The 72089-nt window shown below is 33.8% G+C and overlaps 1 protein-coding gene across 1 annotated transcript; it reads right to left on the bottom strand.

Annotated features, from left to right (window-relative positions):
• Positions 1-27008: 27008 nt before the first annotated feature.
• Positions 27009-67717, bottom strand: LOC149772930 (tyrosine-protein phosphatase 10D-like). Its single transcript, XM_089947088.1, has 20 exons — positions 67429-67717; positions 59020-59304; positions 57725-58018; positions 56975-57186; positions 55998-56175; positions 48586-48747; positions 46850-46990; positions 46004-46133; positions 40826-40893; positions 40408-40507; positions 39479-39568; positions 37294-37375; positions 35920-36010; positions 35416-35492; positions 32048-32194; positions 31542-31670; positions 29674-29825; positions 28982-29117; positions 27608-27686; positions 27009-27231 (listed from the first exon to the last, which is right to left on the bottom strand). The coding sequence occupies exons 1-20, from the start codon at positions 67556-67558 to the stop codon at positions 27164-27166; spliced, it is 2751 nt and encodes a 916-aa protein (XP_089803214.1). The 5' UTR covers positions 67559-67717; the 3' UTR covers positions 27009-27163.
• Positions 67718-72089: the final 4372 nt, after the last annotated feature.

Raw genomic sequence — 72089 nt, 5'->3', positions numbered from 1 at the left:
TATCATGGTGGAAAAGAAATACATACATTTATTCACTTATTTGGGAGACAATCAAAACTCACTAAATACGGAACTCACCATACACGCGTGGAGAACAGCATTGAAAAGGAAGAAAACAACCTCTATATATAATATAGGGTATGAGATCTACAAGAACCTACCGGAAAACATGGAAAGTATAATGCTGCAGTTAATCTACAGATCTTGGAAAACGGACGACAGCAACATAAGGTAGACAGGTAACCCTTCCAGCGATACAATGATCAGCGAAATCCAATCGAGTCTAAGATTTGAAGATGGACCGACAAGCGAGGCTTTAACTTATCAAAAGGGAAATCAATAGGAGTAATGTTGGCACAAAATACCAAGATCAAAAGAGAATATCCAATGCTGTTATTGCAGCTGCTAATATGGAGATTTTGCATTGTGTGCCAGGGTCCAGGATGGAAAACGTATAATCTACATGTTGTCTATATTGTTATTTGGGCTTACACAATTATATATAACCTTGGATTTGCGTCTTGTTCCCTCTGTATTTTCCCAGAGTAACGAAACTGCATTCGATGTTCGCAGTTTAATCTTATAGACTTTTGGGTTGCGATGGAACTGTAATAATAATAATAATAATAATAATAATAATAAGATAGACAAGAAGTAGATGTTAGGAGTCAACACTTTACTATTAAAGATATCCACTCGATGTCGTTTCGAAATTTGACAAACAAGATTACTCCTGAACAATAATTTTCTATTACTATTTTTCGTATAATTTGGTGCTGTTATTGTTATAGAAAATGAAAAAGTAAGCAAACTTGTTGTTTCTTAAAACGACAGACATGTGATTTCATACTGAAGCGGAGTTAGGAAACGATCTGCAGTAAACGCTCATTAAGTCTTCAAATAATATAAGAGATCCCTTTTTTATTTATGTTACAACACTACAACATGTATTTACTCGGATACTAATGGAAAAGCCTAATCTGGAAGCGACAGGTGATTAAATATTATTAGGAAATAAAAGAATACTTATTTAATTAATGACTTCAAACAATCAAAATAATAAAAACAATTTAGCTTGGATACAAATTTTCAGATACAATAAATGTGTAATGTATCAAGCTTTTATATATATATATATATATATATATATATATATATATATATATATATATATATATATATATATATATATATATATATATATATATATATATATAAAACACTATGATTAATAAATATCAGCACTCACGAATGGAACTGGTTTTTAATAAAACCCAAGTGTCCTTTGTGCTATTGTTATGGAAGGGAGCATTCTCAATATTAAGGCAGGATCCAGCCATTATCCTGTTCAAGACATACATTGTTATAGTCCTAGCGAAGCCATTTCTACAGTGGAAATTGGCCTTTTCTCTCTCCTCGTTGAGAGTCCATATGATCTGAAAGTTCACAGCAGTAACATTTCTGGGAAGTTCAATTTCTTTTTCAATGGAAAAAAATCGTGGTACGAGCTTTTGTTTCAGCGGATTTGTTTCATGATCTTAAAACGAGAGTAAATGACCATAGTCTGACGTACCATACCTATATTTTTTTGGCATCACTACAAGCTAGCTGAGTTTTTTAAAAAATCTTTTCATAGCTTACAAATGTTAACAAAACCTTGTTCAGTCAACGCAAACTTGTGCAATTTGGAAAATAAGAGTCGTCAACGACGAATACAGTGCTTATTGTGCAACCTAATGGCCATCGTAAAGTACATAGTTTTTGACGTTAAAAATGGCGGTACAGCTATACAGTAGTATATATTATGCCGGCTTTTTTAACCAGTAGATTAAAAATATTCATGATACTATATCGAAAGATTCTCTGTTGTATAAAGAATGTTATTGTCTAAATCATAAATGGTTCATATTAGTAGAGTATATAATTTTATTATTTTAATATGATACGATAAACCTTCCACAATTAATCTTTATCACTGTATGAATAGAAGTTTCATAACCGAACAAACATAGGCAATTCATTTTTAGAAGTCATTTCACATGCAAGAAACTTAATTAACATTTGATAGCAATTCTTCTCGCTTTACCTTCTATAATCTTGTTTTATGACTCAAACGGGCATAAATGGATAGATTTTCACACAAGGTATCAGGTTTCATTTACTATCATGCAAAACTTTAGGCCTATAATCGAACAACGCACCGTTCATCTCTCTCTCTCTCATATATATATATATATATATATATATATATATATATATATATATATATATATATATATATATATATATATCGTCGCTTTGTAATACCCAATAAAGAGATTGAAAACACATCGAGTAATATACACATTTCAGTGTAACTGACATATTTTCATAATTTCCTTTCAAAATGGGAATTTTTTATTATTACAATCGTTATATGTACGATTATGTGATACATGCCAACATACGTTTCGACACGGACAAAGAACTTGGGATCAGTATGTGTCGTAGGTATTTGTGTAGGTATTCAAGCAGGAAACATAAATAATATAAATCTCTGCAACATAATGTTTAATTAAGTTGTGTCTTGCTATCATTATGTATTCGATCAGGAAACACAATAATGTAAGTCTCTGCTGTATAGACATTTTTCAATTGTTTTTTAGTATCTCATATTCAATTATTTTGTGACATAAAAGATGCTATCTGTCAGAAAGGTCACGCATCTTTTGCATACAATTTATAAGGTAAATGTACATGTTGATTTTGATGTTTCTGATTTGAGAGTGGAACATAGAAACGTGTTGCCATACATATGGACAAATATACTATATCGTCGTGCTTTGTGAGGAGTGAGCCGTGAAAAAGAGTCGAATATGGAGGCACATGCCTTCAACGCAAGCCTATAATGTTTATTAGGAAAGTGATTGTACGTACATGTTGAACATTGTTATATAGATAAGAGTATGAAAACAAAGGAAACGACACTCAGCTCCACTAAAGAAAAGAAACAACAATATTAAAACTGCACATGCATCAAAGTAATATGCAACGTAGCGCAGTAACTTTATTATATGACACTTAACGTTGTAAGGACTGTACCATATCTTTATAGGCACATACAAGTCAGTACTACTATATACCGATTTTAAATACATTTTTTGTGACATGTTTGGATGCAAGCTAAAAGGTCTAATATAATGATAGTGATAAAGTCGTTTATTACACATTTAATAATGATATATTGAAATTTAACAGAGGATTAAAAAAGATATTGATACAATGGCGATAAATTTAGCGTCTGAACTTTAGTACATGTCGACATTCGATTTTCTGACATCCATACGATATCGTATAGGTATTGTTTGTGTTTGTCTTTATTTTTAACGTATATTTAACAATGTTTCAGTAAAATCACTACGATGTCTGCAGTGTGACAGTTTATAGTGATGTCTAGCACTGGGGCATCCTGCCTCAGACATGCAGCATGATGTCCCACCCAGTCACATTATCCTGACACCAGGCCGACCAGTCCTAACACTAACCTTTCAATGCTTGAGCGCCTAGCTAGGCAGCTGTTAGTACCATGTATAAAAGTCTTTGGTATGACTCGACCGGGGTTCCAGCCTGCGACATCCCACATCCGAGGTGGACGCTCTAACCATTAGACCATGGGAGGTGTCTATATATGTGTTTACACTTATCGAAGAATGGCACACATTTGTAACAACTATTGATAACATATATTAATAAAATTGTTCCAGTAGCCTGCTTAACTGCCATCACAAACATACTCATAACTAAAAATGACGCGGATATCAGGTATTTATTGGTGTCATTTGCAAACCGAAATTAAGTGACAATCAAACATATAATGCAGACTGCGAACCTGCCAGCACACATAAAATGACGTCTGAATGCTGAAAGAAACAAAACCTAAAAGCCCGGATCCAGTAAACTCACAATCATTAAAATTTGTTGCTTAATGATGTTACAATCTGAAGCGCTTTATCATGTTTGTATAAGTACCCACACCTCACCATAAGATTCACTGTATAAATAGGTGCAAAAAACGTGTTAACGAAAAACATATTTCGTTATTTTTGCATCGAAATATTCATTAATTTGAAAAAATAATCAGTTTAAAGCAGTATATGCGTAATCTAAACTTCTGAAAAGACGATTTCCCAAAATAATTGTAAAATTTGGTTAATCGATGTAGTGATACGGCCATTAATTACAATGATTTAGAATGTCAACAAAAATGCATGCAAATTGAGAGTGTCTGACTATAAATACATAGTAAATCTACATGTTTTATTTGATATAAGGAAACATTCCTGCTGATAATACAATGTTTCCACTTAACCCGTGACATATTTCCTCATACCTGCCCAAATGACGTAGATATCCTTTTTGGATGAAGATCATGTGTCTAAACGAACTTCTAAAACATTTTAAAACAGTTTCAGAAGATTAAAAAAGAAAAATAAGTTATTTAATGATTTCTGTCTTTTAACATTAAATTTAGAGGCGTTCATTAAAATGCAACCATCCATTGTTTTCACAAATGTGTTGGGATTTTATGACTTATTATTGAATCGTATATATGGTATCTGTTTGATTTCCAAGTCAACATTTTAATCAATAATGTGTAAAGAAAGATGATGACAAAGCTCACATGCAAAGTGTAAGTAATGTGTTTATGCACAACATAATAGTACTGAATTGTACGAGAAAAGATTTAATACAGGCATTGTAAGAAATATAAGATACTTGAGTATATGCATTCATTCTCTCTCTCTCTCCCTCTTATCTATTTCTCTCGAAAATGCCACTTTTCATTAGCAGTAATGCTTTATAACTTCAACTCATAACAAAAATAGCATCCACATTTAATTAAAATATTTAAACAATATTTGGATCTCTCTCTGTGGGGGCTACTCATGGGCTAGAATCTGAATGTACAGACTAATTCCCAATCGGTGCTAGGCGTATTTCAGCATTACAGTGTATTCTGGTCTGATCCCAGTTTAAGTAGAATTTGTGCTAGGGTGATCCCAGCTCAAGTAAAGTATGTGCTAGGCTGATCCCAGATCAAGTAAAATCTTTGTTAGGCTGATACCAACATTTAAGTGTATTCTGGGCTGATCCCAGCTTAAGTAAACTATGCGCTAGGCTGATCTCAGCATGCTAATGTATTAAGGGTTGATCCCATTAACTAAATATATGTTACACTGACCCCGTATAGAGTGTTTTTTGGGTTGATCCCAGATTCTTGGACTAAAGCTAGGCTGATCGAAGCATGAAGGAAATATTCTTCTTTGTTATTTTTATTTTCATATTTAAAAATTGTAAATGAAATTTATTATATGGGCATGACCTTTATTTTATTATTGTAGCTTAAGAGTGTCCGATTGGGGAAAAATGCCTGATCAATGAAAAGACTGATGTCCAATCGGTGCTAGGCTAATCCCAGCATTACAGTGTATTTTGGGTTAAGGGCTGATGCCAGCTCAAATAGAATTGTTGCTAGGCTGATCCCAGCTCAATGTGAAAGACGTATTATCCAATCTGTGCTAGGCTGATCCCAGCGTTAGAGTATATTCTGGGCTGAGGGCTGACGCCGCTCAAATAGAATTCGTGCTAGGCTAATTTCAGCTCAATGTAAATGACTGATTTCCAATCGGTGCTTGGACAATCTCATCATTACAGCGTATTTTGGGTTGAGGGCTGATGCCAGCTCAAATAGAATTGATGCTAGACTGATCTCAGCTTAATCTGAAAGACTTATTTCCCAATCGGTGCAAGGCTGATCCCAGCATTACAGTGTATTATCGGCTTAGGGCTGACGCCAGCTCAAATATAATTTGTGCTAGGCTAATCCCAGCTCAATGTAAAAGACTTATTCTCAATCAGTGCTAGGCTGATCCTAGCATTACAGTGTAATTTGGGCTGATCCCAGCTCAAGAAAAAATGCAAATGAAATTTATTTAAGTTATTAGTTTAGCATATGAGTGTCCGATCGGGGAAATTATTATATCGCATGGCAGCCCTATGCGCATGGATAGTGTAAGGACTGTCATGGAATTGTATATGAGTTATATCAATATGTATAGGTTGTCAAAAATGTACTCGGGTTTCGTTGCCGCGTACAGCGTCACCCGAGTGTGGTATATTTTTCGGCTCTATTTATTTCGAAACACTGAGCGAAACTCAGGCCATGCTGCACGTGCGAATTGCCTGCAGCGAAAACCTAAGTACCTAGCTGCGCATATCTGTCACATCTAGTATAAATATAGAGCAAACTCTTTAAACAAATTGCATTACGACTAGTCTTGTCAGGAAGCTTACTCCTTTACGGGAACAAATCTCCAGCTTTGGAGCTGTCTTATACATGGTTTGATGTGGAGTCACATAACTCTGTGTGGTTTCGTGTGACGTATACGCTGTGTCTGTTGACTTTGGTTCGGAAGGGTTACTGGTTTTCTCAATGCGAGGGAACAGGGCTTCGCGACCATCTGGTCTGTATTTAATGTGAGGGCTCTCGAGGGATCCTTCTACAGACTGAGAGGGGTGGACCGTACGTGTGCGCTTCTCTGTCCATTGACTAGAGCGAGTAGAACGGGAGTTACATCTTGGACGTCAGATGGACGCCACGATATATATATCCACGTTGTTATTTTGACTATTGCTATCTGAGCAAATTTACATGCATTTCAATGTCATTATATGAACGATACATTCAAATTCACATACATTTCAATATCGTTATATGATCAATACATCCAAATTTACATGCATTTCTATATCGTTATATGATCGATACATTCAAATTTACATGCATTTCAATATCATTATATGATCAATACATTCAAATTGACATGCATTTCAATATCGTTATATGAACGATACATTCAAGACTTTCTTTATATTGGGGTGTAGATTATATACTTTCATTTTGTTGATCGATGGTAGGACTTAATTTACGTTTGTTTGAAATTCCATTTGTTAAATTCATGTTTGAGTTTTTTTCGTTGAGTTAATTGTTGTTGATAGATCCATGTTAGGAACTTTATAATTTTCCTTATCTTTTTTGTTTTTAATGGTGTCAGATTTGTTAATATTTAATTTGCGTTTATAAATAAACATCTTATAAGCGCAGTTGCTTTGAGTGTCTTCACTAATCCAGTCCCAACCCGGCCTCGTATTGTGACAAGGACAGACCCACGATGTATCCATTAATCGGTGGTGATGGGGGTGATGGCGGGCCAGCACAAATCTTGAAGAAAAGTTTGATGCAGAGACTCTAAATCCATTTCCTGTATCTTTGAAAAGCCAGTGATGTGAACCCCTACATTCATTGTCTTTACCTTTGAAAAACCAGAGAAAATACTGCGAACCTGCTACTATATATGATGCAGTGTTATGTAAGATTATCTAATGTGGTTGGCTCTTTGAATTCAGCTGGCCAATGTCCAAGACAGACAGCAAGTAAGATGCTAATAATAGTCTCCTGCATAATTCCTTGCCTGACACAGTTTCAAGGTACATGTACAACACATCTATTCCAGTGTTAGCCACTGACTAAGCCTTATAATCTGACATTATATCATCTTACCACACCAATTCCTCCCTTAATGGTCATTATCAGAGAAACGCCATTACAACACCAGCAATATATGCCTAAAATAACTTGATCATCAAATTGTGCTTAAACTAAAATTTAACATATTATTATTTTATGCACAACATAATAGTGCCGAATTGTACAAGAAAAGATTTAGTACAGACATTGTAAAAAATATAAGATACATGAGAAAATGCATTTATTCTCTCTCTCACTCACTCTTATATCTTTTTCTCGAAAATGCCACTTTTATTAGTACTAATATTTTATAACTTCAACTCATAACAAAAATAATATCCATATTTAATTAAAATATTTAATCAATATTTGTCTCTCTCTGTGGGGGCTACTCATGGGCTAGAATCTGAATGTACAGACTAATTCCCAATCGGTGCTAGGCGTATCCCAGCATTACAGTGTATTCTGGTCTGATCTCAGTTTAAGTAGAATTTGTGCTAGGCTGATCCCAGTTCAAATAAAGTCTGTGCTAGGCTGATCCCAGCTCAAGTAAAATCGGTCCTAGGCTGATCCCAACATTCAAGTGTATTCTAGGCTGATCCCAGTTTAAGTAAACTATGTGCTAGGCTGATCCCAGCATTCTAATATATTCTGTGCTAATCCCATCTTAACTAAATCTATGCTAGGCTGATCCCAGCCTAGAGTGTTTTTTGGGTTGATCACAGATTCGTGGACTAGAATTAGGCTGATCGAAGCATGAAGGAAATATTCTTCTTTCTTATTTTAATTTTCCTATTTAAAAATTGTAAGTGTAATTTATTTAACGGGCATGACTTTTTCATTATTAGTATAGCTTATGGATGTCCGATTGGGGAAAAATGCCAAATTGAATTTGATATTAATATATCAAATTAAAGCCCCCAAGACGATATCAGAGCATTAAGACTAAGGTGTACTAAGTTGTCTTGGGGGGGGGGGGGCAGAAAGGTCTGCTACAAGTTTCTTCTTACCAGAATATTTGCTTTCTGCGATGCCGATCGGATTAATACGATACAGATGATATGGAATTTATTCAAAGGGCCCAATGGCATAACCATTGTCGAGTTCAAGCTGAAGTAGGTTTGACACAACGTCTGGCACCCGCAAAGTTGATTGTAAGTTTTTACATTCAAGAAACAGTGGGCAATTGTTCCAGACCTGTGTCTAAGCCATGGACAAATCATGCTAACAACCATTTAACCAATTGCCTATCAGAGAAGCCAACTCAAACTCTAACTGGGGTATGTGCACTGGGCATCTAGTGTGGGTTATCTCTGGTCCTTAACCCTACCAAATACATCAGTGTTTGAAAGCTTGGTACAATATGCCAATCTCTGTAGCCCAGAGGGTTGAGCCTCATCTACCAAATTTGGACAAAAGGTTGAATAATGCAGCATGCCGTTGCAGAGTGTACAAGCAGCAGCTCTACAATTTGTGAATACATTGTTTTGTTCCTCACTGACCAATCAACTTTCACATTGTTATATCGTAGATGTGATGCCGCTTGGACTGAAAACATCTTATGATATTCATAGAAACCTTTGCCGCCATACCTGGAAGCCACATCATTATTATCTCGCTCATACTAGCCTAGTTCTGGGGACCTTGGGTATACACCCGACACATGATACTTTTGTAAATACCAAATGCTTGAATAAATTGCGGCAAAGTGAGGGAAACGTTCTAGTGAGGGTCGGGTTTTTCTTTTACTGAGGCATAGGTATCCGAGTGTGTACCGACATAAGAAGGGAATAAGAGGGAGACCAGGTTAACATGTTTACCTTCTTGAATTTGTTTGCGAAGATTGGAATGCACTGTCTCCAAGAATGGAAAAGAGTCCGCTACGTATCCGTAGGTTGTTTTTATGAAATGGGAAGGCGTGTACTCGAACAGATCTGATAATATGTTGCTACCTCCCCAGACGGGATGGGAGTTGTCTTCCCCTAGCGCCGCACTAATGTCCAAGAAATGACATCCGGCAACAATGCTTCTGCATTTCCCACAGGATAACGTGTTGCATTGGTCCGTGCTTTTGTGGTGCCAATATTCCTGGAATCAATCAATGAGCGAACACTTTCTCCCAACGTAGTCACCGTATTTTGTAATGCCAACACCGTCTTCGACAATTATATCACTGTCAGAACATTAGGATGTGTTGACTGTACTTCCGGTTGCGCATGGTGGCAATCGTCCGTTCTACGAACCGGCTGGCTATCAATATTACTGTCAAGTGATATTTCCTCGATCCTGGGCTGAAATGAATGCCATGATGAAAAAGTTCATATCTACGCCTAGGCAGTGACGAGTTCTCTGGCAATGTCAGGTCATAGTTGACAGCAGATGGTGAGCACGGGCGATCAAGAAGGACGGCTCTACAATTACGGCTGCCTCTACGATTTATGTCAGCCATGTTTATAAAATTGCACAGACAAATATCACAACGGCAATGTGAAATCCAAATCCCTAAGAAACGTTTGATGCAGAGACTCTAATATGTACCTAAAATACCTTGAGATCATCAAATTGTGCATGAACTAAAATTGATTAAGCTATCATTAAATATGAACGTTGTTATCTTTAGAAATTACTAGGCGAAAAGCCATACTACTAAAAATTTACTTTATAATAGATCTATCCTAAACTGAAGGAATTTTTACTAAAATTGCACATATATAGTAATTGGTTTTAAATCAAAGATCCATATCAATGGTAATTTAGTATATATAATATAGTGGAATCAATAATATGCTTTATTACATTTTCCCAGTTGAAGGAGTAAAATAATATCAATATTTATTACTAAAAGTGTTGACTTTACAGAAAATGATTGTACATAATATGAAGAATATAGTATTTCAATGAATATAATTCATAGTGGTGAAAGGATATTGTTGATTTATGTAGACCAAACGTTTTGTTATTTAATATCTATCCCCTGCCGTGTTACGATGATACTAAAGCTATACCTTTTATATTTGCAGCTAAGTTGGTCTCCTGATTCGATTCTAAACGTCTCTTTCATGGTGGATCTTTAACTTAAGTATTCCAAAAGTTCATGACCTTAAAAGGAAATTAGATAAAGAAAGAATCTTCACTATTTAAAAAAATCATGGCTGCATAGGTGTTTTATTATTAGCCTGTATATGTAAAATGATCACTTAAGCAGGCATTGTATTTCTTAGTATTATATAGTGTAAAGGACAACAAAGAAACGAAGTGCGTTCGGGGCAATCACTGGAGTCTAAACTGATGTTTCCAGTTTCCTGTGTGTGGTCGGTCAAGTAATTCATCACGCATACAAATTCCTAAGCAATTTTCAATTCGCGCTCTCCGTGCTATATCAGGTAAATCAAAATTAGACAAAGGCTAATACATATTCGCGTTGGTCGCTGTCAGGTACTGGTTTGTTTTCCTAATGCAAATGCCACCGCCGTCATTGGTAATAGTTGTTTCTGCATTGGCTAGATTGTTGTGACTTTTGTAGTTGTGGAGTCTATAATGCCGAAAGGTTTGCTATAACGGGTAGAAATACGCCTCATTTTCCACAACATCCTTTCCAATGAGAATTTCTACTATTTCTACTGGCACATTCAACAAGTCCATCCAAGTTAGGCTGCTTTTGCAGCAGGAGGTGTTGCAGCTGCGATCAATATAGGCGTTGCATCGAGCGATATGAATATCCAACCGGTTTTCACCATTTAATTTGCGACTGCCAAAACAGAGTTATATCCAAGCCGTTGTTTGCCCAGCGAATTTGGCTAATTGTTGCCTAGTCATCGCTAGTTTATTAGGACTACCACGTAGTTGTGCATTCTTTAATGTCAGAGTTACTCCACGTTTTTTTTTCTTGTTGCCATTCGCAGTATTGTTGTTTTTTTACCGTGTGTTAGTGTTACATCAACGAGCGTGTATTTTATGTTTATTATATTGCATACAAGCAATTGCGCTACATATTTTACCCTTGGGCGTTAGTAACTATCATTCGTACACCAACTGTCTTGTGATGGAGTGTTTTGTCCTACAATATCACGGTGACATATCTATAGTTAACACCACCATAGGTTACATAAGTTCGAAAATGCATATATTTCATGCTTTGTATGAATACAAAAAGATGTTCCAGTTATGGGATACAACGCATGTATATCCTGCTGAGATACATAGAGCCGTGTGTTAACGTTATGATCGCCCATATGAACGATGTCAATTTCGTATATGCTATTGCAACCTGATTCTGATTAAAATCTTCGGATGGTTCTTGGTGACTGTTAAGTAACAGTGATACCTAAGCCACACCAATCCAGTCAAACGCCAGTAATTTTCTTATCTGCGAATTTAGTCGATATGTATTTTGAAACACTATAAATACAGGTTATACTGATGAAATTCACAGTTGGGATGTGATCTACCACGCGAACAGCCCCAACACTGTACTTTGAATTTCGTATATGGTCGTTGTCAACTGAGACAACGTGGAGTGACCGCCAGTGATCATAACCGCCATCTTCCTGCATCAAAAGTATTCGCGCCTTTTTTCGGATTGGCGGGGGTGATATCGAAATTCTATGTTCGCGAGCAATGTTTAACAATGAATCGTACACTCTCTGAATGATTATGAGGAAATCAAAACGAACGGGAAATGTTGCTGCAGTGCACGGATACCTATCTGCGTTGAGGGAACGCAACCCCGTATATGTGCACTGATAACATGTTGGAGTTCATCGAGATCAAGTCATTGTTAAATGATTTAATCGTAAAATCTTGGAATGATTTCAACACACACAGGAATTGTTGATGCAGCATACTAGCATATATCGCTTATGGATAGCAAAACTTTACTCGGTTACAGTCGTGTTGAACATTGCATTTTCGAGGGCGATCAAAATGAATCCCACGAAGCAATACAATAAATCTGTAATTCTGTCTCTTCGAAAAATTGGGCCATGACGTTATCGCAAGATATTTATACTCAGTTGGAGAACTAGAAGGTCAAAAAAAATGAGATGCTGAGTCTATGTGTACTATAACCATACATAAAACTTCGGTTTTTCCGAGATTAATATGTCCAAAATTGTTGATCTAGGAAAATACATTCAAATTATTGTCAGGTACAGGCCCGTTGATTTATGTGCGCACAAGGCCATGTGTGGGTTTACCAATTAGCTAAAAGTATGGCTGGTGCTCACCATTATCAACTCTTACAACGTTGTCCGTACATCAGTCGCTATTTTAAAAGCTATCATACCCATATATACGCAGAATCATTTAATAGTTTCGAGAATATATTTTGGAGTTGGCCTGCAGTTTTTTTTTCCAGTGAAAAATAGGAAGAAATAGACGTATACACAAAATAAATACCGGTGATATCGCTTATATCGTAAGCGCCATTGATTTAATAGGAGGTGATTGATTACAGATATTTGGCAACATAATGAATAACTTCACCGGTTATTGTGATGATCATTCTTGGCCATTTCAACGCATACTCCTACGCTGTAATTACTTCGAGATTAGCCCCAGCTCGCGTTACAGGACCATTCCAAGATACCGTCGTATGTCAAATGCTCCGTTAAACCACTACCACGTGCTGTGCCAGCAGAATGTTCTGTCACACGTGCGACAATACAATTAATTGAACCAGTTCTCATTGGGGCCAGTGCATCGATATTGGGTTCAGTCGTCGAATATATTCCATATAGAACCGCGCTAACCGGATATGAATCATTGTAGCAAACAACATGAGCGCCCGTCATCAACCATGTTGAGGAACGTGACGTAAGCTTAATAACAGACTGACCACGTTTGCGTTTTTCAAGTATTGGTTCATTGCTATCTCTGATCGTTCACTGGCATCTTAATAAAATTCATTTTGAGAAAGTATTTTACAGGGGGAGGGCAGCAGATCAATAATACCACGAGCCCGCGTATCGTTCATGCTGGCATCATGAATTATTCTGGGGACGTGCGCAACCATCCAGGTCCAATATGCATAAGAGGGACCATCCACATCAAATTCGTTTTTGCATCACCAAAGTATAGATGCATCTCTGAAAACTCTTCTTTAATATATGTCACATGAAGTACGTTCTTGTCAAGATCAAACACTAGTTCAGCAACAGTTTCGATCGGTTACAACAGCTCTGACTCATGATCTCTGATATTTTTTAAAATTTCCAAATCACGATGAATTTTGCCAAGTTTCCAATACAGACTATGTAGATATATATTTGAACGAGAGGTTAATAATCTGAAAATACATATTTTGTGCACGACGTGCAAGTTCATCACGCCGTAACAGAAAAGAGCGAAAACCAATACATTTAGTAAAATTTAACAAATACATTAGTTCCTTAGAATACAAAGTCAACAGTTAAAATGACCATCCAGTATAGTGAATGAAATTCCCCAAAAGTCATAGAAGTTTTTTCACATGTCTGAAAATATCAAGTATGCCGATATAAATATAGTAGTGTTCCGAATAAATTCCATTTCCAAAATGCTTATGTACCAGGTGTTGATGTTCTAACAGTTTGAAGGGTGATATACTTTTGTACGTTTGCAATGCCCAAAGTAAAACACTGACTAAATAACAACTAATAAACGACATCAATGTGTTCTTTGGATTGTTGTCAGCATCATCATCTTGATTCTATGATGACGATGACGATGACGATGATGCTGAACATTATATTAATTATCTGCATCTTCTTAATGAAGCGAAAACGAAACATTGATTTTGCTGAATAATGGTATTAGACTATAGCTTTCATAGACGTGGACTAAATGTATTGAGTTCGGATGCCATGCAAAAATAGTTCAAAGTGGAAAATGAAGACATTCATAACTTTATTTAAAGAAAGAGTTTGGACAATTAGAAACATTAGACTAGCATATATAGACAAGTATGCATAATTATTATATGATCATTTTTTTCTCCGTTAACTTTACATTGTCAGAATCGTTCAGTATTTTACGATATTGCACACCTTCATATTCCATTCACGTGCATAAAGGAACTACTTTCTATTGTAAACAAACAATTGACGCAGACGCCAGCACCTTTGATTTGTAAATAAATCATGTACACTCGCGTAATAGGCGTTTTTTGTTGTGGCTGTTTTAATTTGTTTCTGAATGAAGTAAAGCAATTGTCTCGTGGACTGCCACGTACCAGTTGCTTTGGCACATTTCGCGTTAACTTTTTGATACAGTGTTTCGGATTTAGGCTAGCTATACAATATATACAAAAAAGGGTCCTTACAAATAAAATACAAGTGTTAAGACATAACCTGTCTTCATTAGCTGGCGATAAGAATGACAAAAAATACACTTACAGTTTTACATCCTGAATTTCCTCAAAATGTGCTTTCTTAGTTCTGCAAATCCGAATTACATTAGCCATGTCATAGGTTCTCAATCTTGATTACACATTTCGAAATTGTACTGCAATTTTGAATATACGTGCAATTACATCCTCCTTACTGCACTCAAAATGAAATAAGCATTAAATTAAATAGCGTCTTCTTCATAATTGGAATTGAAAGACTTCATACTTTTCCCTCATTATGATTTCAAACATTCAATGAAAGAAACAGAAACACATTTGCAGATGTCAACACGCTTCTCCCTCGCTTCTTCAATCCGATGTATTTCATGTGGAATTGTCACATATAAATCCAGTCCATAATCACGAATGTTCGTAGAATCGAAACAAAATACCAAAATCTATTCATTCCAGATCAAATGGAAACATTGTTGAAGTGCGCATTCATTCATAATATGACTCCAAATTTCAATTTTGACTAGACTTGCCATTTTTTTGGGAAAGTTATCTCGAGCGCGCGACTAAGTCCATATTTATCTGGGCGGAATTATGTGCGCAGTAATAATGGTGTTATTGTGTAATGAAGAATCTGGGCTTGTGTATTTAGTTTGGAATACGGCATACATTCCGTTATTTTGTTTCTTGTTGTGTATTTTTAATATAATTAAGCATTAGGTAGAATTTAAAAAAGTAGTATATAATAAAAATGTGCAGTATTTACATCCGATAAAACTCGTTCACATTTTCCAATACAAAGGCAGTAACCTATAATTATGGAATGTCGTTGATGCAGTACTCTCAACCATCTATCTGTTTTCCATTTTGAAGTCGAAAAACGAACTTTTGATGCAAGGTAGATGCAAACGCGTTGTAAGGATATTCGTTATGCGTTTTAGCAAATAGCCTTCTTGATATAAATATGATATGACCTATAACTATTGAAATTGTTCCATGTGAATTACATACTTCACTAATGTTCATACGTGCATGTGAAAATACAGTCGCAAGAACTTACGTATGTTCTGAGGCTTTTGTATGACTGTAAGTGTCGAAAATATTGTGATAATCTCCGTCGGTCTTTTCGTTTGTGCTTAATTTCAGTTTGCCCTAAACTGCAGGATGAGATTTTATGTTTGTCGGTAAATACTAAACTGGACACACTTATTGATCGTATGTAAACCATCCGCAAAAGGAATATAATGTGTTGGTTACTCCCATCTGTTTTCTAGGAGGGATGTACAAGATGTCATTTAAAGATAAAATTATATTTCGGAGCAAAACATTCATGGATTTATACCATAAAGAGACATCATGAATGTAACGCTGTTTAGATCATGAACCACTGAGTGTGGTTCGGGTGCTAGTTGGGTAGTGCTTGCTCCAAATGGAAATGATTAATTATAACGTCGGCCCACCGAGGCTAAATAAAGTGTTTTCAACGTCGTTGTGATTTTTAACCCTCTCTTGAATATTGCTGATCCAACAACAGTGATTATGAAGTTAAACGGCGATTTTCAAAGGAACTTGTAACTTAAAACATTGCATTTACACTATTACATTATACCATGTAAGATATAGTAATTAAGGAACATCCATATCAGCTTACACAACTAATACAATATAATCTACTAGTTTTGTTTATAAGATGCCTCCATCCAATACAAATTTCAACACTTTTAAAATAATAATAAATGCTCTGATCAATCGTGTCCCCAATAAGATCGATGTAAGATGAAACAAATTGTACACAATAAGTTCACTGTCTGAGAACAAGATCATATTTACATTAAAATATCAATACAGTGTTTTATAATGGAAAGTGTTAAGCATCTAACAAATTATCAGAAAAGTCTATTGAAATTTGAAGTTTGAAAACTGATGGTGGTTACTTAATCAATTTGCTTATATTCCAAACATTTCTCTGACTTGATCTTACCTTTAGAGTTTTAAATATATGCATATTCATGTCAAGCAGAGGCCTTGATGAATGCCTGGGCACGATAAGGTTATTTGTATTTTGAGGATCATGAGTAGCACATTGACAAAACAAATTATAATAAGTAATGTCAGATATTACCAAGATGCAGGTATTTAAGGTGTCTTGGTGACTTTTAGTTGTTGCAATAATTCAGAATCATAATATTCAATAGAACAAAGCATAGATACTGCAGAAGATACAAATCAAATTCTGTGTGTATAAGCAGTTTGTGGGAAACGCGGTATATCGCAGCCAGTCGACACCAGCTCTTTACCGTTATATTTGATTCTTATGTATTGAAATTTGCCACATAACTATGTCACGCTTTTAAGGTAACTGAATTATGCTTTCATTTTCACAGCCAGTGGATGGTCAACCATAATGCCATAACCAAATCCGAAAGCGTTACAGAACAGCTGACACAGATCTCTACCAAAACAGTAGCATATTCAATTCTCTGACCACACTATTAGGTCCAGACCAGTTAGCATGAACACTGACTATCGCACATACATTATCTTTACCGAGAGATCGGTGGTTAATTATCAGGCTGCATATATTGAGCAATTTTATTTCTAATAGTGCTGGAAAAGGTAAAAATGTCCTGAGGAAATACATTGTCTGTTGCTTGTCTAAAACTTTAAATTGAATTTGGAAGAACCATCCATGATTTGTGTAAATTTTACAAAATTAAATTCTGGAAAGATGTTCATGCTAGTACTTCTCATCTTTGGAGTTGCTATCAGGAAGCTCTTAGCGTCATGCAGAGGAAGGGAGAGGTTGAAATGGCTCAACCTGATTGGATTCTATCATAAATGCCATATCCTCAGCGGATATCGATGGTGACAAATCACTTATTGGATATCTGTCTCCACTGGAAAATAGAAAACAATGGAACGCTCCTCTTTGGCATCAGTCTTTACTGGGGAAAGAAGAAAAACTAGAACATTTACACACCCTAATTATGTATAGTTACAGTACCAAAACCTCGAGCCGTACCAAATCTCCAAAATCGTAGAAAGTACTGAAAGATACCTAAATAGAAACAATAGCAGTAAGGGCCATCGCACCATTTTCTCTCGTCCGTAGATCCCCCCCGCTACAAGGAAGACTCCCTTCTACGGAAAAAACAGTACCGGTCACTACTGCTGCTGTTGCCGAGGCTGAATGAAAACAACGGAAAACATACCAAAACCTTATGTGTCCATAACGTTACTATTGATGGTGATAGTGCCTTCGCCGAGCCTCACTGAGATGCTATTGGTTATTAAAATGGAAATGTCATACCTTACAATGAATGGCCGCATTCATTCAGTTTGGCTTAAATACAGGTACAGGTCCAACCTAACAATGCAGATTATGTGTGATTTTAATTGTCAAGAGAGAATCAAGATTTGCTTTATTGGACCTGTCCTCGGTCAAACTTAGTCCGTAACAATATCATCAAAATAAGTTCATATTAGCTCTGATGGACTTGCTAAAGAAATAATATGTATTCATTAGTTATTGGATTTTATGCAGGGGTTATGTGAATCACTTTTAAATAGCGTGGTTAAGTTCATGTATTAGTTTTTACTTACTTATATAAAATGGGCTTCATGGTTCAAGTGGTTAGAGCCTTATAGTACAGAACACATTGAAAAAAGAACATTGCAAGTTCGAACCACGCTCGAGAAGAAAATATGTTTCTATATTATCTGATGAGACAGTTAACAAAGTGGTAAAATCGCAAAAGTTTGAAAGGATATTTACCTGCCAGAGACTGAATTAAACTACAACTGCATGAAATGAAGAAAGCAAAAGATCTTTTTGCATGTTTCTAACATGCGTTTAACACATTTATCAAACCAACCAAACAAATAGCTATGCAACCGCGGCAACACAAGAAACTCTCAAAACAATGCAATCAGATACAGCAAATATGAGAAAAGTTACACAGCAGTTACCAGCACAAATCAATGAAGCTCTTGAGTCAGTTGATAAAACTCATCGTGAAACAATTATACTGCAAAATATTGTTGGGTAACAGTACATACCAATCTAGACTTAGCAACTATATATTGTAAACTAGATGGTTTTGATGAGGTTTTAGAAAACCAAGTTGAAGTTGCTGCGGCAAGATACGGAATACCAGAAAGCTTGTTTTTACTAAACTATAATAATGTTAACGAAAATCATTGGGGATACAAGGAATATGAGAATCACATATTATTGCACAGATCAAAAACATAAACAATAATAATGATTAAAAGGAATTTGTCAGTCAAGTTAAAACATTATAGGCACAAGGAGAACAGCCAGGACCACGACAAAAGAAACAAGAAGATAAAATCTACCTGCCCTCGGGGTTCTTGGCATAGGTAATCTTTTGTTTGCTGGTCTATGTGGCCGATTTGGTAAGCCTCCTCAATAATATTTGTGATGGATTTTGCATAGTCCAGTGCTGGACCGTGGTCAAGTTTTTCGGTCGGGTTGCTATGTTTTATGTACATAAAACGAACTGGTCATCCAAGTTAAACAATTAGGCTTAGGTTCAGGTATAAGTTAAGTAATGTGCCATTTCCTTCAGACATCCCCTAGTATTTGAGAACTACGGTGATGTATGTAAGTACTTCATGGTGAATAACATGTTCTTAAAAAGTCAGAGTACATTGTGCCGTATGATACTTTGACGCTGTCTCTAAAGATGGTGTGATTTTTATAATCATAATAATATTTTACTTTATTATTATAATGGATGAAATATAAATATTTGTACTAGTTCAGCACATTATAATGTAGTTAATGTACGAACTATTTTTCCTATTGCATTTTGATGTTAACACACCTGATACTGCCGCACATCATTCTGTGGGTGGAGCAAAGGTGGCATAATACTCTGAGTACATTGTATGTCTTTGTTCCGTATGTCTATATGATCTTGTTTTGTTTTGACCTATTGCTTTACTTTCTGTTTCTTTATGTCATCACTACTGTTTTTCTATATTTTATTGATAAATGTTTGTTGTCTTATATTGACTTTTCTTCTCTTTGCTCCAGACTTTCACTCAGTTTTCTGTAAGTTTCATTTTTTGTGTGTTTTTGGTCATATTTTGCTATAACACGACTCAGGTTTGCTCCGTTGGTATACAACATCACCATCAACGTTTTAGCATTGTTCATGATATAGTACAATATACAGTAATATTGTTAAACGTCATCAGTGGGTTCGGTTATTTACACAATCAGCGTTATACAAGCTTATTATTATCTCTACATACAAATACAAATATAATGAAAATATTATAAACCATTTTATGTATGAGTCAATAAATATTGCTACATTGAATTGCCAGGGTTTGGGGGATCTTAAGAGAAGAAGAGATACATTTAATTTTCTGAGGAATAAAAAGTATGCAATATGCATTTGTTAAGACACTAACGTTGTTAAACAATGGAAAAATTCCATACGGGCCGTCTGGTGAGTACGAGTGTTTTTCAGTCCATATTCTACTAACATTAAAACGATTCGTCAGTTGTTATTAGGCTGTATCTATCAACATGTTTCACATATTTTATTTACATATCTAGCACATACTCTACAGCATAAAGTTAAACGTACCGTGTTTATTTTATATGTCCAACTGTTATATTCCTAAACAGTTCTGACAAGTATAGACGAACGTCTTCAGAACGGTTAATATCTGTGTGTAATATAGAATATTTTTAAACATTATATCTGATCATCCTTACATTTTAATTGTGTTTATTTTATAATTGTAATATATCAATGTCAAACAACCGCTGAATGACTACCGTATCAGACTATGTTGTATATACTTTAATGTAAAGGTGTTTCTGCTCTGATCGGTCTACTTACTAGGTGATCGTTTCCAATCAACTAATACATATCTGATGAACTTAAAGTTTCTACTAACATTGCTTATCTCAATCCTTATATATGGCCAACCCAACACAACGGTCGCCTAATATGTCAGTGTTATCTTATAACAGAAGGAGATAACAAGACGCAAGGAACATAAGTGCATATCTAATGAAAAAACTTTGTTTCTAGACGCATAGTTCTGTCATGGATGATTGATCATAGTATTATTACCAGGTAAACGATAATAAGAACAATTAATATTACTGATGTCATCAAAGAACGTGGACAACTAAGATTATGAAAAACGAATGTTTTGTGGGTCAGTCCTAGGGACATAAAATGTGTTTCAGGTATATATAAAAAATTCTTAATTTTAGACAATAAAGAGTCATCTATATATTACAACGATGATTCGGACTCGAGATTGGCGTATGTGTGTTTCTTGACTCATGAACGTGACAATGTTTATGCGGTGTGTTCAAATATTGGAGAATACGTCAGAAAAGAGGAGACTCAAAATAAAGTTATTACGAACGTTGTAGAATAGTTTGTACTATATATTATATTGATACGCTTGTAAACATTAAGATGAATAAAAATAGTCATTCATTTTGCTCTTTCTTTCCAACATCAGTATGATCAGTAATGTTTATTGTGCAAAGTCAACAAATGTTATTAGTCATATGCCTTCTGACAAGTATAGACGAACATCTCCATAGCGGTTAATATCTGTTATGTAATAGAATATATTATTAAATATTATATCCGATCAACCTTATATTTTTAATTGTGTTTATGTTCTGTCTAATTGTGACATATCAATGTCAAATAAACGCTGAATAACATCCGTTACGATGAATTTCAAAACTGTGTAAGACAGAAATCATTGGTATCTTTAATGCACAAAGAAGCATCCAGGCACAAAATGGTTTTTCTTACAAATCCCCGAGCTTCAATTATATACGTACTCTGTGTCGACGTTCTTCTAGTTGAAGGTACCTGTGCTGCCTTTATAGTTGGTAAAGCTGTCTACTTGCGTGATACTGTAGCTGTCACATTTTGCCGAATTCGCTGCTATTCTAGATTTTGAAGTTTTTGATTGTTGATCTTCCATATATGTTACCTTTTGGACTGCCGTTAAATGTAATATCTGCTACACAATCATCAATATGGATATGTGCGGCTGAATCTATATACTGCAATGAGCTCACATCATGTTTTGTATAACATATACATTTTTCGAAAGTAAAGATGCGTACAAATAAGATTCAGGATACGGCTGAATCTATATACTGCAATGAGCTCACATCATGTTTTGTATAACATATACATTTTTTGAAAGTAAAGATGCGTACAAATAAGATACAGGATACGGTATCGGTGGAGTTAAATTAATTTCAGATACTAAACGATTACTCCAGACCTTTCTCATTTAATTATATCCGCGTTTAACCAGGAGAAGTTGTGGTGGATGCCAATCACTTTAAAATGATCTTTACAACTCTTGTTACTAAAATGTTTAGTAATATGTGGTATTGGTCTTTTTAGCTGTCAGCCCACAATTGTCAATCCATCTTAACGCATAAATATCTGTTTCCCCATCATATTGGTTTTTACTGTTTGAACAGTACACCGCGCATGTTATTAGTGCGTATCATATGACATGTGCTATTGAACTAAGAATAAATAAATTTGCATATTTTCAAGAAGTTTAATAGTCTGAATATTTTAAAAATAAAACAGCTTAAACCATTTAAATTGACTTCAAAATCAATCAGTTTTTCGACAATCAGTACTTTGAATTTCGCTTAAACAATCTTCGTATTACGTTTGTAAGCTGTAACCAAAGCGCATGTACGAAACGCTTTAGACAATATTTGCAGCAAATCACTGATATTTCCTCTATAATCCTTTGATGCAAAGGCTGAATGTCTATTAAAATGAATCATGAACAGTTAGATCGCGTTTGGTTTTTGCAAACATTACTTCTTTATGTATCAGATTTAATTTTCCAAAGTTCCATGGTTTGTAACACCTTTTTCATAGTCCTCTTAAAAGTAATGAAAATCTGTATTAATGTGCACACGTATAAGGAGTTTAGAAAAACATTTATATGTATGTCATGGATGAAGTGTCTGTTTCCTTTGAAATATACCATATTATCCACAGTGTCTTCCGTTGCAATGTTATTTCCTTTGCATGCTGTTACATCTAACAAGTCTAGAACTTCTTTTCTAAGTTTTGAATTCTAATTAATGCATTAAGAGACTCTTCTAGTACTTGTTCCGAACGTGTCTCATTGAAGCATATATCATCGATAAACTACAGAGAGAACAATGGGCATTTACACATATTTGTTTCTCCCATGAAAGTTTGCATAAGATGGAGAAATATTCTACGCATCACATTTCTAGGAGAGAAAAAAACAAAACAAAACCGATCTCTTCTTCAAGACATTTTTTAAAAAGAAAGTGAGCATTTTACCATCCATGGTATTTATATCCGTAACAAGCATTACCTTTCTAGAAGCAGCCAAACCATGCTCATGCTCCATGTAAGTATAAATTCTATCAAAAATGTTTGGAAATCCTTTATTGCATGGGTTAGAAGTTATATAATAATGTATGCTATTCCAAAATATGAAGCCTATCTGTGAAATGATAAGCACATAGGGACATAACAATATTTTGCATAGAGGCAACATAAACCACATGAAAATGTCTCACAAACTATATAAGAACAAATTAATTATTACACAATAGAGCAACCTAAAACATATCAATAGGTTTACGAAATCAACATAAATACCGCAAAATGAATTTACAAAACATTTTCAATCTAAATTTAATGCCAAATAAATGAATGTAAAATTTATTCATGCTGGCTGAACAGATATTTCTTGAGAGCACCCTTGAAAGTGACCATGTTCCCTTTGTGTCCGAGATCCAGAGGTAGGATATTCCATGCAAGTGGACCCTTATATGCTAATGCACATTGCCCAAAAGACTTAGTGTTTATATTTGGGATACTAAGAATTCGAGTGTCAGATGAGAGCGAGCTTCCAGCAGGACTGTACACATGGGTGAAGCCAGATGGGTATTTTGGACCAGAGGCATCAAACGAAATGTAACAAGAGAAGAGCGTTTGAGTATTGCATTTGACTCTACTGCGTGCAGTTAGCCAATTGAATTTTTAGAAAGATGGAGTGGTATGATAAGATCTTGGTGCTATAAGAATGATCCTGACAGGGTTTTGTACCTTTTGAAGTTTCTGCAGAAGATCAGAAAGTTACAATAGTCAAGTCTAGAGAGTAATAATGAGCGAACAAGGGTTTTTGTGGAATCATCTGAAAAAATTGCGAAAAATGTTGATGCGCCTCAGCTCCATGTATGTTCCTCAAATATTGTGTACGATATGCTGGAGCAGTGAGAGAGCTATGAAAAGTAACATATATTTCTAAGTAATTGTCAAAATTTAATGTTAATATTGCTGATATTAATTAATTTTGGTAAATGTTGGGCTTGAAATTTATTTTGTTCGGCAACAAGCAAGTCTTCAGTTTTATCATCGTTCATTTGTAGCTTATTACACATCATCCATGACTTAATATCAGAGATGAACCAAGTTTTGGATGGTGGAAGAAAGTTCATATGGACAGCAAGATTGGTGAAGGTGAATGTCATCAGCATACAACTGCTGGAAAACAGGATCGCGATCTATATGACGCTTGTATATAGAATAAAGAGAATTGGTCCTAGAACAGAACCCTGTGGACACCTTACAAAGATGATCTAGATTGGAATGTTTACCCTTTACGAAAAAAGTTTATTTCAGTGAGGTATGATTTGAAATAAAGCAATACTGTGGACGGTGACACAAGCGATCATGGTCTGTTGTAGCGAAGGTTGTGGATAAGTCAAGGAGTGTTAGAACTGAAATCTTAGCATCATCAGGGCAGATATGGAGACTGGTAATTGCTCAGGGATTATGTAAAGTCAAATGAGATACAAGCTAAGACAGAAATACATTTGCTAAGACTTTTTATATGAATGAGAGTTATAGAGACCTGACGAAAGTTTGTCAAGTCGTTGTTGTCAAGAGTTTGATTTTTCAGCCGAAATAAGTATTTATGAGGCCAGTCAGATTAGGCAGTATAGCAACCAATCACTCAAATAGTATCAAGTTCACATGATTTGGGGGTACACTTCTTTACCCCATTTCGTAGAAAATCAGTAGATATAGGCTGAAATATTGTTAATCAAAGTTGTTGAAATTCTGTATCATTTCTGTTAGGTGAGGATGGGTCAAATTTTATAATGCTGTCGAATTGATTTATGATAGTTTTCACTTTGTCAGGGAATAAATTAGCAAATTAATCTGGTAGACTATCTAGGGAGGTTGTTGTTGGAGGAGGTGTAGGTTTGTTCAATTCCAGTAATTTGTCCGTAATGTAGAATAGCTGCTTGCAACTGGTACTTTCATGGATTATTTACAAATAGTTTTAATGATTAATGATGACTATACGACGTAATCCAGCAGTGAAGAACGACTGATAATATTATTTTCGTTATATAACTATACATTTTCAGATACTTTTATTATATTAAGAAACTACCTAACATTTCAACCTTTAAATATTAACATCATACACCATGAGCTGAAATAAATATTACTCACCTCATATGAGAACTAATATTGCAATTGATAAATGAAGCGCGTGAAATAAAATTCACTAATTATGGACGAACTAACCACATAACTAACATGAATATGACAGATACATTGCATCAACCATGCTACCGTCATTCCACCTTGGCATAAGAAACAAATAATTAGTACCGTTGTAGTGTCAACAATGTGCATGTATTAGTGCATACACTTTTAGTAATAACAGAAGACTACATAATATCAAATATAATATGATAGACAGCTCGGTAAATTTGAAACCCTAATAATATGAACTTTATATGAAAAGAAAGTGTCCTGCAGTGAAGAAAACATTAGTTGACAAATGTTCCGAAAAGGAAATAATGTTGCACAATAAGCATTTAAAAGTTTGTTTATAGTGTCAGAACGGTAAAGGAAAAAAAGGCGTGTATTCTAATCGAGAGCCAATACTCTGTGGTTTCCCTACGGAAGAACTTATACATTTAGACATTACAAATTGCATTTTGCCTTGTTGCGCATACTAGGATATCCTATCTTCAGTAAAGTCAAATACATTGTTCTTAGAATAGAACAATGATCTTTAATATGTCTGAAAGATCACAGATTTCCGTTTATGTTTCCTTGCTTTAGAGCAATACAGAAAGATGTTTGCGTATCTAACCATGTAACGCGTAATCTCCAAGCCAATGTATGCTATTCGCTCTCATATAATTTCTTCCACAAAACATAACATTGATAGCATTGAATATAACGCTAAACATACGTATGCAACAGTTTTCATATTGCATAAAATTAAAATAAAACGTTACGTTTAGAATCTTGTTTCATACTCTTCTTGGTTTCTAGGTCTGATCGATTCTGAATTGCGAAAAGAAGGAAAATATCATTACTTGAATGACAATCAAATTCACTTAAGTTGCCTGAAAAAGAGTGCCTGAGCGTGAGGTCTTATAATTCAATTTCTTTTTAAGGGGTGGTTTTCCAAGACCAATAAATAGTGGACTGTCATATCGTTGCTACACATCTAGCGTGGTAATATGGAACTCTAGCGGGTCACCTTAGCATAGAACCAATACATCTCACCTCTTTGCTACCCTCCATTCACCCTCCCCGATAAATCAGTCAGCAGATTATTAAAACAGACCCATTGATAATCAACTATTTAGAAATATACAACATTGATCTGCAATGGAAACAAAATGTTAATTACAAAGGTTTCAAAGGTATTGAATAAGAAAAAGTATTTCAATTGTGATAACCCTTCTTTTATATAAGCATTTTCAATTATAATCACAAATGTATGTGTTCCCGAAAAATGAACAAAGAGCATACATTTGAAGTCATCTATACCAGCATTCATATTTTGGATTGCTTTGAACTCGCATAGTCAGATATTCGGAGAATATTACATTATTTCAAATTTGCATCGAAATGTCTTAAAACGAATATATTAAGATACAATTTCTCTGTTGCAATAATAAATTTATAAATAAATATTATCTCTACAGTATTATGTCACATTTTAACGGCCTTTGTCTTAACATTGCTATGAAAATAAGTTTATAGAAATATATATTCATATATCTGTTTACAGAAATATACAACTCCAGTTTACATCACCATTTAGCTAAGATCTGCTTTAGACTATTAAAAGTGCGGTGTCTTCTGCAGCAGCGACATTCAGGAACGCATGGAGTGAAGAATTCCTTAATAGACACAGGTCTAAGTCTGAATGAATGCCGTATTTTCGTACATTCTGTCGTCCTCATTTGGATGATTCCGATAAATTGCTGTCAGTAAAACATTAATCAATGTTTTAAATATGCAGAATGTATTATGTGTCAATTCGTCTATATAGTTGTCATAGTGTAGCTGGCAAAACAATGAAAATTAAATGTTAATATTTAACTATTAAGTTAAGGAAGTTATTTCACTAAACTGAACATTTTGCAATCAGAGAGTATTTTTAGTAATACTTGAAGTTTAATTTAAGTAAAACTATGGATTAATACTCGTTTCCTTAACTCAAATCTAAAACACAATACGTGGATTGCTACAGTACAATTTATGTTTGATGTACTGCGTAATCTTGGATGCATCAATTCCATCCCCTTTACTCCATCCCTATCTGTACAAAATAGTTTGGAAATTTCCACGTGTACTCACATTCGGTTTTCTCCCGTTCACAGTGTTCAGTATCTGTGATGAATTTTAGGATGCTGTCATGTATGTAAATATACTGGTCCTGTGAATATAAAAAATAATCACAATATCTTACGGTAAATTACGCCATTAGCAATACAATGGAATGAACAACAAATAATGCCGATAGAGATATATATCTGTGCAATTTTCCTGTCATCAGTTACAGCTGACTTCTAATATAAATGCTTTTAGTCTGGGTGGTATACATAATTGAAGTTACAAATCTAGGTATATTTCGTACCCTACGCATCAATACTATTTTCACAAGACGGACAGTTTGAATAACATTACATGTATTGCTATTGTATTACTTAAGAAGTTGATTATAATGCTCATGGTTGAGAGAAGATTATTCTATAAATTTTAAATCAGGAACAAATTACATATTTGACCATCCAACTGTTTAACAAAAATTCATCCTGAAAGTCAAAAGTGTAAAGTGTATACTTTAGTATAGTAATTAATGTACTTCTAATTATGAAATGCTAAAAGTGGCTCTAACGCAACTTATAGTATTATTCCACTGAGAATTTATATACTATTGAAGGAAAACAATTGCTATAATGCAAACAGCTCTTGTTTGCTTGATCTGTCATCTATATCCAACTAGCACTAACCAACACTGAAACACTGATTATGAAATGGACTCTGACCATTTCAGCATGAATGTTTTCAATTATTTATTCTTAAATAATGGTAATAAAGCAAACACACAGATCTATACATTTATCCATTTGTCTATCTATCTATCCATATATATATATATATATATATATATATATATATATATATATATATATATATATATATATATATATATATATATATATATATATATATATATAAACAGATACATTTTATTATAGAAGGCACCCCACCCGGGAAGAAAATTCAAATTTAAGACAATATAAAGGTCCATACTAAACGAAAATAATAAAATAACATACATATAGGAATTATGTTTGACATAGGTAAGTATTAATCGCAATTATATTTGATAAACGAGATCATAGGACAAAAGCATACAAAATAGTTAAGACTTCAGCGAATGTGCACGAACTGTTTTACACACTGAAATGTAACATATACTGTAGGTGATTCTATGTTCTACACTATGAATATATTGTACTGTCATTATACAGAGGGAAACAGTTGTTGAAGTCTGAGTAATTCATAAAAGGTCAATGCAGAATTTAAATAAATAATGTGGCCTAGCTGTATTTGACAGTTACATATCTAGTATAAAAATAAGTGATATATTATGGTCACATAAACCATTTGTATTTTTTGAATAAACATGTGCCCATCCTACTGTTGATGCTGGCTCATACTAACCACTGTTTGCACCATATTACAGCGCTGGTTCCTCATCTCGTACACCAGATTAAAGATGTCTAACTCATCATGATCTTGTACGTACTTGATCAGGTAGTCAATTGCAATGAAGGTACCCGTGCGTCCCACGCCGTCACTATAACATCGACAGTAGGAATACTTTCAGTGAGAACAGATTAGTATCATTAATACATGCTATTGTGCAGATATCAAAACACAGAGAAGTTAACGAACATTTGAAGGAAGTTTAAAAGAACATGTGTGATTGTCTGTAATGCATACATTGGTAAAATGTTGTCAACTTCGAATTATCTTAAATTCATTTCTTTGAAACACCCTACCCCACCCATATATATATATATATATATATATATATATATATATATATATATATATATATATATATATATATATATATATATATATATATATATATATGCATTTGTGTGTGTTTCGAATACGTACAAATATTGTTTAATGTTTGACAAATGACAGCGAGCATATTGATAATGTCTGATATGTATTGCATATATTAATTAGTTATTGCAATGGTGTTAATACAGATGTAGATCATGAAGAATATATTGACATTTATAGATTATATTAAAGAGAAATGTACTATATTAGGAGGCTACAATGTTTTAAGACATTATATTGTTTTATAAATAATTTGAAATTTGCAAACAGCGTACCTGCAATGCACAACTATAGGAGAATGGAAATTAAGCATCTCATGCGTTCTTAAAAACATAATAAAGTCCAGAAGAGGTGATGGGTCCTTTGGACAGTCAGTTTCAGCCCATTTGAAAAAGGAAAAGTGTAGAACATTTCTTGTTGCCTGCGTCTTTAAAAAAAGAAGCCAGCCAATGAAACAAGAAAAAGAATGAAGCTTTATCCTTGTAGATAATGCATATGACATATTGTATGTACCGTAAAATTTAAATAATATATTCAAACAATATGTGGCATGCTATGCAGATGTTATTGCTGCTCTTGTGTTGTGTTAATTCCATTTGTGTCTTAAAATAGGCCATACATGGCAGCCAGTATCACTGGTGGAGGAAGAACCAGGAACAAACCTGGCAGAACCCACGACCAGCGACAAGGTACTGGGAACTTTTCTCGTGGACACAGATTGACCAAGCCCGATAGTCGAACCCACGCGTAGAGAGATGAGATTGCAGTGGTCGGTAACGAAAAGTGTATTAGACCATTTGGCTACCAAGAGCCCATATGCCATGTAATAAATTTAAGTTTTTTTATGGCTCATAAAAGGTCGAGAACAAAGATAGCATACTAAGTTTGAACAGAAAAACAAGCCTTACAGTAGTCAACAACAAAAAAGGCGGTTTTGGTAACATAATTGTAGATAAAAGACCTAAAGCTAATGATTACAGCTCTGGCAATTGAAACACTGATCCATCTTAAGCAGATCTATTTAATAAATCAACACCATAAGCGTGTTTAACATGTACAAATATAACAATACTAGAATAAGCTGAGAAAGAATCTTTAATGTTAGGTTTCAATGCCTCGGCCTTTTGCTTCACCTATTGATAGGCATAGCCTTTTTACAATTGTATAGTCTGTTTGAATTCACGCTTTTTCTATATTGTTTACTATCACGTATCGCGTAAACTTGCCATCTATTAAACAATGCACATGCAGCGTAAACGCCTCTTCCACTAACAATGTTACATGTCCTAATCAGTTCAAAGAATATTATAATACAGATAGCGATAAAAAGTAACCCTTCAAAAAATATATGCAAAATTCTCAATTTTTAGGATAGCTTAGTATGTGGTACAAAATGGATAATATTTAAACAGTTTAAACATGCAACGTTTCTAATGGAAGATAGAAACTAAAATAATCCAGTTATTGCGAGTGTGTAATGAACTAAAACAAAAAGAAATACAATTTCTAATTAATTTCCAGTGTGTGAGGATTGGTCCACTATTTCAAATAAAGCGTATACGAAACCGCACTTGAAATGAGAAACAGTAAACAATACAATCAAACTGAACCAGATAAAAGAATTATAAGAACCAAAACTCATTTCTTCCGATTCGTCAATAGCATGAAGAAAATATTTAAAACAGGCTATGTAACTAGGATCATGCCAGTACTTTTCAAACTTTCAGTTATGATTAAAATGAAATATAATAGACTAATACAGTTTAATTAGGCAAGGAACAAACTTCCTTTCAATTGGATAAAAAATAGCAAGTGCAGATTCAATTGAATTTATATTTTAGGAGAACAGTATATGATTGATTATCTTATGCATTTGTTGTTTCACATGCCAAATTACCAGGAATCAATGACAAATATTTTAGGATTGCATGATGGTTTAGGTCAAACAAAATAATGCATTGGAACGTTTTATTTCTTTAAAAGTAAATATTCCCTATTAAGAAATTAATACGCATTATGGTGACCACTTCTGATAACACCAATTGCATTCTTTATGCGAATATAAGAAATAAAGCTTTGTCTGTTTTTGAGAAAAAGTTCTAAACATTTGTAGAACGAAGCTAAGTATTATAGAGAAACTTACTTGTCTTAATGTAATGTTTCTTAAAACATAGTTCTTGAACACTGATATTGATTCCGTGGTTACATGTACAGCCAGATGTCCGAAATATAAGGTTTCCGTACCCTCTGGCAAGTATTTTTCACACAGCACCTGTGGAGCATATATGCAGCAGCATTTGTAGTAATAACTAATTTATAATGCAAAAAACAGAAATCAGCAAATTTGTGTTAATACATCATCTGCTCCAACAAGAGTTTGGTGTTATTAGACATACATTTACTTGAACCTCATCGCACTAAACATATCTGAGTGAGCGAATATTCATTAAAAAATTTCGATATTTAGTGGTCGACGATCATAGATATAGACTTGTAACCCATTTTGTAGGAATCTTACACTTAAACTGATTTTCACTTTAAAAAAGACTTTCGTAGAACAATCCACGGTGAAAATCTCGATGGGAATCCTATGCTGCAAGCAAATGTTTGAAAAAATATTTCGAGTCTCTAATTAGTATTGCAACATACCTTTAAACTTTCCGTTCCACTTTCGTCGCATTGTGTGAGCATAACGATAATTTCAACATTTTTTTCCCAGATCATCCTCCAGAAATCATTCTGTGTCGATGGCAGAGGCGCCTGCGTAGCTATATACTCTCTGTCACTGTTATAACCCTGACATTAACATAACAGTGAGGTACCAAATTGTATATCAGTGTCAACGTACATTACTGTTATGTTATATATATATATATATATATATATATATATATATATATATATATATATATATATATTTATATATATATATTTTTATATATATATATATATATATATATATATATATATATATATATATATATATATATATATATATATATATATATATATATATATATATATATATATATATCAATCAAAGCATGGATATTGGAAAATAACACGTCTGACCTTCAAGCATAATAGAAAGGCCATAATCTCATTACAAAATGTTTTTCCTAGGAAGCACATAATATTGATTGCAAAACAACTAGTTTATTGTAGTTAAAAACGCGTTTACTTTTAATATGTTACTGAATATGACACTTCAATTATCGAGTGAAATAAAATGAGCACAACCTTATCGTGAAAATGTAAGAGTCTGATTAACATCACCATTGCAAATTAAAGGTATATTGTAAACAAGGAGAAACAGATGTAATGCTGTAATGATCATTCGCATTGTTTATTTAATATCATTGAAGGGAGTGGACACGATCTAGCCGGGTAGCTCTGTTGATGTATCATTAACGTGTGAAATATATATGTTTTCATGTGACTTAATTACAGTGTTCAACTGCAGTGCTTTCTTGCGGTATTTTATGAATTATATAGAATGTTCTCTCCAGCTGGAATGTTGACTGAATTGGCCGCTAAATAGATTCTTAGATTTAAGTAACTCTTGCATTTAATTGTTATTCTCAGTTTTTAATCTTGTTGCTCTCCTCTAGGCTATATCCGTTTTATGTGTTAGTATTTTTGTACATTTGGCCAAAAAGCTGACATGGGGCATTGTGTATGAGGACTCTTTATCACTTTATATTCCTCTTTCTTTCTTTGATGCTTTTATCCAAAGTGATTTTCAGAAAATCCAGTGTTTGATAGGCATTTCAGTGATGTTATAGGTAAATGTTTAAGTTACATATTAATTGAACACGTCTATGTGAGTAGCCATCAGTTTGGTTCTAATGCTATGCACATGCTGGAATGGTCGTTCAAGCGTTGCGACAGAAATAGCAGAGCGCACGTGGCATTAAAGTAAATAAGCCATTATTTAGACTAGTCAATCAGGATTCTCTGAAGAGAGCTATTTACAAAAAGCAATGATGCAGAATTCATGTTATATTCTGCATCATAGTAATACATTAAGCAAATAATATGCCTTTAATAGTGCTCAGTGGACAATCATAGATATAAATTTCGGTTTCGAACGTGACGCTGTCGTTTGGTCCATTTGGGTCATTTACGAATTTATCCATTTAGTCGCTTTCATGTCGCACCTCCTGAAAGGAAGTCAACATAAATGTTGCTCATATGTATAAATAAAACACACGAAAAATACTTTGGCTTATTTAGTTGGTGCATTTTATTACTTTCTTAAAATGGCAATGAATCTGTTGATAGTGACGTGGCACTTTATTGCTGTCACAGAATTGTTGACCGCTCGTAGATAAAGCAAAACAGTTTATTTGACATTTAGATTTAAACAAAACATCGTTACATTATGTTTAACTATATGGTTAGAAGTATAAGTATGATATTCACTGCTGGAGTTAGTATTTTTGCAATGATATCTCCTGCAAATTCCAAGATTTCAAGCTTGACGACTGACTTTGATCCAGCCTCTCTGTCCTGCTACAAAAAGTTCTCGAATGTGACAAAAGCAATTGTTTTGATAGTATTGGGGTTAGTTTTTTTTTATATATATAAAACGTTGTAAATCCAGGTCCGCTTTCCTACCTTGTTAGAATGATGATAGTTCTCAAAGTTAGTAACATACTCATGAAGGTCAATGATATCCAAATAGCAATACCATTTTTCAAATAATATATCTTACCTTAGATCTAAACACTTAATGAACCCTCGCTTTGTATATAGCAGTCACATACAATTGCCTCCATGAAAATTGTATAACACAAACGGTAGATGATAATAATGATACTACAATGCCGTACAGTGGTACGATGCTCCAAAGTACACCCTATCAACAGATCGGGCAATGATAATTATAAAATGGAGCCAAATATGATTGACCCGTTATTGTCGGGTCCTTTGGGGCCGTCGCTATTAATCCAATTATCAGTTTACAAAACGAACGTTGCAGATATAGTTGATTTTAAAATACGTCAACGATAACCCTAGTGGCTCAATTACTGTACAGTAGTTCTTTTCAATACATATTTTCCTTGTTGCCTATTAACATGTGATATGTTGTTTTTGTCTACAAAATGTGTTCAAAATAGCTAGCTACAAACACTAAACAAATTTACAAAAAAATTGTAGCGAACGTCATTGCCATTTACTTACAGAACAAGTATTAAATGTACATACTCATTGTCATGAGTAAACTACCAAGACTAAAATGAAATAAGTGCGACTATAGCATATTTAGATTGATGGAAAATGACGATGTCAAAGCAAAATATCTAGTATGCAAATCAGAGACAATACAGCTCAGATACAGGTCTTTTCGCCAGGTGTTTATTGGTAGGCCCCTATTATTCTTCCTAGTTTATTTGTTTCTCATTATCTTGTATTACTCGATATACTTTTTCCACCTTATGTTATTTATATTAAAGGTTTTCTTTTAAGTAGTTTCTCCGTTTTACAGAGAATTTGTCATATAAAGGCCCGGTGTTGAGCTGTACAATTGATATGTAGGTACAAACAGGTGTTTTTGTTTAACAAAGCTCTTTAAAATTCTTAATAATGATTCATATACTCCATATCATGTTACAACAGAGCATTAGTCTCTACGTTAAAGTGTTTCAATATTCGTCATGTTTTGCTGCAACTGTGCACTTTTAGCATTTGGAAGTTTGGCCTAGATATTGTCTGCAATACGCGAATGCTGTGGTTTGTATTTACCTATTCATGCGTATGAGGCGCCCTTCCTCCCTGATCCACGTCTTTTCGTAAAGATCGGGCATCGTACACAATCGTAGTGCTACAGAGAATTTTTCTCTTATTTGTTTGCTCTACTGAAAAGTTCACAACACCCTTCATTAATTACTATATACTGAGTGATCTAATTATGCGTTCTATGGTTTGGTGGTTTGGGCACGACTGCTTCCTTTGTTTTTTCCCGTGCTTTGTATTTTAGTTTGTGCATGAAGACGATGTATATCGGTACTTACCTTTATGTAATTAGCATTTATGTAATCTGAACCATCATCATGTTCTACAGGCAGCAATGTAACTCTAGAGTGATCATCTGAAGAAAACAAGGACAAAATCCCACATTCAATTAAGTACAGTGTTGAAAAAACATAAATTTAAGGAAATTATGAGCATTCTCTTACAACAGCAAACATGCTTACTAATGGACTGTTGACCAATGTCGTACTCGTTAGAGCATCTATAAGCATGTCATTGTTACCTCAGTTGTATTCCGCATACACATTTCATATGTATTGATACTGATTCTATTTTGATACAGCTGGTATAGGAACCAGAAATTGCTGACTGTATCTTCATGAACCAAATGACTGCATAAAAAAGAATTTAATGTAATTTAATTTGGGTATCTTTTGGGAATTATATTTTGAAATCTATGTGGGCATTTCATTTCTGGAATATGACCAAGAAAAATGGCTTTCATTTCATTTATATTTTCATCAAAGTTATAAAAGAATACTAACATGCAAGAATGTTGATGTTTCGATTTTTGGATTTGCAAGGGTGAGACTCTGCTACTTTGGATAAATATCTTGGTTCTATATCCTTGAGTTCCTGTACAAAATGTAAAATACAAGAAATTATGTACGTATTTTCAAAAGAAACACGAACAATTAAACCACATAGTTACTTTACTTCGGGTGTTAACTATTATGTTGTGTTACATAACATATAGGGAAACCCGTGTTAATACGCAAGCAGTACATAATATGTTAATAACATTTACTTTAGGTTATAAAGTTACACATATCATACAAATTGTTGAAATGAGAAAACAAAAGTAACCACTTTCTGCTATTCACCTATTTATATATGACGTTTGTTTGCATGTATGTATAGTATGCTCATAATATTCTCTGTTTAGTTCACGCCTATGGCATTAAAATAACTTTTTAATTTTTATACAAGTGCTTTGATATGGGTTGTTGGAGTCAGGTATCATAAACTACGTTCTTCTTCAATGTGCCAATCTATTCTTGTTATACCTATGAAATATTTACTATTATCTCATACGTAAGAGAAATAATTGTTAATTTGCTGTTCTTTACGTTAACCATTATTTTATCTTTAAACGGAATTCGTCCCATAAATAAACAATTACTAATTCCCCGCACGCTCCCCCTCTTGTCCCCCAAACATAACTGCTAAATCTGAGCAGAACGTTTTAGCATGTCATCTGAATCTTGAAGTCCCGATGATATATATTTTATTTGTTTGGATGCCAGCTACATGATAATGACGATGATGATGATGATGATGATGATGATGATAATAATAATAATAATAATAATAATGATGATGATGATAATGATGATAATAATAGTAATAACAGTAAACGCAAGCATTTAACAGGAATCAAATTGAATGGGTCCAAAACCCGTACAAAATTTGCGTTTCATGTGTATATTTTTTTCTTCATCGGGATAAAGCTTAATTTGTTGATTTCGAGATTGTAATCATGTTGAGATTTGAAGACAATTGAAAAATGCTGTTATTATAGCCGATATATTGATATTAACAGTTGTTGAAAAGCCATGAACAATAATGAATAGATGAATTAATAGTAACTGTTGCATATTGTTAAAGACGAAACTTTATGACAGAGGTATTCTTTTACCCCAATTTGTTTGAAACAAATAAATATATTTAAAGTTCGGAACTTTATAAATTATAATGTTCGTGTGCTAAATTTCTCATATTACATAAATTTCAGGAGCGAAAGCATATAAGTGTATTTTAAATACGTACTATTTGCTTTATTATCCAAAAGCATCAGCTATAATTGATATGAACAGAACTAAATATGCCACATTATAAACAGCAAAATAAATACTTGCCTTGAATTCAACTGTAAATCCCATGTTGTAATTTTCATGCATTCTATCAATACGCTCCTTAAGTTGTGACAACTGTATAGGTCTGTAAGGAATTTTGTTAATTTGTTTTACATGATGACTATAAAAATTATTATAATGCATTGTAGGGAAAGTTTTAAAATATAATGCTGAATCTAACTGAATTGTATTTGGAAGGGTCTACTAACCATTGCTGATACGGTAATACAAACGATGCATTTTTACCATTAATTGCTGTAATAGCAAAGCTTTATGCAACCGCAAAACAACTTGCTCCAGATATTTTATTTCGTTAAAAATTCATAACTTTGTTTTCATAATGATTAAAGGCTATATTCATATCTTATTACCGTCACCGTAATCTTTTGAATTAGTAGGTAAGGAACCTGATATGCAATAACTAATCAGTATTATCTGAAGTCAAGGCAGATCCATTTTGGTGCAAGAGTATCGTGTTCCTAGGTTATTCTAATGTCAGTTACGCATCCCCCAAGAGGGAGGATTAGTTCATTTCAACGAATCTCTTGGGCGTTGATTTATTTTTTCTTTACCTATGCTTTGATTCTTTGTACACTTTAAGGTCTTATTTCTAATTTCTGCCATCTATATAACTGAGTCAAGTGATATAAAAGTTTAAAAGCGTTGTGATAAGAACTTTAACTCACTCTTGCTTAATTTTTCAATAATTGTATTTTTGCTAGAAAGTCTGATTATATAAATTTTAAAAAAAATCTACATGAGTTTCCTCTAGAAAATAATTCCTGTCTATTTTTTATTTTGCATCTCTTATCGGCATGAACTGTCAATAGTATAACTTTCTATATATGCCTTATCTGGAGATAGGAACTATTTTGTTTTGTGTCATTTCTTGTGCATATACGTTTAACCACTTTTGATGCATTTCTAATAATATTGAAACATAGGCATTATTCTCGTCAGCGTGTAAGACATACAGTTCGCCGACTCAGATAATAACATGTTTGTCTAACCATTATTGCAGCATTCTACCTCTCCCCCCCACAAGAAAATGTTTGATATCTGAAATATTGCAATTCTGATAAAAGAACGACTCTCTTTCTATCTATTGTAATTTCTACATTCCACATTATTGCTCATGCAGCATAAAGTTATGCATTTCTGAATAAAAAAATACTCACAACGCGTAGACCCTCTGAGAGTGGGGGAGAATCAGAATACATCGCAATAATAGTCAAGTGATTTTGATTGATCAAAGATTTTTTTATTATGTAGAATGGCTTAAATTTTGACAAATAAATTGTTCATGTTTTTGGTTACATGTATACATTAAAGACCAAAGTAAAGGTAACAGAACATTTACGTTTTGTACAGTGTCAAAATACTGAAAGACTGAATAAACTTTGAACATGATTTCATTTCAAGTATTAGTGGTAGAATATAAATAATAACAATAGTATCAGAAAATGTAGTAAACATATCACTAATAGCGGTATTAATTGTAGATATATAATTCACATACTTAAAATGGGCTCCTAGAGTGATACACAGTGTTGATTCGTCAGTACGTCTGTCTATCCGTATGTGTCATTACCAAAAGCGTTCAGAGGGAATTCATTAAACGTGGTACAATGTTCTTGATATAATAACTACCGCTGAGATGGCTCTACCTGTCTAAAGGAGACAAACGGTTAAACAAGCTGTGGGATTACGGGGGCGGTGGGGGGGGGGGGGCGGGCGATAATGCTGAATAATGCCGTTTATGGGATAAGGTAGGAGGCGCTGATGATAACCAAGGAGGCGGTGGTTTGAAGAGGTTTGGGAACCACTGTCCTAAGCAATATCATGTTACAGAAATTTCGACATTTGAACCCATTAGCTATATCCGGCGAAGTAAGGAATAGACGTCTAACTCATTGGCGGTTCATTATGCGTCACTAGCTTGTAATATCCAAATCAATGAAAACGGACTTGTAATGCAGCATCATTTTAAAATGTCTTTATAAACATCATTAGCAGAAAAATGAGACAAGATAAAGAAAACGAACAAAAACTGAATAAAAATATCACTTGAGCCTAAGAGATTTAAATTAAGGAAATCGTAACGAAAAATTGAATAAACCATCATTTTTAGAAAGCATGTAAGCTGTTCCATGTCTTTTCAGATTCTTATTTACATTGAAAATTTTACCGTTGTATTTTTTGTTTTGGTCTCAGCATCTCATATTCATTGTCAAGTGTATGTGCTCGTTCATCTCCTGGGCTAGATTCTTTAAAGCACCTGAAATATACAAATATTCTATTTTGAACAGGTTCGATTTACTATATAGTCTTCCATGTTAAGTGTTACTTCACAAGTAACAAACTTAGGCCTCGTTGAACTGCAAATTACATTCATGATGACAACATATTGATTCAGAATAGTTCTTTGCTAATAACATGTGTGTGTTTCTGCTTGGTTAGAAAATTCATCTGCAATGTGAGAGGCAGCATAAACCATAAAAGTACATAACAATATTTTAAATATATTTTGGCAAACTTTCACGCTGCTGGCTCATAATATACCTAAATGTGCGTGCCGCTATTTGGCTCAGTATTTCATAGTTTCGCTTAATCAATTCAGCAATCGGTCTTTGAATTTCTTTTAAAGAGGCATGCTAATAAATATATTATGGGCATGTTTTATCAGTTTACATGTTATGTGCAATATTATAGATCAAACAATCCCACACACCCTCATATATATTGACGTATGGTCAGGAAATATTTGATAATATAATGTCTACCTCCAGAGAAAACCATGCATTAAGAATGTCTCAATCATACAAGACATATGCATGCAACGAACCCCAATTATTTTAGTAATAGCATATCGCATTTACTGTCAAGTTTCTGAACTTGTAAGTTGATGGCTATTTTATGCTAAACTTTTTTACGTCAGTACATATTGAGCTCGACGCTCAGGTGATACCTTTGTACATTATATTGTCATTCCTTTTATTGCTTCACAATTAGTTTATTTACTTCACAGTTTCGATTAAGATTCCTTAGAATTTTATAAGAGTATTATGACTTGTTTAAAATATAAAAAACTAATTACAAAGGAGAGTTTATACTCACGCTATCCTCTTTCGTCTAAGCACGATCACAATACCAATTGTCGAAGGTATCAGGAGAGGGATCATCACACTTACTGCTATTACAACAGTATAGTCATATTCTGAAGAAAAGAAGTAAGACGCTAGGCAAGCCAAAATATAATATATCTACAATGGTTCTGTGATAATCATTGAAAATACAATCACCCATAAGAAGGGAAAAATTAATTATCATCTCAAGATTGATATTACCAGTTATTTTAGTTTAAAAGTCTTCCAATGCATCGTTATACATGTGCATGTCAAATGTTATATGAATTTTTTCAACTGCCGTTTCTACTGTTTATTCTTACTGGAATTTCAATTCCGTTATATCCAGTCTGAGAAAAGAGAAATCAGCAATTACTATTGATTTGTAAAAAATACAGTTTGAATATTACCTGTTTTCATTGTTTGTGACCACATACTTTCTGTACAGCCTCCAGATGCACACACGAACGTTTTCAACCTGTTCATAGAAATCGTATATCTTATATGAGGTAACATGAAAATTATATATCATCAAAAGTATTCCAATGAAAAATGAAATATTGCTTGATAAATCTAACATACACTGATTGGCGTATGTTCAGGAAATATTTGAGAATATAATGTCTTTTTGATTATTAGATATGTGGATACTTGATACTGTTAGATAAGAAATAAAAATATTCAAATTTTTCAAGTAACAACATTTTCAATAAGTGGTATCCTGCAATAGTATAGCACTGTAACATGAAGTCATCTAATGCATGTACACAGACCAACGACAAAGGGTGATCTCGAGTAGTATAATGCATGGAGGTTGCCACAGGCATATCAGTGGTTGTATCTAATTATCAGTAATAAGTATGCACCTTGAAAAATAGTGGTACTACATTTATGTCCAAAGGTATCTAAATTAACATAAATCGTACCGGTATTTCATCAACAATTGTTAATATAACTGCAAATATGATAATGTAATCGCCTCCAAATGGTTGACGTATGCCCAACCAAACTGTAATATACTTCTGCACAGGGGGTTTATTTGAATGTCTACCGATGTCTTAATACGAGTAATACTTTTTCAATCCATTCAGCTTTAACGAGCACTTATTTCTATAAGTCTTTATCTGTGGAGAGATTGATTGAAAAACAGTAACATTCTTAATAGGCTGAAAAATGTTAGAAATTGGATGATATGTTTATTTGAAATAAAAGGATTTACCTACTATAATCTTACCCGTAGAAAATAATCGGTAAGATAGGTTGTTTGTTGTTCGTTTCTATTGTTTTTCTTTTGTGGAAATGTTCTACTTAGAGGTATCACATTGTCAGTGTTTAAAAATTAAATATAAAAAGCGATATCATTATCAGCAAGGGTCAAATTCATTATAGTGATGCTAGTCACACATAAAACTAGACAGCATTCATTTTCTTCACTGTGAATATAAAAGATTTACTTGAGGACGATAAACCTTTGACCACATTAAATATTATCGTGGTATCCATGTTCATAAAGCCAGATACGATGAGATGAATCTCATCGCCCCACTGCCAATAAATCTCGTTTATACGCTTGAAATAACAAACAATGCTTTTGGAATGTGCTAAGTAGAGGCTGTGTCATTTAGCAAGCATTTGTAAGCTTTAGGAATAAACAAAACATTAATATAAAGTCAATTAAAAACTACTAAAATAGAAGAAAAAAAAAAGAAACTGAAAAAGGCATTTTAATGAATACAAAGGTAACTATAGCGGGGATATATGTGAGATTATGAAACATTTACGTTTCATCATGACATCACCGACTGATGAGACCTATCGCGGAGTCGAAATATATATTTGTCGTAAGATGACTAAGCCTCCTCTAAGCCCACCCAGGAGTACCTCTAATGATACTACGATAGATTTCCAAATTAAAATGTGGCTCCAGATGGCGTGAAATATTGTCAAAATGCATATATATCGTGCTCATTATATTTTCATTGCAGTGGATATAATACATGACTGTACAGAGGATAAATATTTCATATTTAATAAACTTAATTAATAATTACTCTGTTCAAGTTATGACAAACTATATTTGCTCATCGATGTGAAAGAAAGTTATCTAGTTTAGTATTTGAAAGCGAAATCAAAATATTGTAAAATAATATATTGAGATTCAACATATTTACAACATTGTTTGCATTGCGTTTCAGTGATCGATCATGGTAATTGTAACAGTTAGACATTTATGTGACTCTTGCTGCAAAACATGTTGATACAGCGCGTTTGAAAGTTTGAAAGAACAAAAAAGAAGTATAATGCTCAACAATTACAAAAATCTCTAAAATTAACTGAAATATATGTCTGCATGTCTACAGACAGATTCTAAACCATCAATGATTTTGCATGCTTGTCCGCTTTACTTGACAAGTTTGACCGAACTTAATACGAACATTACCCTATCCGTTCCAGCATTGAGAGGCCAGTCTCAATGTAATTTCATTATTTGTTTCATAGTTATAGAGACACACTTTAGAATATGGGTGCACTGTTGCTGCAGGTGAAAGATCGTCCTTGGCCATGGCACAGCAGATATAACCGCTGCATTTCGGTATAACAATGGTGAAATAAATACATGTATTATGTGACCATGATATATTACTTCACCGTCTCCAGCATGTATTTGGCATTCATGAAACAGCCTTACTGTGGTTCAGGTCCTATTTGGCCAACAGGACACAAATTGTGCCTGCAAATGGAATAGAGTACAGCCCAGTTGATCTATGTTGTGCTGTTCCACAAGGGTCTGTTCCTGGGCATGTTCTCTTCATTCTATACACTCAGCCGCTCTCAAGTGTCATAGATCATCATCCAGTGTCTCACCAATTGTACGCTGATGACACCCAAATATACAAAATCTAGCCACCCAACTGAAGTTGATGCTACCATCCAAGGTATAAAGAGGTGCATTTCTGATTTAAAATCATGGATGACATATAACAAGCTGCAGATGAACGATGATAAAAATCAGGCTATTCTAATCACAACACAAAGACTTTCTCATTCACATCCTTTACCTCAAACAATAAATATCAGCAACACCAACATTAAATTCATACAAACCTAGGTGTTACTCTGGACAGTACATTCACATTGCACCAACACGTCATGAACATATGCAAGGCTGCATATCTTGAGCTAATACGCATCAGCTCCATTCGCAAATATCTTTCAGTTGATGCCACTAAAACACTTGTGTTCATTAGTACTTTCAGGACTAGTCTATTGTAACTCAATTCTGTCTGGTTCATCGCAATATCTACTCCAGAAACTTCAAAAAGTTCAAAACACAGCTGCTCAGATCATATCACGATCAGAGCACACCTCCCCGCTGCTCTGTTCCGTACATTGGCTATCCATTCGATCCAGAATCAAACACAAAATTTGTTCTCTGTGCTACGTTTCACTGACGGACTCTAGTCCAACATACCTATCCGACCTCACCCATGTGTACACACCAGCAAGGTACTTACGCTCCTCTTCCGACAATCGTATACTCATTATTCCCACTATGAAAACAAAGTCGTATGGACAGCGTTCTTTTGCATACCAGGGCCCAGCAAAACTTAGACACAAAGACACAGTGATCACATTCAAGAGTGCTCTTAAAATTCACCTATTCCGACTGCAAGAACAAACTTAAATATCTAATAATGTTTCCTACCTTAAATATTCTCAGCATGATTTTCACGTTTTCTAATTTCATGGTGTTTGTTTTTGTAATCATATGATTATATATGTTTTATAAGTTATAGGTGTTGTATAATGTTGTAACGCGCTTAGAACCTCTAAAGATTAGGCGCTATAAAAAGTCCACGTTTTACTATTATTATTATTATTATTATTATTATTATTGGTCATAACAGATTCACCTATTAGAGAGTAAAGTTATATACAACATTTATCTACAGGTGTCGCAACTGACTTAAATTGTTCCTTTCTTTAATGTATGCATTAAATAAGTTTAGATTCTCGGCATAATAAAGACCTGAAAAATATATTATCTGATGTCGACTATGCTCAACGCATTATCTAAGTTCACTGTATAACACAAACACATGTAAGTCATATGATCGTGACAGTGGCGTACTAAATCTCACTAGGCGAGAAGATAGTTCACTTCATAATACCTGCAATGGGTCTGTATAAAGCGACCATATGTACTTAATGGAAGATAAAAAATGCGGCAGCTGTCGTAAAGCAATATTTACGTATTTCTTGAGTCCTTACAAATTAGGTATAATACGGTAAAAGTAGTATTCTATATAAAACATGGATTAGTATTGTGTACTAGGAAAAAGAACTTAGAATCTAATTGTCCTGATTGATTTAGGATCCACAAGAAAAAAAGAGAACGGCTATATATGGATACAGAAAAAGAGATTTCATGGACGCCATGAAACTCGAGATCATTGTCTTCTGTTGCCATAGAGGAATCTTTATGCAAATGATTGTAAGAAGAGGCATTGAGGCTGAATGAAGCTACCAGATAGTAATGGAATGACTTTTATATGGAAGGTCGTAAGAGTTGATACATTGTAAATGTGTTTGAGAGGGAGATGGACAGAGATAAAGCAATGGCCTCCCATATGATTCAGAAACCTCATCTGCCAGTTTGTCTCATTGAAACTAGATGGTATAAGGTTTAGTTTGTGATAGGTAGTTAAGATCTTGTCTATGTCCCTTATCCTCTCCAATATCAAAAGCGCGTGAGACAAACACCTACTACTACAAATACTTTGCATCAGGGCCTTGTGGTACCTACATAACCATCTCAAATGTCTTTAACACAAAATGTCCGCTTAACACTGATTAGGAAAGCGGTCTATTCCGTGTTTAAGAATCAGTAGCAGATTTCAGCTTAAGGTAAACACTAATGTATCGTATGCCTTACAATGTGTGATTGGTAAATCTTTAAAAAGGTGATATGTATATATATATATATATATATATATATATATATATATATATATATATATATATATATATATATATATATATATATCACAGAAAAAGTTAAATGCAATATATGTGGTTACAAACGTGAATCGATCCCCATACCTATCGCCTAGTACTTGTAAATCGGCATCCTAAACCATTCGGTGATGTCCTAATTTCCATAAATGAATAGACTCAAGTCAAAGATAATAACTTGTTAAGCACACACACACACACACACACACACACACATACACACACACACACACACACACAGATATATATATATATATATATATATATATATATATATATATATATATATATATATATATATATATATATATATATATATATATATATATATATGCGAATTTTAATTTTGTATACTATCCAATAAGCCATTATAGGTTTTATTGTAAAGGTTGTCAATAAATTTGTATTCACTGTTAATATTTTGTGAAACTAGAAATATAATGGAGATGTTGATAATGGTCATTTATGTGTAAATAGCCTATCTTGTCTTTTCTATAGAAACAAATTAAAAATTCAAGAATGTATCCCAATTTTTACAATAAAAGTAACATGTGGATAATGACGGATAGTACCTGTACTCTGTGTTTGGCTTCAAGAAACCGTTGCAATATACAGGATAATTGTCCTCACAATACCCATCTTGTCCGACTATGAAACTGACATATTCTGGAATGTCCCGACTGCTTGTGGAATGTGTGGTATCTACATCAGAGGAAAAACAATTTGTCTAAATGAATGAAAAATGTGACGAAGTTTGAATACTGGAAAATGTCTGAGCTCCTGAAACAATGCTCGGATCCTTGTTGTCAACTATTTTCAACCAAACCGAGTCGTGTGTGACTTTTGTGGGAGTTATTTCAGAGTCACGACCCCTAGGATATATATATATATATATATATATATATATATATATATATATATATATATATATATATATATATATATATATATATATATATATATATATATATCTATATATATATATATATCTATATATATATATATATATATATATATATATATATATATATATATATATATATATATATATATATATATATATATATATATATATATATATATATATATATAGATATATATATATATATATATATATATATATATAAAGCATGTATTAGTTCGCAAACAGTAATCTACTCAAAAGAGTTTCCATGGCAAGGAATTAATGAGACTACTACTAAATGAAATATCTGGAAAGAAACCAAATTATAATAACTGTAAAATATACGAGGAATTTTATTTTCTAGTATCGTATTAATCATATATCGATTTTGATGATTTCTTTATTTTTTTAAAACTTGAAATCTACAATTGTGTTCTGTTCAGGGATTATAGCTTATAATGCAAATTATAAACGTTGATGTTAAGTGACATGCTGACAGTTTTGTGTAACATACTAAAATCTGTTATCGGTTTCCAGTCATCAATGGTTGTCCTGTAAGGCGGAATTTCGTCATCGTCGTGGACATCTCTCCAACTTTTATAGTTTTTAATAACTGTGTTTTGATAACATTCGGCATTTCCTTTGTATGGATTACCTGTCAAGTAGAGGAATATGAAATAAGCAAGCTAGTAGTTTTGAAATCAGTTTGCTCAATATACAAAACAGTACGAAACATTTTTGCAAGTAATTACATGATTGGAAATAAATATGTAATAGCTGTCCTATATTTGGCTAACAAAAAGGTTGCAAAAATAAGCAATTATATGATCTTATTGGTCTGTCATCAAGTAGTTTTTACCTTTAAGAGACGTGATAAGACATCATGTGGAACGAGAGAAATGCAGGGAATAGGCGGACCCATGATGGCAATAAAGTGATCATTGCTAACCGAGCTGTAAAAGTCATAATATTCCAAGACGATAATTGTGGTGAAATATTTCTTAGCAAACCCGAACACAAGCATAATATTTGATGGTTGTTTTTATAAGTGTTTATCAGTCATCATATTAAAAAGAGATTAGTATGGATGACTATAAGAGAGCGGCCTGACCCAGGTATATTATTTCAAAACTTAGACAATATTACAGTGTAGAGAAAAATATCATAAAGTTTAGTTTTACAGTCACCGTGCTAGCAACTGAGGCCATGTGGACATTCCCATAATTCGTAGTTGTAAATGTTTACGTTTATAACCTAGACAGAAATAAATATTCCTAATATACATAAGAGGGACCGAAACCTTTGTTGTGAACAAGAAGTAATCGTTTTCGCCATATACGCAACGTTTACATTTTGTCTTATATGCAGTACATACAGTGTATTTCCGTTCTAATTCTACCTATGTAAGAATTTCATTCTTTCAAAGCGTTATGGTTCATAATGTGGCTCTGATTCCAGTAGGAAAACTGCACTTTTTTCCAAAATTATATAGCTGATGTATGTTGACTCGTGCAACAATACATTAATGACTTTTATTTTCATGTAAACGAGCTATTCTTTGTAAATTTTAATTAGTTTGCTTAAATGTTTAAACGATAATTTGCATAAACTCTGTATCGGTGAATGTAATAATCTTACTGGACTAAACGTTGTAACTGTAATGTCAATAAATATGGAAGTATTACACTGTTCTAAGAACAACATTGCGATAATCTTGAAAACTGTTTAGTTCTATTTATCTTTACTGTGTTTTCTTGGCACGGCTTTCCAACTCAGTTATGTTAAGGTATTACTTTCAAGTTTTGCTAAATTTATACATTTGGTCAGTGATCAAATGCATTACTTGCTCTTCGGACACATGATATCGGTTATTTACACATTAGCTTTTGCGCTTCTATACATCGGCACTTCGTTTTATACTAAGATAAAATTAAAATAGATGATATATTACATTTCTGACATTTACATGTGGAACAAATACATGCTGTGTACATAATCATGGTTTGGTGCAAAGAAAACATTATGTTTACATTTGTATGAATTTAAGTTACAGATGTTAAAATATTTATATTACAGAAGCATTTACATATTACATTGCATTCCAATATATTGCATAACATCGCATTATATTATAGAAGGTAGATGGAACTTTCAGTGATGGTCTTGTGTTCAGTGGCTGTTTCTTTTGTACCGTTCTCATGTTGGCTATCGATTCAAATTGAAATATATATTGATTGTAAGCATATTTACCGAATGCTTTTGTCGACTGGGACACGATAATACCGCAATGTAACGGATGACTATCATCGATATTGCAGACTTGCATGATCGGTACATTAATTGATATCTGTCTTCTGGGGTCTGAAACTTCTAAAACTGACCTTGTAAGGGCAATCTCTGGAGGAATTGATGCTGAAGAAAGAAATAAACTACCCTAATTTAGGCTGGTTTAATAATATCTCTATTTTGGTTTAAATTGTTACAACAAAGATGTTATCTTCAACTTCATGCGATACTCTTGATCTCCCGCAAAACAGTCGTCCTCTTAATCCAAATCAACAACCACGCTTACTTGTCATCAAAGAAGAAGCAGAACGTATCATTGAAAAAAACCAAAGATGACATCAGTATATTATTTATCTGGAACTACCCCACCATCGTTAATAACCTAACGAATGAGACGAGAAGCCATGATGGTCAATAAATGTGATTTAGCGGTGAACATATCAAGCCAAAATAAGAAAACATGGCTTGGAAGGAAATGGTAGATAATTACCCGTCGAGTAGATTATTACTACAACTGTTTCAAGATACACTCGCCTCGAAAAGTTTCATTAGACTTACCTTTTTTTTCTTTTTCGATCTAACTGCATCAGTAATCAAAGGGTCCGACAAAAGTGCTGGGTTCTCAGAGGTGATATCTGATGGGGGCGGTCTAAATACCGCGACAATTAAGAAATACAGTGACCGTCGTTAGCATAGTATCAAAATGAAAATAACAACCTGAAAATTTTATGTAAAGGCAACTCATATAATAAAATGTTTCAAAATTAAGTTTATAAATGTAAATAGGATACTATTTGTAGTAGACTTATGAAATAATTAGAATTGATAAGTGGACCTATCTCTCCTACTTCCCTCTCGAATAGATGTGTCCGGCATGTACGAATGAATTTGTTATTACATTAGGTTCTAGAGGAAATTTCGAATGAATATCGTCGTTACTTTTGGAGTACTCCAAAAAAGAAGGGAATTACAAACAACCTTTGCGACCGAATCAAGAGGTGGCATTTCTAAACTAGATATTTGAACGTTGCTTAAACCAAACATCTTAACTATTTCAAAGAATCGCAAATATTACATATTAAAAATTGCTGTTTTCTTTCCTTCTGTCGCCTTATAGTGTGAAGTAGACGATCTGTTGATATTGCGCTCAGTAATTTGTTATTAATAAAAATTAAAGCTAGGGATTAGATCTGGATAGACATGAATAGGATTTGATCACCTTCCTAAATGTTTAAATGTAACGGAGATTTCAATTTTATTAACTTTGAACAGTTATTTGCGTCAACTCTGAAATGAATGGCAAACTGAACTTTTCGAGCATATGTTACCATATAGTTCTTCAAACGTGATGCATAATGATAGTGATTTCAGTAATGCTCAAAAGCCGCGGTAAAAGGCATGGCGCTGTAAACAACGTCGTAGTAGATATCTGAAAACCCCTGATTGAAGGAAGTATAGACATTTGCACACTCTTGCACCAAAACAGGTTTCGCAGGATACACATTTTATACTTATGTAACTGGCTAATAAAAACAGAAAAACAAAAACAAGCTACAGTGTCATGTTTTCTGCCCGCGATTACGTACGTCAGGAACAAAGGAATGGGTTAGCGCCATGTGTATGTAGACCTTGCGTCTATCATAGCGATTCGTGTTTATACAAAAGCTAAAATCGTTAGGTGTCAAAACTAACACGTAGACGTTGGAAGCTTTGTTGGAAAAAAGGACCCTCGATGCTGTTGTAACTTCCCCGCTTTGACAGATGGCCTGAGGCTCGTCTGTTAATGTGGACCGACTGGGTAGAATTGATGTCCAATTGGAACTGAGGAAGGGTGGGGCCATCAATCCGAACCATAATTTAACACTCATTTGGACTGGGAACGAATTAATCATTGTGAAGCATCGTGCTGAGAAGTTGTAGCAATAACTCCGAGGAAGCCACTCGTGAGTAGAGCAAAGATAAGTAGAAACCAAGTACAGGGGAAAGCCATCTCACACTATAATCAAGTGATGAAATAGGTTGTTACATGGTCGAGAGGAAGGATATTGGTTGAGAAATTAATATCGTTAAATTGTAATACATTGTTATTCTTTAGAATTTCACCTTTGTGTTCTTAATAATTTAATTGTCGGTGGTGCTGACTGGGGGCTTGGAGTTGTATCTCTCTCTCTCTCTCTATCACTAATTTCATTTCCTACAAAAACGAGCCAGGGTGGGAATTCCTTAGTAATTCAAATAAATTTTGGGAGCACCCAACCTCAACTCATAACAGAGCGTTCGTAGAACGTCACATAGAGTGAAACGATGCCTCAAATGTTTTCTGATTTGTGAGTTGCGGACCTTCAAGTTGCTGATCTGCTAGTACCCTACACTCCGATGATGACTATTAATGGAAGAAACAGTCTGCATTGCGTTAAGAGCAATTTCAATTAAAATAAACCAAATTAAGAATTCAACAAACAAAGTATATATTAACGAGGTGCAAATGATATTAAACACAATATGAATGTCCATGTTCATAACACTGCATAGAATAGCTACAACCTGGAGTTAATCCACTGTTATGCCTTGTTCATTATATCAGTTAATAAATCACCTTAGTGAAATATAAAAACATGCAATCACTATGGATTGACAGTGTAGTAGGCTCACTATTGAGCACTATAACACAAATATTAATAATGAAAGTAGGTACAAACATGGTAGACTTGTCACATCTATGAATCATACCACTTCACAAACCCTACCTGGACGGCAAGAGCAACTGCTACTTTTTGACTCAAAAGTAAAACACGCATAACGTATGTGGCATCATTAAAGTCAGTAATATATGTATGTCACATATACTAAGATAGAAATACATATGTACAAAACATTTTTAGATTTTTTTTAAGCTACCACAGTACTGAATAAAAACGTTTTAAATACAGATTAAATTGTTGAGTATACAATTGTAAGCATCTAATATAAAATTGAATTACATTCCTCAAATATTGATGAGAACAGGAGTCACAACTTATGCCTTTTTGTAGTTTTCAGTGTTTTTTGAACAAGCAGACGAAACGCTCTAGTGTATAAAATTGTTTTAAAAAATGACTCGGAGCAAAATTCTTTGCAGGTGATACTTACAATTACATTTATTATGTTTATAGTATTGTCGCATCCAGCTAGCTCAATCAAACCACATGTAAGTATCATGTTCATACTCTTGACAGTACAACAAGGATGAAGAAAAACGCTTCAAACTAACCAGTATGCAGTACATCCCTTTTAGTATGAACCAAAGACATTCCAGATTGATTTGGCTCTACCCGTTTTAATGTGTTTCACTAGTGACTTAAGTTCGTTTTTTTTTGGCAATGAAAGTGTCTTGCCAAATTATGCAAACACTGCAGCCGACATGGCCTGGTATCGAAATCAAACCCAGAATTTTTGCAGAGGAGTGCACTTAGCTAACAAGCCAAACAAGGCTTATTATAAATTCATCTCTTTGCAAACATATAAAATATTAACAAGCATAGTATGATGCAAATGCATGAAATAAATTGTGTCAGTATCTCGTGTTTCTAAACGCAAACAAAGTAGGCATGAATGGAATTAAGTATTTATTTATTACAACAATGGATTTTTTCTTGTATGCTATTTAGGTGTATTTGATGTATGACAGATTATATCAATTTACGACTGTACCAATTTCGTGCATTGCTTATCCTTTCAGATACACCAATATAGGCAATATCAATATATATATATATATATATATATATATATATATATATATATATATATATATATATATATATATATATATATATATATATATATATATATATATGGCAACTTGCTATTTGAAATTCAGACATCACATAACGGGTGTAATAAAAAAACATCGAAGTTTGATGACAAATAATAAATCATCATTTCTTTAATATTAATAAGATTTTTTAAATTAAAAATACTGTATTTAATTCAAAATTAGGAAAATTATAATGTTCACATTCAGGTGTTGTTAGTTACAATTCCTGTATATTTCTATACAAATGAATTTGATTTAACTAAAAATTAATAGTGGCAAAACGTTTGACAATATCTAAAAACAACAAACAGAAACTATAAGACATTATTCAATATCTTAATACAATATATGATTCAGACTCAGTATAGCACTTAAGAAACACTTGCAGGTTATAATACATAAGCTAGGATAAAATATTTAATTGTACAACGTATAATGTTCTTATCGTTCAATGTAACAGTTGAATATGTAGTTTATGAGTCTGTTTAAACAATTTGGACGAATGCTGATTGAATGTATACAACTGGACCAGATTATGATTAGACCAAAAATGGAAAAGTTAAAAAGAAGAGCTGCTCAGTTGGAGCTGTTTAGTGTAATACCACACTCAGACATTCATACTTTCACTACATTAATATATACTAAAAGATCATTGCTCAAAGAACCTTTCTGTCTTTCTTGGTTTCTGTTTATTTTTTTTTTACTTCATTGTCACTTTCAATACATAGATCGCGTGTGCTGGCTGTTAAGTTTATTTCAATCTTGTATTTTGTCTGGTCAAAACTCAATTTTGTTTATTTCACTAGTGTATTTTTTATAAATATCTTGAACTTTTATAAATGTTTTGATATCGTACATGAATTTACTTTCGCTGACATTTTTTATCAGCAAATGAATAAAGAACTTAATAGCAATAATAATAACAATAATATTATGATAATAATAATAATGATAATAATTTTAATACTACTACTAATAAAAATTTATTTATTTATTTATTTATTTATGTATTATTATTATTATTATTACACTGGACAACAAATTTTTACAAAAGTCATGTTACTGAAATAAAATTAGTCAATTCTTATCAATTTTTATGTGCTGAACACGAATATGACAGTCAAATTGCAAAATTGGCTCTAGTTTTTTTGTAATCTGCAAGAAATTAATGTTTACATAACGAAATGCATTCCAATAGTAAAAGGTCAACTGTAATAGCCTACCTATAAAAAATCAAGTCATTGACTACATCTTAGATTTCTTCGCCTGTCTCTTGTACAGCTGTTCGGGAGCATCTCTGAGGAGTGTCCAGCAGTAGTCAGCCAGCATTGTAGTGGACCATTTTCCCTGGTATCTTTGTTCCATTGTTGCGATATCTTGATGAAAACGTTCGCCGTGTTCATCACTAACAATACCACAGTTGCTAGGAAAGAAATCCAAATGGGAATGAAGGAAGTGAATCTTTAGAGACATATTGCAGCCAAGTTTCTTATACTTCATCAACATGTCTTCTACTAGTTCCTTATAGTTTTCTGCCCTAACATTTCCGAGGAAGTTTGTAGAAACTAGGCGAAAAGCATTCCATGCTTGTTTCGCGTCACCTTCCAGCAAGTTGTTGAACCGGTCATCTTTGAAAAGCTCTCGAATCTGAGGACCCACAAAAACTCCCTCTTTAATCTTTGCTTCGCTGAGTCGAGGGAATTTTTCATGCAGGTATCGGAATGCTGGCAAAGTCCGGTCAATGGCTTTCACGAAGTTCTTCATCAAACCTAGTTTGATGTGAAGGGGTGGTAGCAAGATTTTCTGAGCCTCAACCAGAGCTGGGTGTTGGATATTCTTCTCTCCAATGGCTACATTCTGCCTGTGAGTCCATTCCTTCCTCATGTAGTGCATTTCCCTTGCTCGGCTATCCCACTCGCATAAGAAACACATGTATTTTGTATATCCTTGCTGCAGTCCCATTAAAAGGGCAACTACCTTCAAATCACCACAGAGGTGCCAGCTGTACTTGTTATACTCAATGGAATTCAGTAGCTGCCTTAAGTTATCGTATGTCTCTTTCATGTGGACAGCATACGCTACTGGAATAGATGGAAGAATGTTTCCATTGTGCAAAAGCACAGCCTTGAGACTCAGTTTCGAAGAGTCCACAAATAGTCTCCATTCTTGTGGGTCATGAGTGATTTTTAAAGCATTCATGAGGCCCTCAATATCGGAACAGAATATCAGATTACTTTCCTTTCTGAAGAAAGGCTCCAATTGCTGGTGGCGCTTTCGATATGCAGTAATTGTGACATCTTCTTCTAGAAGATTCCATTGTTGGAGTCTTGATCCTAGCAATTCTGCCTTGTTCTTTGATAAGTCCAAATCACGAATCAGGTCATTTAGTTCTTCCTGTGTTATTCTGTGTGGGGTTGATGATGCACCACAGTGAAAATCTGGATCACTGCATGCTGATGGACCAGGAGAAGAACAGGTCGACTCACCTTTGTCTTCGTCAGATGAATCAAGAGAATATTCTGCTGGAGGTTCTGGAATAGGAAGTCCCTCACCATGTGGAACTGGTCTCAATGCAGACGGAATGTTTGGGTAGACTATTCTCGACTTCTTTCGCTTCGTTATTCCGCCGGAAAGAGGAGGAACCAAGCAGAAGTAACAGTCATTTAGGTGGTTGCTTGGCTCTCTCCACACCATTGGGACTGCAAACGGCATTGATGACCTTTTGCAATTCAACCACTGTGAAAGCTGTGTTGTACATGTAGCACAGCATATATGCGGAGCCCAAGGCTTGTCTAGGTCACCAACCTTGCATCCGAAGTAAAGATGATATGCCTTCTTCACTTGAGAATTGATACTTTTCTTCTGGTTGGCAAATGTCACTTCCCCACAAATATAGCAAAAATTGTCCGCGGTATTAACACACTTTCGAGGCATTACTGTTCTTTATTGTACGTAAATGGATAAAATAATAAGTTTTATGTAACAGTAGCTTGAACTGTCTCGCACAACGTCTAAAATATTTTAAATGCTGAACCTATCTGATTGGGCTTTATATAGTACTCTGCTTACGTCAGCTTCAGCAGCCGCCTGGCATTAGTATAATAGGCCTACACATGTATAGTACACTGCTGACGTCAACTTACTTCAGCAGCCGCATGGCATTAGTATTGCATTGCATCAGAAAATGATGCAATCAACTGTGGATGATGTGAGCATGATGGTATTATGCAATGTTACATCATTATTCCGGATGTTGCTGCAGTCCTACTGGAGAAATTTACACAGTGAAACATAGAAAATGAGGTATATGAATATCTTCAAAACGAGAGCCAATACAAATTTTTCACGGTTATATTCGTGTTCGGCACACCAAAATACTACAGATTAGGGCCTTTTCAAGTCAGTAATGATTTCACTGTTGACCAGTGTTATTATTATTATTATTATTATTTTTATATAAAGAAACTTCGATATACAAATGTTTAATTTTCGGTGTAAGAATGGGCTGACTGTCAGGTTCTTAAGAGGAACCAACAACAATAAAAGGAAACATAAGGTTGATTATATCATAGATACTTACCAGAAGTCGATGTCGATTTTGTAAGAGATACTGTGTCCCCAAGACAAGACGTATATGCCATTAGTTCAAATGTATAACTGATATATGGTTTCAGTTGATCCACATATACTGATTGATCTGTCTTGTTCATAGAAATGAATCTATTGCTTTTGGTAGTTTGTATGGAATACCGCGAGTTCTGCAATTATTTATAAAAGGTAATTGAGTGCAACAAGGAATAATGTAGTCGAGGTATGTACATAGATATATCACATTTTTTTTGATTGAAGTATACTCGTTTAACTACAGAAAATGTAAATATTGGTAGATTGTTTAAATCATTAATATAGGAATTATAAGAAGAACATTGTCACAGTTATCTATTTCACGAATCAACCAATCACGTTATAATATACTTACTCATACTGCAAATAGGGTGGTATATTACTAACCCTCGCACTTTTAGGTGCTTAGACGAGGAAACAATAAACAGCCGTTTTGTATACAACTCCAAGATTCATCCGCATGGTTGAAAGACACTGAAAGTTTGGAACGTTATCTTATTTGATGAATGAGATTTATAAATCAAATGGACCACAAATAAGGTGACTAATTTTTGACGTAAATAACGCAATTGCTTTTTGTCCTTTTATCTTTGCATTTATATGAATAACATCACGTAAACTTTGATTGTTTGTGTGGTCTGCAATTACTCAAATGAATGAATCAGTACAACGCTCGTTTAAAAAATGTATTCGTTCTCTTTCTCCCTTTATACACACACACACACACAAACACACACACACACACACACACACACACACACACACACACACACACACACACACACATATATATATATATATATATATATATATATATATATATATATATATATATATATATATATATATATATATATATATATATATATATATATATATGTGTGTGTGTGTGTGTGTGTGTGTATCTGTGTGTGTGTGCTTGTGTGTGCATACCTTGCAAGGATAATCTTCCTCTTCAGTGTCCGAAGTGAAGAAGTAATATGAACCAATATAAGAACTATTTTTGACGCAGTAGTCTTCATTTTCCTTTACTAGTAAGATATATTTTCTAACTAGGCCATTCCTTTTCTTCGGAGGTGACCATTGAAGCCAAATTCTGTCAACAGCAACATTAATGACACGAAAATCCGAAACATTTTCGGGAGCTGTAAGAAACATCCTGTAGATAAATAATACTGTTCTGTTTTCTTTCGACAGTGAAAGAGGACAATGAAAATACATTGTTACTAGTTCAATTACGTTCTAGCAAATTTGTTTGCTGGATGAAACAGGGTTAGTAAGATTATAAAGGAAACATCCGATCAAATTATCTTAAAACATGATGAGGAAAATATTACATCACCATAAAGATGGAATGCAATTATTTAATGGACAAGACGTTTATGATCGCTAATCCAAACTCAGCAAATATATGCTTTTGAAATTGGATACTATCAGTTACCACTACTACTACCACTACTACTACCACTACTACTATATGTTTCAGTTTAAAATTAAGCAGTTTAAGCTACTATGCTGCGAGATACAATCTACGAGTAAATTTCAAAACATTAATAAAAAAATTTCACATTATTATCTAGATAAACTTATTATAATATTCTTATGTCATCCAACAGATTAATAATAATGGCACACCACGTACACAACAGTAAAAATAATATTTGATTTTGAACGATCAGATACCTGTTTCATTGGTTGAAATATTTCCGTGAAGGGGTAAACTTTCAGTTCTTAAGTCTCCTGCAACTGCTACTATGGAGACATTGCATTTTGTTCCAGGGTCCAGGTTGGAAAACGTGTATTCGCTTCCACTAGCGTAATATACATGTATAACATGGCTGTCTATATTGTTATTTGGGCTTACGCATTTATATATAATCTTGGATTTGCGTCTTGTTCCCTCTCCATTTTTCCAGAGTATCGAAACTGCAGTCGATGTTCGTAGCTTAATCTTATAGCTTTTGGGTTGCGATGGAACTGTAGTAATGATAATAGTAATAATCATAATAATAATAATGATCATTAGGTCCACAAGAAGAAGACGTCTGGAGTCAAGTAACCTTTCAACACTTCTTCTGCTAAAGATATCCACTAGATATCGTTTTGAAGTTTGAAAATCAAGATTACACCTGGCCAATATTTCCTATGTTACCCTTTCTGTATAATTTGCAGCTGTGATTGTTACATAAAATGAGTATGTAAGCAAACTTATTTTGTTTCTTAAAACGACAGACATGTGATTTCTTATTGAAACAGAGAAAGTAAACGATTTGCAGTAAACGCTCATTAAGTCTTCAAAAGATAAGAAATCATTTTTGTATTCATTTTACAACTACAACACGCATTTACTCGGATATTAAAGGACAAACCTAATATCGACGTTATATGTGATTAAATACTTTTAAGAAATGAAATATTACTCATTCAGGCAATGATCTCAGACAATCAAAAGACAATTAAAGACTTAGCCTTGCTACAAACAGTGAAATTTAAATAAATATGTATTGTATCAATCTTAAAAGCCATCATCGTCTGTATGTATGTCTGTATGTCTGTCTGTCTATCTATATATCTATCATTCTATCTATCTATCTATCTATCCATCCATCCTTCCATCCATCCATCCATCCTTCCATCCATCCATCCATCCATCGATCGATCTGTCTATCTATCTATCAATCTATCTAACAATCTATCTGTATATAAATATGTATCTATCTAACCAACTATCTATCTATCTATCTATCTATCTATATATATATATATATATATATATATATATATATATATATATATATAATATATATATATATATATATATATATATATATATATATATATATATATATATATATATATATATATATATATATATATATATATATATATATATATATATATATATATATATATATATATATATATATATATATATATACACACACCAAACATTACTATTAGTAAATAGCAGCACTCACCAAAGCAACGATTATTTAATAAAATGCTAGTGTCGTTTGTGTTGTTTTTATTGAAGGGAACAATCTCAATATCAAGGCAGGATCCAGCCATCGTCCCGTTCAAGATATACGTTGTTATAGTGCCTTGGGAATCAATTTCTACAGTCGAAACCGGCCTTTCTCTTTCCTCGGTGAGAGTCCATGTGATCTGAAACTTCACAGCTGTAGCATTTCTGGGGAGTTTAATTTCTATTTCGATGGAATTGGTTGTACATTCTTTGATTTCAGCGGATGTTTTTGCAGGATCTTAAAAAGCGAATAAATGACTATAATATGTCGTAACCAATGTACAATGTATATTTATTTGGCGTGTGCAATGCTAAAGAAATACTATTTATAGTACAACCTAATGTACATCGTAAAGTGTATGGTTATTACACTGATACTCTTGCTCTTCAAAAACGCCGTAGAGCTGTATTGTAACATGCACGACGCCAGCAGTTGTAACCGGTAGATTAAAAATGATCACGAGACTATATTGACAGATTCTCTGTATTATAAAGATGTTGTTATTATCTAAATTATAAATGTGTAATAATAGTAGAGTATATATTTTTATTATTTTAATATGATATGATAAATTTTACACAGTAAATCTTTATAAGTGTATAAATAGAAGTTTCGTAACCAAGGAAATATAGGTTATTCATATTTGCCAAGCTTTTAACATGCCATAAATTTAATTAACCTCAAAAGCAATATATAATGTAGACAGTATCATTACTATTACTGGAAATACTGTACAGAAAATTCTTAAATATAAGCTTAAGCGTCGTACGAAAATAACATTATCACTAAGATTATTTGTTGATTTTAAAATCTGAACATATTTCTTTCTAACATTATGATACAAATATCAATTATTTTACTATTTTACAATATATTTGTAATTTTATTTGTATTCTTCATTGATGCACCCAAACATTTTTGTCAACATAATATTATAATTATTACTTTGATTATGTAGGTATATTTGTTTGGTTCCCTCTGGCAATATTACTACTACTACTGCTGTGATAAAAGTCAATGCAGTGAAATTGTATGTCACTTAATTATGAATTCGAAAATAATAAAGCCATTGCTATTAGACTGCAATATTTGTAATGTGTGGCATTTCAATGTTTTGGAATTTTGGAAAAATGATACTTACATTAAAATATTTTTCACCTAGAGAAGCTTGTCACTACAGTTTCTTCCCCTTTGTTTTAATTTAACCAGTTAGGACAGTTAGTTTCTTGTACGCTCCATACACGATACGTTACCTGCACTAGTAGTCCGAGCCATACCATGTACCTTATGATGTATACTAGACTGCGCCGTGTACTAATATGACATTTCTTTAACATTGCACTCATAATTGACCTTGTAAAGACTATAGTAGTGTACGAACATTTATATACCAATATACTTAATGGCCACACATGACCTCGAAAGTCAGAGTGGTAGGAAAACATGATAAAATTAACTTAATGATTTCTGTAATTGAATGATATATGGAAATATACACGAATTGTAATGGGTAAGGATTCTTTCAGCGAAGTTAGACGTTCACGAAGAATTAAAGTTATAATTAAGAATATGAACCGTGCAATCATTTACTCTCCCTGCATCGTAAAAGCAAAAATATGCAATCTCAATATAGGAGCTGGACTGATGTGCAAGTGACATATTTCCGACGTTAAGCATTATGCCCTATTTCTGAACTTGTAATTTATGCCTTGATTTTGTTCCATCCTTGCCATATCCATCACAGTTGCGTGATAGTTTAGTTGTGTTTGTCAAAAACCTTTTACATCCTGAAGGAGTATGTGTGTGTATGTGTGTGGGTGTGGGTGATCTGGATTTTTAACGCAGCTGCAGCAATTTTGCTGTCATATCGCTTCGATGTCTGTTGTGTGGCAATTTATAGTGATGTCTGGTACTGGAACGTAATGCCGCAGACACGTATCATTATGTCGCACCCATTCACATTACCCTGACACCAGGCCGACCAGCCCTAACACTAGCTTCTTCAACGAGGCAGCAGATTTAACCATTTTTATGAATGTTTGGTATGACCTTTCCTGGATTTCGGCCCGGGACCTCCCGCATCCGAGGTGGATACTTAAACACTTAGGCCATCTGAGCTGTCGACACAGAATAAAGAAACCGAAATATATTTCTCTATTCAATTCTAGATGTCTAGGCCGGAAATTGTTAAAACTACTTTAAAATTAATTGCACGAATTAAGATGTCCTAGATAAAGCATTGACAGGAAATGATCGAAATATATGCAAAATTATTATATACAACATTGCACCCATTTCACATTAAATAAGAGGATAGAGCCTGATAAAGGTGTTTCTATGTCTCTGGATGTGAGCAAAAGATCTAGAGGAAAATCATTGATGTAGCGCCGTATCTGATAGAGGACACAGTCTCATTTACAGTATAAAATCTATATTTGCATTAATTTATGGATAATATATTCTAACAGCTAGAGTACTAAGCACGTGTATGTTTCATAGAAACTTATAAACCATATCCTGTAAATTCTGCTCGCTGTACCTTCTGTAATCTTGTTTAATATCTCAAAAGCGGATAAACTGACAGAATTTTGCACAAGGTGTCATGTTTCAATTAATAACATGCGATGCTTTGGACATATAATCGAACCTCTACATCTATTTATCTACATCTATAGAGATGGTTAGATATATAGCCTAGATGGTTAGATTGTACACAATATTTATAAATGACTTGCTGCTACAGTTAGAAAATAGTGGATTTGGAGCCAAGATTGGATCCTTAGCTGTGGTAAATCCAACCACAGCTGATGACATTTCACTTTGGGTTATATATCCTAGCAATCTACAAAAGCTGTTAGATATAGCATACGCCTACAGTAATAAGTGGCTATTCGAGCTTAGTGTCACAAAGTCATACATTATCATTTTTGGTCCCCAATACAAGAATTATGTCAATATGAAATGGTATCTTGGCCCGTCATATTTGCCGGTTACTGATTCGGCAACACACCTTGTTCACCGGATTAACTCAAAGCTGACTTCGCATGACGCAACACTGGATGCATGTAAGAAAGGAAAAAAAAAATTTTACGGTCTGTTTGGTATTGGCATTACACCGAATGGTTTAAATCCTTTAGTGGCTGCAAATGTAATAAAAAAAGTGATTTTCCTTCAATGTTTTATGGAAGTGAACTATGGTGTAACATTTCAAAAGTGACCTCTCTTCAATGGATATAACTCTGAGGTATTTTGCCAAACATTTACAAGGCTTCCCAACACATGCAAGATCAGACATCGCCTTGGGAATGCTAGGATGGACATCAGCGCAGCCAGAAACTGATAGAAAAAAATTGATGTTTTTACACAGATTGTGTTTGATGCCTAATAACGTACATACTAAACGTGTGTTTAACGTTGTGTTATTTCACTTCACTTTGAGCAGATGCATGTCAAGCTACGGGTTAATTTCAAATTTATATTATACGTTACAGAAGTTTGACTTGCTCGAGTATCTAACTGATTATTTGTATCATTCCGAAATTCCAGAGAAACAAAATTGGAAAGAATTTGTAAGGTCAAAAATTGCTGGTCTTCAAAATTCCCTCTGGAGAGTTCGTTTGTCTAATCAAGCAAGTTTTGATAGATTCTCTTCGATACACTAATACTTACGACCTGCCTCATTGTGGCAGTCGGTTAAAACCAGACAGCACATTAAGGTACTTACATCTGTAGCTAAACTGTGGGCTGCTGTTCCTCAAACACAGCTCGATATGTGTATTAAATGTGTGAATATTTATACAGCTTGATACTTCATTGTTGTGTTGCTTATATGTCGAATTTCAGAAACTCTTTCTGGGATTTTCTTACTGATACATGAGTCGTCTGCACATTACGTTATTTAATGCAGAAGATGAGCTGCAGCTACAATATCTTCTAGGTAGAAAGGTTACCAGCAGGTGTAGTCCACAAAGAAAACTCCAAGCTATTCGCCCTGTATGCAGTATACTTTGTCATGCAGTGTGCATCTACCTTCTGCAAATAAGATACTGAAACTTGCAACTTATGCAGTTGACGAACACTTTGTTGATTGATATACTGTAAGAATTTGTTTTGTGATGTTCATTTTTTATTTTCTCTTAATGTTTTTTCCTTTTATTTTTTTAAAATACTTTTTTTATAGATTGTATTTAGATGATTTATTGTTATATCATACAATCTTCTATGGAAGGAAATAAAGATGATGATAAAGATGATGATTATGATGAGGTTCTTGTAATACAACGCAGGCTCGCGAGAGACGTCAGGTTCGAAACAACTATGCGAAAAAAATAGTCTTTCTATATTAATTAAGGAGCCGGTCAATTTTAGCTTGAGTTGCATATCTAAATTGAAAGTCAACGCTGACAAATATGTCAATTGATAAATACATGACCATGCACGCATAATGACTTGAGACACGTTTGTTGGTCGTTAAATAATTATAGGTAACAATTTATGATGGCAGCATATCTGTACTCTCAAGGAGATAGCATAGATAAGCTCAACCGGATCTCGACCATCTTGTGTTACCGTCTCCTTGAAACATTGGGCCATGACGTCATGGGAAGATATTCATGCTCATACGGAGAAGTAGAAGGTCGAACAAAACGAGCTACTGAGCTTATGTTGAATTTAACCATGCATTAAACGTGGTCTGGCCGTGAGGAATAGGTCCGAGGTCGTTAGCGTCTAAAATGTCGATACGCTGCGCATGTATTGATGGCTCAGAAAGACTGACTTGTTACTGTGAATTGTATGTGATAAGTGCTTATGACATTTGTTAAACTTGTTAAAATGCCCTAGTCGAGCATAAAAAGTAGCATAAAAGTTAGAGGCCATCCCGAAAAATTTCTAGAATTTTCATTATCACGTGGAGGATTCATATGCTGGAAACGCCCGATGAATATTTTCGTGACAAGTACATTTACTACCTGCTTGGCAAATCCATTGAAATTATTGACAGGTAGAGGCCTGTTGATTGATATGCGCGCGAGGGATGGGTGGCTACTTATCAGGCTGCATATGTTGAACAATTATCTGTCTGATAGTGCCGAACAAGTTAAAATAATTTCCAGAGGAATTACATCGTTTGTTACTTGTCTAAAACTTTAAATTCAATTTGGGAGAACCATCCACGATCTCTATTGATTATACACTGGTCTATAGCCAAAATGCATCCCGAATAAATGTAGTCAAACTTTACTAATCCTGGGTCACTTAGAACGAAAATGATTTTAAAGCTATAATACTGGTTCAGTATATACGACCATTGATTTAGGAATAGCGTAGGATAAGTGAGTTGTAAAGAGAGATGATCTCAATGTAAACCAGAAGTGACTGAAATACACCTTTTACAGGATCTATAAATAAATCTATACCTGGGTTTAGACAGTACCTGCTTTTTAGATAAAATAATGAATAATGCAATATGAAGCTGGTATTGTGTCATACATGATATGAATTGCATCATGTTATTCTTAAAAGTCATGGATGATGCAATCATAACTAATCACACATCACTCTTCTGAATAAATTACCCTATATCAACTGCAGAAATCATACAATGTAGGACTATCTGATATGTCAGTGTTTGATTTTGCAAAGGGACACATTTTCGTTAGCCAAAGTGAGCAGAAATGTCTTGCATTTGTGTGAACAATTCAGATAAATTCTGCTATGTTTGTGGTGAAGTGACGTTTGCATCACAAAAGTGCAGTCTAACCACTATAGTTAAGAAAGCCTGTCACCTATATTGGGAATTCAAAATTGGAGATCATGATTAGAGGTGGGTCTCACACATATGCAGAAACACTTGTGCAACAAAGTTTTGTCAGTGGTTGAACAGGAAACGTTAATTTATGCCTATTCCAAGTCCAATGATTTGGAGACAACCAACATATCATATCATCAATGTTTACTTCTGCATGGTGCCTCCGAAAGGCGTGTCAAAAGAAGAAAAAGTGCAATGTGCATTATCCAACCATTCCATCAGCTATACACCACGTACTCCACGGAGAATGACTGCCGGGATATTATCTTCGCGTTTGCATGACTCACGATATGTCGCCCTATTCTGCGCACAGCTTTGTAAAGATGTAATGCTTATCAGTCGGGCTATAGAAATGAAATATATTACTTTGGGCTGTTTCTGTCTAGCGGCAAGTTGGCACGTTGGGTAGCAGACGATTTTGTACTTGTGGGACAATGTCTTGCAAAACTGGAAACTTGGATTAAGATGCAGAATTATTTTTAAGGTATTGATTTCCATCTTTTATATTATATATTTATTGGTATGACTTTAAAATATACATGGTAAATAGGACTGGTTTACAGGTCTAAGAAGGTCATGGAGTGGGTCTTCGTGATGACATTTAGAAATCATATTTTTATACGCATTTCGAGCTGAAATTGGGATAGTTTTGTACGTTGTATGAATATAACCTTTCTTAATTAAAGTACGATCGTTCGTTCTTGATATAAAATGGATTTTCGACCCAAAATAACACGTGATCCAATGTTTACAGAAATGACGTATCGTTTCGCAGAATTAACCGACGCGCAGAACTGGCCAACATGGTGGTATATATATATATATATATATATATATATATATATATATATATATATATATATATATATATATATATATATATATATATATATATATATATATATATATATACGAAAGAACATATGTTTTTCAAAAATCGGTAGAGGTAAGCGTAGGAGAAGTACGGAGACTTCCAATGAATTGGACCGTTTTTCATTTCTACTCCTTCACAAAGCATTACTATCCAGCACATTACAAAGTAGTGAAAATAGTTTTGAACAAACATCAACTGATTGTTCTTTACCTATCAACATCGACAACAATGTAGACATTAACATATATAACACAATGCAGAATTGTTTTCTTTGTCAAATCAAAGACATCTCACATGAAGCAACAAAGCTTCGACAGTGTCATCCGCTATGTCAATCAATTATGCCGCGATAAGTCAATCACCAACATTTCTTCTGAGGCAGTACTAGATTTTGTTGGAAGACGAATTTTAAATAAGGCCCTAAATCAATCCAAGTTTAACTATTGTTGATCACCGATGGAGGAGAAAATGACTAATAATCCCAAAAATATAGAAAAGAAATATTAGCGATCCATTTATCGCATAAGTCTGAAACAATCTCTTTTATCTAAAATTAATTTACACAGCATTTACGTCAAGAAGATATTACGTTTAATGCTTTCAAACAATTGTAGTTTCAATTAAAGTCTCAACACGTCATTATTTTTCATTCAAAATATCAGCATCACCGAAGAAGTAGGTTTTGGAGAAATAATGTTACACTATCTTGGTAATAATAAAGAGACTGTAATATACACTCATGCATATCGACGATATATAAGTTCTAAGTTATATACAATTATTTCTGAATTGTTCCGTGTGAGGGTATGAGGAATATAGGAATAAATTGCATGATGCTTGATACGTGACGTAAAGATTATGACATATTGCTATTTCTGTACTCGAAGCCATCCTTCATCAATGCGACTCATTTTGGGATGATCAAAACATATTTAAACACATGGACGGGTTCATAAAATCAAATTAAGTGTACTGTTGTAATCACATATTTCAACAATGACATGACAATTTGACCCAAACATCTAAATGGGTGTATTTAATGTCTAAACCCATCAAAAGAGATATTCTGCTGTGTGATGTCTTCGCTGTTATCCTATCTTTGCGTAAAGTTGATACATGCGGGCAATGCTGTTTTTCCGAAAATGATAATTTTGAAATGGGAAGAGGTTTTGTACGAGACATTTTTTTTTGACGTTGTAACGGACGGAAATGTAAGAACAGTTTGATTATAGGCTCCGAATAGGCTCCTTGGAAAGCACTTAGTACTGTGAACCTCTCTTACATAAAAATATATATACAAATAGAGTAATTTCACATTCCGCAAAAATCTTCCCCATGTTTTGATGACTACTGCATTGATAATGTGATTACATTTGTCTAAGCTATACTTCCGCGAGATACGTATAGTATGGTTGAATTAGCAAGAAGTCAAGAAGCTTTATAGGCATACTGTGTGCCAAAACTATACTACATTTGCGAGGTATAAATTATATTGATACAAATACGGTTCAGCTCGATAGGCAAATAAAAACCATTTGTTTCAAAACTATTTTGACTTGTTTTCAACGTGTTGAACGATATTGTTTTTTGAAAGAGAAGAAATGAAACCGAAGTTAAGAGAGAAGTTGAATGAGAAGCAGGTTTAGGAAAGAAAGGAACAATAGTTTCGTTGACCTACCGTAGCACACGTTATTAATACTGTATACAGTACTCTTGGCGTCCATTCCATTCGCACTGACCAGGGCAATAATAGTAAAATTAAAACAAGTTCCGGTTTCAGCTTTGGTTGAAAACGTATATATCTCCATATCTTGAATCTGATCTTTGAAGGAGGTTTTATTAGTAGTGCACGTATGATTACTTGTACAACCGGTTACTTCATACTGATTAACATTTCCTTCTCCTTTGGTTATATTAATCTGGATAGTGGTGGTGTTGGTTGACGTTGCTGTGGCTTTAGGCTGGGAGGGGGCTACATAAAGAAACAAACTTCAGTTATAGAACAAAAGACAACATAAAGAGTGTTAAGTTTCAATGTGTCTGTCACAAAAGAATTTGGAAACACATGCTAGATTAATGGAATCATCAACTGACTTAGAGATTGGGCGCTAACTTATAAATAAGCGCATTTCAGCTGCAAAAGTGTCCTAAGATATATATTGCTGAATTTGTTTGACTTAGTTTTTCCTTCGCTTTTAGTGGGTCGATAAATATTGGCAGTGCCATTCCATGGAACATATTAATATCGAACACATTCAACAGATTGTTGTGTCCTTATGTTGCAACACTATTACAATCAATGAAATATGGAAGAACAGTTTCGATCAGTAAGCATCGCAAAGTAAAAGTGTTTAGAAAGTAGCAGATACTGAAAAGTTGTTTCAGACGAAAATATCAATAGAAATAAAAGTACTTTAGTTTTCGATTACATGATCTTAATAGTACAGCAAATCCAAGCAGAACCATACGCATCATCAACTTAATATAAGTTATCAATATGTATGTATTAGATTACTTTCATATATATCAAAATTGTGTGATTAATATTTGTCTATTTATGTGGATTGTATTGATCATTTGCTATCAAACTATTACATTGCATTTTCCTGTCTATGTGTGTAGTATGTATAGATTATATTTTAAGATGATTATGAAGTCGAAGCTATAAATAATTCGTTTTCTTGGGTTTGAGTTCTGTATGCAGCCTTGATTATGACCATAGAATGTTCTGTATAATGACTATGTTTACAGCATGTGGTAATTGTCGTTGGGATGAATGAGTTGTATTGCAGCATAGCTCAAGTCGGAATGTATTGTAAGATCGATCAGTTGGAGATGTAGTGCGTCATAGAATCGTTTGTTTCAACACATTCAGGACTATAAGTACCGCAGCACATTCAAGATCAGGAATTTATTTGGAACATGGAGTTCCTTTGGACTTGTGATAGAGCTGTTGCTTTGATTTTGAACTTAATTCACAATACTGGAAGTTCATCTGAAATATTCATTTTTTAACCTTGAGGATTAAGTTATTGTTTGAATACCGCTGAGCGTGATGGTTTTCATTTAAGTTAGTTTGTGACCATGAAATTGATGAAGAATCTTGGAGCTCGTCTGGAATATGAATTTGTAAAAATGATTTCCGAGAAAGTAGAACTCTTATAATTTATATTTGTTTCGAGTGTTAATCATCGCTGTTTAAGATTTTCATTTCACACATTTATGACATATTTAGTGAAAACTACACGCTTTTAACAATGTCATGGAAGGAGGATGACGATATTTTGAATTGTAGCCGAGAAGAAATAGAGTCGTTTCCAAATGGGTAGATTCTTAAGCTCCACAGACATTATGATATTTTTTGCAAAGAAGGATTCTTGAACGTAGGCGAAAAATGAAAGAAAAAAATTTTGATTCAGTTTTTGGTGGAAAACAATATTTTGGATAAAGGTTCTTTGGGTCTAATTAGTAAGTACGTATCCGGATGGGATAAGAAATTTAAAGAGTTGGAGATTAAAAACCAAATGAAATTAGAATTAAGAAAGCTTGAACTTCAGAATAAAATGATGTGAATACAGAGAGAAAAGAGAGAACTTCAAATAAAGACAAGGAAGAAAAGCAGAGGTCTAGGCCGATACATATACCTACTTGTGTGAAAAGTCTCCTCGGGTAAATGTTTACATTTATCATGACTAGACCTAGGAATTGGTAAATGCTCAGATTGATTTGCGTGTAATATTTCAGTTTTTTATGTCTGTTTAAGTTAGGGATCTTGTAATCTGTGGATGATTAATGAAATCAGAACCTGGTTAGATCAAAATCGCTGATCATTTTTTTGTCAGGTAATACAGAATACGTAAGGAGTAAATGGAGTGCACGTTATTGACTTATCCTTTCAATGCAGACTAACTTGGTATTTGACATAGTTGCGACATGGAAGTCTTCGTATATTTGATGAAAAGGAACTATACTACAATTGCGAGGTATATATTATATTCATACCAATATGATCCATCTTGATAGATAAAGGAAAACAATTTGTTCCTAAACTAGTTTGACTCTTTTGCAAAGTATTGAATAATATTGCTTTTGGAACGCGAAGAAATAAAAAGAAAGGTAAGAGAGATCCTCAAAGAGAGGCATGTGTAGGAAAACAACGGAACAATAGTTTGGTTTACTTACCGTAGCACACGTTATTAATACTTTCCATAGTACTCCTGACGTCTGTTCCGTTCGCAGCGACGATGGCAACAACAGTGAAGTTAAAACAAGTTCCGGGTTCAGCTTCGTTTGAAAACGTACATATGTCCATACCTTGAATCTGATCTTTGAAAGGGAAATTCTTAGCAGTGCACGTATTATTACTTGTACAACCGATTACTTCATACTGATTAACATTTCCTTCTCCTTTGGTTATATTAATCTGGATAGTGGTGGTGTTGGTTGACGTTGCTGTGGCTTTAGGCTGGGAGGGGGCTACATAAAGAAACAAACTTCAGTTATAGAACAAAAGACAACATAAAGAGTGTTAAGTTTCAATGTGTCTGTCGCAAAAGGATTTGGAAACACATGCTAGATTAATGGAATCATCAACTGACTTAGAGATTGGGCGCTAACTTATAAATAAGCGCATTTCGGCTGCAAAAGTGTCCTAAGATATATATTGCTGAATTTGTTTGACTTAGTTTTTCCTTCGCTTTTAGTGGGTCGATAAATATTGGCAGTGCCATTCCATAGAACATATTAATATCGAACACATTCAACAGATTGTTGTGTCCTTATGTTGCAACACTATTACAATCAATGAAATATGGAAGAACAGTTTCGATCAGTAAGCATCGCAAAGTAAAAGTGTTTAGAAAGTAGCAGATACTGAAAAGTTGTTTCAGACGAAAATATCAATAGAAATAAAAGTACTTTAGTTTTCGATTACATGATCTTAATAGTACAGCAAATCCAAGCAGAACCATACGCATCATCAACTTAATATAAGTTATCAATATGTATATATTAGATTACTTTCATATATATCAAAATTGTGTGATTAATATTTGTCTATTTATGTGGATTGTATTGATCATTTGCTATCAAACTATTACATTGCATTTTCCTGTCTATGTGTGTAGTATGTATAGATTATATTTTAAGATGATTATGAAGTCGAAGCTATAAATAATTCGTTTTCTTGGGTTTGAGTTCTGTATGCAGCCTTGATTATGACCATAGAATGTTCTGTATAATGACTATGTTTACAGCATGTGGTAATTGTCGTTGGGATGAATGAATTGTATTGCAGCATAGCTCAAGTCGGAATGTATTGTAAGATCGATCAGTTGGAGATGTAGTGCGTCATAGAATCGTTTGTTTCAACACATTCAGGGCTATAAGTACCGCAGCACATTCAAGATCAGGAATTTATTTGGAACATGGAGTTCCTTTGGACTTGTGATAGAGCTGTTGCTTTGATTTTGAACCTTATTCACAATACTGGAAGTTCATCTGAAATATTCATTTTTTAACCTTGAGGATTAAGTTATTGTTTGAATACCGCTGAGCGTGATGGTTTTCATTTAAGTTAGTTTGTGACCATGAAATTGATGAAGAATCTTGGAGCTCGTCTGGAATATGAATTTGTAAAAATGATTTCCGAGAAAGTAGAACTCTTATAATTTATATTTGTTTCGAGTGTTAATCATCGCTGGTTAAGATTTTCATTTCACACATTTATGACATATTTAGTGAAAACTACACGCTTTTAACAATGTCATGGAAGGAGGATGACGATATTTTGAATTGTAGCCGAGAAGAAATAGAGTCGTTTCCAAATGGGTAGATTCTTAAGCTCCACAGACATTACGATATTTTTTGCAAAGAAGGATTCTTGAACGTAGGCGAAAAATAAAAGAAAAAAATTTTGATTCAGTTTTTGGTGGAAAACAATATTTTGGATAAGGGTGCTTTGGGTCTAATTAGTAAGTACGTATTCGGATGGGATAAGAAATTTAAAGAGTTGGAGATTAAAAACCAAATGAAATTAGAATTAAGAAAGCTTGAACTTCAGAATAAAATGATGTGAATACAGAGAGAAAAGAGAGAACTTCAAATAAAGACAAGGAAGAAAAGCAGAGGTCTAGGCCGATACATATACCTACTTGTGTGAAAAGTCTCCTCGGGTAAATGTTTACATTTATCATGACTAGACCTAGGAATTGGTAAATGCTCAGATTGATTTGCGTGTAATATTTCAGTTTTTTTTATGTCTGTTTAAGTTAGGGATCTTGTAATCTGTGGATGATTAATGAAATCAGAACCTGGTTAGATCAAAATCGCTGATCATTT

This window comes from Sinohyriopsis cumingii, unplaced genomic scaffold (genome assembly GCF_028554795.1).
Source record: "Sinohyriopsis cumingii isolate HCF-2022 unplaced genomic scaffold, ASM2855479v2 utg000972l, whole genome shotgun sequence".
NCBI lineage: Eukaryota > Metazoa > Mollusca > Bivalvia > Unionida > Unionidae > Sinohyriopsis > Sinohyriopsis cumingii.
The sequence above is the reverse complement of the archived record's forward strand: the minus strand, read 5'-3'. Positions and strand labels throughout refer to the sequence as shown.

Bases quoted from the DNA above. Each gene is read 5' to 3' on its own strand.
- LOC149772930 (XM_089947088.1), bottom strand. From the start codon at position 67,558: ATGGAGATATATACGTTTTCAACCAAAGCTGAAACCGGAACTTGTTTT. The intron at 37,376-39,478 runs GTAAAATTTTCA...AATTCCTTACAG, and splicing joins CCAAAACAAAAAATACAACG to ACCTATACAGTTGTCACAAC. The intron at 32,195-35,415 runs GTAAGTACCGAT...TGTTAATGTCAG, and splicing joins TAAATGCTAATTACATAAAG to GGTTATAACAGTGACAGAGA.